Source organism: Gymnodraco acuticeps, unplaced genomic scaffold (genome assembly GCF_902827175.1).
Source record: "Gymnodraco acuticeps unplaced genomic scaffold, fGymAcu1.1, whole genome shotgun sequence".
In the NCBI taxonomy this organism is placed as follows: Eukaryota; Metazoa; Chordata; class Actinopteri; order Perciformes; family Bathydraconidae; genus Gymnodraco; species Gymnodraco acuticeps.
The window spans coordinates 6,538,032-6,601,134 of NW_022992351.1; the positions used below are offsets into that span (position 1 = coordinate 6,538,032).

At 40.0% G+C, this 63,103-nt stretch overlaps 3 protein-coding genes across 5 annotated transcripts in view; 2 read left to right on the forward strand and 1 right to left on the reverse strand.

Moving 5' to 3' along the window:
* Positions 1–3,392, forward strand: part of tprg1l (tumor protein p63 regulated 1-like) — a 12,378-nt gene extending 8,986 nt beyond the window's left edge. Inside the window, exon 6 of the mRNA XM_034209047.1 lies at positions 1,923–3,392. Within this exon, the coding sequence (XP_034064938.1) occupies positions 1,923–2,117 (195 nt within the window). The 3' untranslated portion in view covers positions 2,118–3,392. The remainder of the gene's footprint in view (positions 1–1,922) is intronic.
* Positions 3,393–3,691: 299 nt separating this feature from the next.
* On the reverse strand, positions 3,692–17,754 carry wrap73 (WD repeat containing, antisense to TP73). Its single transcript, XM_034209046.1, has 13 exons — positions 17,584–17,754; positions 16,893–16,974; positions 16,474–16,626; positions 15,335–15,451; positions 8,204–8,276; positions 7,290–7,393; positions 6,859–6,945; positions 6,073–6,207; positions 5,698–5,775; positions 5,518–5,620; positions 5,274–5,399; positions 4,636–4,827; positions 3,692–4,232 (listed from the first exon to the last, which is right to left on the reverse strand). Exons 2-13 carry the CDS (start codon positions 16,959–16,961, stop codon positions 4,120–4,122), a joined length of 1,350 nt encoding a protein of 449 aa, XP_034064937.1. The 5' UTR covers positions 16,962–16,974; positions 17,584–17,754; the 3' UTR covers positions 3,692–4,119.
* A 15,732-nt stretch (positions 17,755–33,486) lies between these two features.
* tp73 (tumor protein p73) lies at positions 33,487–55,215 on the forward strand. Of its 3 annotated transcripts, XM_034209554.1 has the most exons (13): positions 33,487–33,656; positions 34,405–34,555; positions 41,429–41,677; positions 49,496–49,682; positions 49,909–50,024; positions 50,516–50,625; positions 51,068–51,210; positions 51,356–51,444; positions 51,560–51,687; positions 51,982–52,136; positions 52,246–52,378; positions 53,785–53,878; positions 54,547–55,215. In XM_034209554.1, the coding sequence occupies exons 1-13, from the start codon at positions 33,598–33,600 to the stop codon at positions 54,946–54,948; spliced, it is 2,016 nt and encodes a 671-aa protein (XP_034065445.1). In that variant the 5' UTR covers positions 33,487–33,597; the 3' UTR covers positions 54,949–55,215. The 3 variants fall into 3 exon arrangements, with proteins under 3 accessions (XP_034065445.1, XP_034065448.1, XP_034065447.1); XM_034209557.1 differs by lacking the exons at positions 33,487–33,656; positions 34,405–34,555 and adding an exon at positions 35,362–35,537 and having other exon boundaries at positions 54,547–54,948; XM_034209556.1 differs by lacking the exons at positions 33,487–33,656; positions 34,405–34,555 and adding an exon at positions 40,416–40,519 and having other exon boundaries at positions 54,547–54,948.
* Positions 55,216–63,103: the final 7,888 nt, after the last annotated feature.

Here is a 63,103-nt window from a genome sequence, read left to right on the forward strand (position 1 = left end):
AGGGAGACGCCCAACACGCCGAGATTGTTTGCTGCAGCCGCCATCTGCGTACCGAGCTTGCACATCTTGTCCAGATATTCCAGTATGTCTCGGTCCCGGGGCAGGGGTCGCTTACCCTCCGCCCAACCAGCCGCCCCCGGAAGCAGATGGGCCGCCAGGCTCTCATCAAGGGGGGGGCACACCCGAACACGCTGTGTCCGCGCGGCCCTCCACCTTGATGATGCCTGCCATAGCGGCTACTGGGGCCTTCGTTTTAAATGGCTGCTGCCATGTCGCCTCCACACACCACCATATATCAGGCAGCTGGGGCGAAACGAAGGTCGGCTGCGCTGGATGCACCGGGCCGTAATACCCCTGTCTCAGGCGGCTTATAGGCCTCGGTGGCAGCGGTGGGGGGAGCTGTCGGCCTACACGCTCCGCCGCCAGGGTCATCACCGCTGGGAAATCCCTCCGCGCAGACCTGAGAGTCGGACCTCCAGACACCGAGGCGTCCTCGTCCTCCTCCTCCGGAATCGGGGTTGACTGGCCCCACGGAAGGGAGAACCGGAACGGCACTTCCTCCTCTCCTGACTCGCCCATCTCGACGACGTCGAGCTCCGAATCCTCCACCTCCTCCTGCGGGGCCTCCGCCGACAGGAAATGCTGCCCACGATGCTCACGTGTGAGCCGAGGAAGCATCTGGCAGGCTGAGCATGCCGGTGTCGGGCCCATACAGCTCACGGCGTGGTCAGGCCCCATACATAGGAAGCAGAAGGGGTGTGGATCCGCTCCCGCGATCAGGTTAGGACATTTCGGACAGGTCCTGTGGTCAAGAACTGACTCCATAACTCTCTATTCTCTCGTCTTTTTAAGCTCCGTGAAAACACTTCCGCCGCTGAAGAGAAAAGGATGATAGTCAGGAGGTGAGGCCTCCTTTTATACGGTGTGATGCGCGCGCATTCAGGTAGGCCCGCCCAAGGCCGGCTACGTCTATAGAAGTCTCAGTGGGAGAATGCTCGCAGGGTAAGGTAGTACCCATAGAGTCCAGTAGAGGGCGGAGCCTGTGAGAGATATAACCAAAATAGAACTTTTTGGTAAAATCTCAACTAGACGTGTTTGGAGGAGAAAGAATGCTGAGTTGCATCCAAAGAACACCATACCTACTGTGAAACATGGGGGTGGAAACATCATACTTTGGGGCTGTTTTTCTGCAAAGGGACCAGGACGACTGATCCGTGTAAAGGAAAGAATGAATGGGGCCATGTATCGTGAGATTTTGAGTGACAACCTCCTTCCATCAGCAAGGGCATTGAAGATGAAACGTGGCTGGGTCTTTCAGCATGACAATGATCCCAAACACACCGCCCGGGCAACGAAGGAGTGGCTTCGTAAGAAGCATTTCAAGGTCCTGGAGTGGCCTAGCCAGTCTCCAGATCTCAACCCCATAGAAAATCTTTGGATGGAGTTGAAAGTCTGTGTTGCCCAGCGACAGCCCCAAAACATCACTGCTCTAGAAGAGATCTGCATGGAGGAATGGACCAAAATACCAGCAACAGTGTGTGAAAACCTTGTGAAGACTTACAGAAAACGTTTGACCTCTGTCATTGCCAACAAAGGGTATGTAACAAAGTATTGAGATTAACTTTTGTTATTGACCAAATACTTATTTTCCACCATAATTTGCAAATAAATTCTTTAAAAATCAGACAATGTGATTGTCTGGATTTTTTTTTTTCTCATTTTGTCTCTCATAGTTGAGGTATACCTAGGATGAAAATTACAGGCCTCTCATCTTTTTAAGTGGGAGAACTTGCACAATTGGTGGCTGACTAAATACTTTTTTGCCCCACTGTAGATGTAAATTTCATACTATGTCCATTAAAAACGAATTACGCACTGGGAGTTTGTTGAGGTTTCATGATCTTTTGCTCTTTCTTGCCAAGTTGGACAACTTCCGGACCCAGCTGGTGCAGGCAGTGAAGAAAGCCCACAAGGAGCACCCCATCCCAGGTCGGGCTAACGGTGTCCTGATCCTGGAGAAACCCTTACTCATCGAGACCTATTTGGGAATTATGTCCTTCATCAATAACGAGGCAAAGTTGGGCTACTCCATAACCAGGGGCAAGATCGGCTTCTAAAAGTCACCGTTTCTCCAAATTACAACCGAGTTCAGCCCCTGTGTCTGGTTACACTTCCCTGTGTGATGGAAGCTTTACTACAGTGTAATACGCAATCTCTGTGTGTACTGTGTAAGTCCACACCTCCCTCAAGTTGGTGTTGCAGACAAGAGGTCAGCCTACTGTAGGTAAATTATGTGCAACACTGCATGGACTGTCTTTGTTTGTTTGTGTTTTTAGCCCCCCACAGTCCGTGTGGCAAACATTTGTGAGAAGGACATAGCTCTTGCATTAATTCTTCAGCTTACTTTAGTATTTTACTCCTCGTCTAACCACTAATTGAGAGACTGTCAAAAATTGAGATTGTGGTAGAGAAATGCAAACAAAAGAGAATTATTTCTTGATTAAGGATGTTGTTTGTTTGGGCTCGCTTCTAAACAACAAGGATTGCATTATTCAGATCACAGGGACATTGGGTAGCTTTACAGAATAGGAAAGCAAACGATGGCTAAAGTTTAATTATTTAATAAATGGTACTAAAGGGAAACTGTTTCAGAATCTACACTGCTATAAATAAAAGCTCTGGGTTGAGTATGGAAGATAACAGTTGTAATACACTCCTCAGAGTCCATGAGACTTGAGATAATACTTATATTGCATTGACCTTTCTCTCTTATTTGCCAATGTTGTGCTCTCTATGCTTACATCCGCCTAATTATGACTTTGCTCAGAGCAGGTACTCATCTACTACTTGTAGAGCTGCATTAGCTAACACAGCTAAAATGTTCTTGTATGTTATAGATATTTTATGCAACTTGAATTTGAAACCAGTGTCTTTATGTTGGTTTGTTTGTAATTTAACTTAAAGATCTTGCAATGGTTTAAGGCACATTTGCACTAAGTGGCACTGAACTGTGCGGTGGAATAATGGTTGGGTTACAAAGTAAAATGCATGCACACAAAACATTGGTTCATTAACAACATGCTGTTTGTATCTTATGAATAGGATAACAGGATTGTTTCCTGTACTCACCTAAAATACATTGTTGTGCTACCAAAGGTTACAGGCCATATTTTCATGTTCAACAATGTTAGTGAATAATTGTGTCCCAAAATGCCTTTTCCGGTCTTTACCCGTGCATGTTCCCTGCACGTTGGGTGTGCATGAAAGATGTTTTTTTAAAGGAATATTCTACATGGCTTTGTAAATACTAATTTAGTTTTATTTATCTGTTGTTATTTTGATGTAGTCAACTCATGGATGCCTCTAGAAAAATAAATATTTCATTGCCAATTCTGAAGTATTTCATTAAGAGATTATGACAAAAATGTGAAGGCTTACTTTTTGTTTTAAATATTTGTAGCACAAGAATGAAAAGTCAGCTTTGAAAATAGAGACAGATAAATACCTGCACGTTAACCAAGTAAAAAATGGCTCAACATTCAAGCTTCATAATAAAACATCAGACAGGTGATTCTTAAAGTCAGGTAAAATGGTCGCCATCTGTATGTTTAGTAGTGCCTGGGCAGAGAACACTGATTTAATAAACGGTCGAAAGATTTTGATCCACACATTTTAGTAACTGACCGTAAGCTGCATTATTTATGACAACATTTATTCAAAATAATTAAACAATTTCAAAGTAGAACTAATACAAAATACTTACAACTAAATGTACAGTGAAATCTATAAAACTATGTAAACCACTATCTTCTCACAGTGTTTGGAACTAGTGCTTCTGTATGCATTTGGTCATTCAAAAAGTGATATTTGTTGATTCTATGTCTCTCAGGAGGAATGTCAGAGCAGGTTTTCCATACATGTTTAACTTGACAAGAAAAGGAGTATTCCAGTAACCTGCAGTGAGGGCCCTTAAAACTTGGCAAGAATCTATAGCACGATATGTGCAAGAAGGAGGGGGAGTGTTACCCTCAAGTCTTTTTGTCATCACCGTAGCACATTCCCAGCAAAGGCTACGGAACTGAAATCCAGTTATTCTTGAAACCTGTGTATTTGTGAGTTTTACTTGTCCTCCTGGTCATTGTCCATGTAGCACAAACACAGCTGCTCCTTCCCTAGCAGGATCAGAGAGTCTCCGCTGCAGTGCCAGTTCAATGACTGGACCTGGAAACCACCTGGCAGGATAGAGAGGGGCAATTGTGATGACTACAAATCCACAAAATAAAGGTGAAAATTGTACTGCATCGTTAGAAAACACATGGAACTTGTTACTGTCATTGCACAAGACGGAATCAATAAACTTTTAGGGTTTAAAACGGATAATTTAGTTTGTTTCTATACTTTCTAAGTCAAACACACCCACCTTTCAGAGTTCAAGTGAAATACCAAATATTTGTTTAGCTTTGCCTTTTGAATTCAGACATCACATATTTCACTTGGATCAAACCAATGTCACATAACATGAGTTCCAGGACATTAGGAGGAGACTTTTTATGTAACCGGCTTATTCTATATTTGAGAACATCATAAGCTTTGTATTGAAGCTGCTGGACATTTTGATCTCTTTGAGGACTTCACCTTCAGTGGGGACTTGGACAGAAACGCAGCCTGCTGGGGACCAGAGGTAGAGTTTGGTGTTGCCCGTACAGAGGGCCAGCCGGGGGCGTCGGGGGTCCCACTGAAAGCAGCGCACGGCCGTTGTCTGCTCGAGCACCGCCACCAGGCTCATCTTCTGCACATCCCACACCCAGACAACACTGGCCATGTTGTCTACGGTCAGAGAAACACAGATACAAACTCAAAGCCACTCTCAGTTTATAGAGCAAAGAATCACTAATATTGCATCACAAATAAATGAACACTAAAGTCGATGTTTACAATCAAAAAAATTAAAACTGTAACAACCTACGGCAAGGAGCTTGTTTTAGCTAACAACAGGGTTAAAGAAAGGTGTTAGCATGGGCCAATGAATAACCCAATACATTACAAAGCAGATACACAAATTATGTTTCACTTCACTATTCAGATTTCGACATATCATAAAGAAATAAAAAAAGAAATGTAACTCAAAAGTAAAACTGCCAGGGTGTTTGTGAAGAACGACTTCCCAACTCAGAAAGGATGAGAATGCACTATAGGCGAGTGTAGCTCTCAGAGTGCCATTCTACTTTACATATAATAAAAAGATGGTAAAAAATAAGAGTGAAAAGTCTTACCGTTTTTGGTGGCTAGATAGCGACTGTCGGAGCTGAATGCCAAAGTGGAGATGCCAATCTTAGGGTTGGCTCGGTCTGGGTCTGGTTTAACTACAGGAAGCTGGACTGGCGTTGGGCAGATCTCATCTGGAGTGGAGACCAAAACAAATGAGAGTTTGTGATTAAACAAAGTCGGCTAACTGAACTCAGTAGTTTTATTCAAATACTGCCGATAGAATGTTTTTGTATCCAAAAACTGACATACATTTGCTCTGTGTGTTGAAGAGGGTGTTGCCAATTGTGATGTTGTGTAGCGATAGGTCATCACTACAAACAGCGGGCCTTTTCACCACTTCCTTATATACAACCTTAAAACACAACAAACAGTTAATAACTAAACTGCAAGGCCTGCAAGGCTCATCAGGACGGATGGAAAAATACTCACTGCCTTTGTGTTGTTGATGGTTGCTGGATGCTCAAACTGTGTGATTTTCTTCCACGTGATATGATTGAGGATGCGCACCTGACATGAGGGTAATAAAGTATCGTTTTTATAATGATCTTGAAGAATTCAATGTACAACAAATGTCTGTTTAGTCACTATCGCAGCCTTAAGGAAATATCACAAGCAGCGATCTCCAATAAGGGAGATCCAAAATCCCGCTTATCAGTAGAGATGCTGCAGAAGAGAAGGAAACCAAGACCTTTTTGATTGTTACTTAAAGCTTGTATCATTATTTTTACGAAATAAATCGTAGTTATATTGTGTCAAGCAATAGTTTGATTTCTCAATGTTATCATCCATCAAGAGTGTCCATACCTTCTCATCATAGCTGCCGATGGCCAGGAACTGGCTGCTGGGGCTCCAGGTCACTGACTTGACCCCCAGAGACCACTCATAGGCACTGTAGGTTGACAGCAACCGGCCGTCCAGAGAATACAGCAACACCTTGTACTGTGGAGAGGAAAATACACAATATTACTTTCAATGTATCTCCCCACCTGCCCCAATAGACTTTGACAATAAAGAGCCCTATAATATGATTCCTTACAAAATAAAAAACATACACTTATATTACAGTTCTTGTAACCTTTTGATAGGATTTTAAAATATGTCAAAAGTAATTTTCTGTTGCTACAAGTACTCAATTGCAGAACATCTTCAACCAAGGTCAGCTTAATCAATAGGTTCCCTCTGTATGCTGTATGCAGGAGATGTAGGGAGTCTTGTATCATGACGTATTTCATCAAACCATTCTCTTTATACAGATTATGTTTTACTTACTTTATAGTTTCTCATGTCTCCTGCTCTAGTGGGAATTTTCTCATCAGCAACTTCTCACCCTATTTTAGTATCTATGATTATAGACACTTATAATGTGAAACGTAATAAGAAGGCCTGGAAAGTCTACTTTTAATGGAGGGCCTTGAGTGTGTACATGTTTGTATGTTTTTTCCGCGGTTTCGACTCTCAATGGACTGTTTTCAGCCAGCTGCTTCAGATTCTTTATGTGAAACATTAAGTACATGCTCAAAATATAGAGCAGGGAAGTTAATCTGATATATTCTCTTGTGAAATCTTAGGTGTTTAAAGCAAACAGCTCACCTCCAGACAGCTATCCCACACTGCCAGCACACAGCCATTGGGAGACCACTCCAACCCTGCCAGGTCCTGAGTCTCAGTCTCAAAATGCTGTGACAGAGTCAAGGTATATCAAATTCATTTACACACACATTTACAGACAAAACTGCATGTACCACATCAAATTTGAAATAATTAATATGCAGAGTTTACTTTAATATCTATGATGTTTAAGATCAGCCTCTTGTGTACGTTGGGCAAACAAAGCCATTCAAATACAGCTCCAAAAATCATTTTTGAGATGCTTTACAAAGTAATATACAGTCACAGGAGGATACTGCATGTCTTTCAAGTCACCTACATTTAGATTTATTTTACTGATGCTCACTTAGATTACTCAAATTTCAAATGTATAATCCTGGTCATAAAATATACAATTTGAATGTGCTGCTTACCCTGAGTAAATGCCAGTCGTCACACACGAATACGCTGACGAAGTCTTTGCAGTCACGGCGTTCAGCCAAGGCCATGTAGCAGCCATCTCTGCTGAAATCAATACCTTAGGGTCAAAGATGATGGGAGAACGCTGCATTAAACCAGTTGTAAAAACACAAGTATAATAAGATCTTCCAATGTCACCACAACTGACAAGTTTAACTGAAAAACACAGAATGTTGAAAACACACACCAATTAGAAATCAACCTAGAAAGAAACGTAGTTAAGTTTCACTCTGTACAAGCTAGTCAAGTACAGTTCTATAACGGACGTAGAAAACAATCATTCCGGTTTTAACATTTTATCTGTGCTGACTTTATTCAACACTCAGAGGTTAAGAAACAGCAGCAGCAAGGAACAATGACACAATACAAATATGAATAAAGCAATAATAAAACTGTCTATTGACTTGAAAGCCAGTTATCTACTCTGATAACTGAAAAGGTAACCTCATAGCTCCATGTTTATTTTTAGTCAATGTTATAAATGAGACACTCTGACATCATCAGGTCGATAGAACATTACCATGGTGCTCGTATCATTTAGATGAGGGTTAGGGGATACATGGGTTGCAGAGGGACTTGCATGCAGAAAAACGGGGAGAGTCACGGACAATCATTATTCCTCAAGCTGCTGACAGGCCTGTTATGAAGAGCATGCCCCATTTACTGAGGAGGAGCACAGCTGTCAGCAGAGAGGACCAGAATGTGGCCTCCTATCCAGGGTCGCGCCACGAGGTAAAGGACGGCACGTGATTCATGGGGCATGCTGAGACACTCTGAGCACTGGCCTTGCCCTCAGGTACTCCTGGTAATGAATATACACTCATAAGCCATGAGAAAATAAATTTAACAATATCATTCTCATACTGACCCTTCTGGCATGCTTTGGGATACTTGATGTAAGACACAGCTTTGGTGCAGAGGGACCAGACGGTGACTCTCAGCTGTCAAGGCACCAGAGGAAAAAGCACTGTGGATTACTTCGCAAGTGAAAGTATGACAAACACAACATGCTGACCAGCGGCACAAAGAGTGTAAATACATTGACAAGTGAAATGATATATACATTGATGATTGAGAGTTTAGAAAAGTCCCAATAACAATATATAAGCTTATATTAGCATTGTAATATACACACATAAACATCAAACAACATGGATCCTTTAAACTGTGGTTATTCAAAAATTGTGAAAAATTAGTGCACAATAAGTGGGACAATTGTCAAGTTTAAAAATCACATTCCACTGCTCTCTAGTGGATAATCTGAGGATATTTAGAAACAAACTGGCATTATACAAACATGTGTTTGGGATGTTTACCTTTCATTTCTTGTTACTTTCCAGTCAACTTAAACAGTGATAAATTAAAATAACAATTCTGATAAAACGGGTTTTACGCTTAACATGCAAGTAAACATCTTGGTTTAGGGATGGGATTTTGAAGCAAATAGAGGCTTTACAAGCCACATTGAGAAAAAAACCCTAGAGACCTCCACCATTAGTGTTTGGTAAGACGATCTTAATAAAAACAGATCTAAAAAGTGTTCTGGAAGGGGACTGGGCATCAACAGCGACCTCAATCAACCAGGCCACTAGCATAATGAGGCCTCTGAGTTCCCCTCTACACTCAAAGACATGTCTATCACCTGGGAACAGACTACAGCTCAGGCCAGCACGGCCCATCAACAGCTGTGAACAGAACAGAGGGCCTTGTGTCTTTGAAGAGGTCTACGGTACCTCTCTGTGAGGGCAATGAGACACTGACATGGAACCCAACCAGATGGATGGATGGCCCTGTAGAGAACCCATATGATAAAGGTTTACAGTCACTGAGGAATTGAAGGATACTATCCGGGCCCCCTTTTAAATTAGGACTATAGCACTCATCAAACTAACAGATCCAAAACAACATCTTGACATTAGCGGGAAATAACGACCAGTCCATTGATGTAATGTTAGACAAGTGTGACAAATTAACAACTAGTTGCATATCCAGCAGGTTGTGTACATTCCCTCCAATGAAAGCAGTGCCAAAGAATAACTATTTGGCTACAAGTCGGCATAACAAAGAGGCAACATGTGTTAATGCTCCGTTTTGAAAGCAGTCACTCAAATACCCACCAGTCTCCCTTCAATCGGATTGATGCCAACACAAGCTGTTGGCACTCAGCCAAAAGTACAGCATATTTTAACTCAAGGACCGGTATGATGCCTGGTATCTTGCCCTTCAGAAACAAGGAGCACATGACAGCCTTTGAGACACTGCTAGAGAAACTGTGGTCAGTGTACAGCTGCCTTGGTGTTAAGGTGTTCACAGAGAAAGCTGCAGTCCCACAGTGTCAACAGAAACAGAAGAGTGCCAGTCCATAATTGTTTCACATTTACATACACAGGAAGAGTAGACAGCCGCATTCATTTTCTTCATTTACACTTCGGTGTGACAATTTTGTAGTTTGACATACCTGTAGAGTTTAATAGTGAAGTGTTTCCTCCTGATGCTACAAAACAAAGATTTGTTTTGTCCAATTGTTAAACACAACCTAGTCATAACAAATAATCCAAATATGAAGGCCATGTAAGCACAACACTGCAACATTAAGGGTGCTAGATGCATGGCACTCACGCTTTCCCTTAGAGCAGGGGTGTCAAACTCAAGTTCATCCACATTAGTATTATGGTTGCACTCAAAGGGCCGGTTGTAACTTTCAATCTCAATCTTTATTTATTTATATTACACATTTAAAAACAACCTCAGTTGACCAAAGTGCTGTACAGGGAACACAATAGGAGTCAAATAATAAAGCAATCATTAAAAACAAGATAAAAAGCACAATAACTAGAAACATATAAAACACATACAAATATAAAAATATTATGTTCAACTAGTATTAAAAGCCAGTGCAAAACTTTAAGACTATATATAAATATATCATATATATAAAATAATGTATTATATTACATAATTTCCTCTGCATTGGATTATTATCAGATCGGGTAATAACTTCAAAATTAACTACGTCTGAAAAGCAGATGTCTAGGGCTAATAATTGCAAGTCTCTTCAGTGTGCACGTCACAAAATGAGATGCATTGTGGGACATGTAGTTTCTAGTTTATGGACAACGTGCTTCTGTAAAGCGGCATTCAACCGTATAATAAACATATTATATACTTTCAGAGCTCTTGCGGGACACATCAAATGAAGTCGAGGGCCGGATTTGGCCCCCGGGCCTTGAGTTTGACACCCCTGCCTTAGAGCCTACAGTAAGTAAATATAACGTGGGTACATTAAGCGCTGTCTGATCATGCTTTGGATGTTTGAGATATTAAAATGTTGATCCAAACTACGCGCATGTGCACTAGCAAAGAAAACTAAACGCATGGCTTTACAGGGACAGAAATGACAAACTAGGGGTTAAACGAAAAGTGAAGATGAAAATGTGATTCAATATTTTTAAAACAAATGTTGGCACTCGATCACACACACACTATACGATGCCATTAGGTACTGTGTATTCTTTCGCAATTCAAGCTTGTAACAGAACAATATACCATTTTTGAAATTCTCAGCACAATCACAGTTAGATATTCTGGAGATAACCATGCACACACATATAAAGAATAACTATAATAAATTATTGGGAATACCCTTAATGCTTTATTTTGCATTTGGGAATGTTCAGAGCTAAAACCACTGAAGTGGCGAGGCTTTCATCATAGTGTCCAGACAGACATTTGAACTGGGTCCAGTCTGTCACCCAACTGGGCTGAAGTGTCGACCCTCCTGTTTGGTCAGGACGTCCAGCTGTGTGGTATCTGTAATAACACCTCACTGCACGATTCCTGGACATCCCCTCAGACATGGTGCCATGGCAACCAATGTCAACATCACTCAAACACAAACAGACTTGCACTTCTAAGATGCCATGAACCCAGCACAGTGGGGGTGCCGGGAGACCGAAAAGGCAGTGTTACTTTAAACTGGGTGGAGGGAGGTAGCATGAAGAAAATAGGTGGGAAATGCTTTTCCATGTGGGGTGGTATGCAACAAGATCCTTAGCTGGTAAAGTTACACTTAAGATGGAGTATCTTCACCAAGGTGAGCTGCAGCTTAGGGATGGGGGTAAGGAAGAGCGTGGCATGGAAAGGCAAAACTCCAATACAACAGCTGCTGGAAAAATGTACGTCTGTGCCGGGGTTAGCATAACTGAAACTGCTGATCAGTCGTTTCAGACAAGTACATTTTAGTATGGCTTCGATCACTGCATGTCCGAGGTCTTCTCACATTCGACCAAATTATGTGGTTGTGAAGGTTTTTGAACATAAAAGATAAAGAAAGGGAAATGAGGAGCATATACTGTTTATAAATATATATGACTATAAAACTATCCACATTATGCTCAAAGCCGCAAATCAACAATTGAGAGGAAACTGCATTTTCAAAAAACCACCCATACCAACAAATTCCAAACTTCATTGCATCACAAGAAAAGGTGTTAATCGGTGGAATAACTGTAATGATGAACGGAAATACCGTGCAACTTTATCTAAACTAAAACAATTATTTAGAAACCAAATCCTGATCCTCATGCTTGTTATTTCTTGTCGTTGACGGTTTTGGTTTACCTGTAAAGATTATTTGGTTTTTTTGTACAAAGGAATTATTTGTTTAAAACAATGAATCAAATACCACGGATGCTGATGACCTGAACTTTTATTTTCATGAACAATGTATGCTAGAGGGGGTTGGACCAGAAAAGTTGTAAGCTTCTTTTTGCCCCTTTTGAACATGATGGAACCTATTGGATCATTTATTTTTAATTTGTATACCTTGTTTTTTTATTTAGCTTCTCTTTAATATTATTATTATTTTTTTTTTTTAACATGTTCAATAAATTGACTAAATATATATAAGACCTTATTATTTATATATATATATATATATATATACATATATATAAGGTCGTAGCAAAGTTGTTTGTGGCTGTAACTCTTATTACGAGCTGCACAAATAATCTTCCCTTGATGTGTTATGAGACAATCTTCTTAAGGCACTGCCAAATAGAAAAATTGCAGCTAATATCTACCATCACATCCACTTTGAATCTATTAGCAGGTATACGTCACAAGATAAGCACATCATTAGGGAACCTTTTCCAACAGGACAGGCTGTGGGCAATGATACATTGTAGACCAGAGTAAGTGACAGCAAACTGGAAAAAACCTTTCTGTCAGCCATTCTTGTTGTGCTCTTCTTCGAGTGCTAGAGAATGAGCGAATGCATTTGATGCCATAGGCCTATCTGTCAACAGAGGATTAGACTTCAGGCATTCCACATAGGAAGCCATCTCAACCAATATAGCCTATTTCTCCTGTTATAGCCTCATGATTCTGCCAAGGAACTGGAGCCCCTGGCAGCCCACACATAGGTATGGCAGAGCTATTGTCCCGCGTTGCAGATGCACACGTTTGCAGTTTAGTCCAGTAGCGCAGTTGCCAACAATGCAACACGTTAGCAAGGCTCAAGCTGTACTTGCCAAGAATGCTAACGCTAATCTGATCCCTACAATGTAAAAACCATTAGAGAAGTTTAATGATGTCCTTGGCTGGTGTTTTTCCACTCGCAGTTTATCACCCCTCAGCTGGTAAAGGTGGATTAACATGGATGTGTGAGTGGCATTTTGTGAGCCCCTAAGATAAACGATGGGAATTCAACTAGGAGACACATTGCGTGAAGTCTCACAATACCTAGGCTAGATTTCAGCAATGAGACTATTGATCTATTAAATCTGTGACATGGCGCCATCCCATATTTAAAAACAACTGGTGCTTTTTAACACGTCTGCCTCCAAAAACATAGTTCTACTTGAAGCTTGAAAGATCAAGAGTATTTCTAACTCACTGGAAAATAAGTGCTTAGCTGTAGTATGTCTAAGGCTGCCATTGTGATCCATGTTAGTGCTAGACTCTAGTGTCTCTCTAGCAGCTAGAGAGACACTATGCTTTGTCATTCCTGTACTGATAAAATGTGTTCCTGCAAATCAGAAAGATCTAAACATAGTACATATGGATTTAAAAAGAAAACAGATATTGTAACAGCTACAACACAGCTAGCCAAGCAGATTTACTGACACATAGACAGACAAACACACACACAGTGGCACGATCCACACCACAAGCAGCTGTCCCTAAACAAGTTAATATAGCAGGCTGTTTATGAGTGAGGCTGAAATTCAAACCTGACACGAACACCCGTCTGGCACAGCCTTAATGAAATGTTGGGCTGAGGTGAAGGTAAGTTCAGTGGGCCCCTTCAAAATGTGGCATCCTGAGCCAACTCTATTGAATTAGTCTTTTAACCTCAATTACCAAAGGATGCTTAGTAACTACAGTACTTAACTTCTTGCTAACATTTGGTCGAGTAATAAGGGCAGAGGGCAATGCACATTGCAGCTCAGGAGAGAGGAAGTGTTGTCATGCGTTACCATGACAAGCTAGTCAACATTAAACAATACCAATTAAGGATTTATAAAACATGTTGCCATGACAAGAATGAAGAATGGGTAACATGTTCACAATATTGCATGTCAGGGATTGACAAACCATACAATTAACATACGAATATAATGTTTTATGTGCTCAAAGATCTCTGCAAAATACATAAGACACAGTGCTATGCTTATCCCATACCCTCTTTTGTTGTTGTTAAAGATGCAGACAGACACAAAGCAGACATGCCACAGACACTTGCACCCCCTGCACCCTTCTCCAGACCAGACACAGTTGTGTGTTTAGCCACTACACCTGTCAAATGATTCCTGGAGTCAGGTTCAGCATGACTGACACAGCCCTCCATGGTGCCCCAATCATATTACAAATTACCCGAGGGTAGCTGCTATAGCTTGTCACCCCTAACAACACATGCTTACTATGAAGTGAATTGAAATGTTATTTACATAAAATAAAAAACAAACAAAGTAATTCCATTAAATGTTTCCATGTGTACGCTTGTTGTACTTTATTCACCATTAGATGTGGTATGAAATTATTTATCCCAGTAATGCCCTGTATTATTATGGAAATCAAAACTGGAGAATGAAACTTGAAATGCATCATGCATTACTGCCAAACTCATCTTTTTCTTGAAGCTGGTGTTCCTCAAGGTTACAGTCTGGCTCTTTGACTACAATCATTTTTACTTTGCAAAACTCAAATATATTCATGTCATATGTATCTGTATCTGTTTTTATTGAAGCGGTTTTCGAAATTCTCAAATGATACAGTTAAGAAGCACCTAACCCCAAATATTTCTATCCATGCCGATGCCTCTGTACTGGCTGATATTTGCATATGACAGAGTTATTGGTTGACATAGATTGCAGTATGGAATACCTGATTGTTATAAACTCTATAACATAGGCATCAGCCTTAAACATTGTGAACCAGGCCTGCTGTAATTAAGTAATTGACACTGACATGAGGACAGTTCAGGTCAAGTTCATCTTCAGATGTGCCACTGCATAACCCAATGTTACCCTTATATTAATTCAACAGCGAAGGCTTGTATTAATTGAAGTACACATTTTTCAAAACTGTAACTAACTTGTTTTATGACTGCATGCTTTCATCCGTTTACATCACTGCCGTTTTGTGTTGTTTGTGTTATTTCCTATTGTTCCTGAACTTAGTACATCATCAAATGGATTTGCTGCCAACGGAAATACCAGACATACATTGGAAGGGCTCATACACATTGCACCCATGTTCCAGAGGTACTTGAGACCTGTGTATGACAGGACGCTAACAGGAGGGGAACTATGAAATCAGGCTGAATACATGCGGCAGGTGGGGGGTGTAGGGGCGGTCAAGACAAGCTCTGGTGTCTGGCTATTTTCAGGTCCCCCTTCCTTGCGAGCCAGCAACAGTTGAAACCAGACAAGCATATAAAACACACTTCCGTGGGCATGAATGCCCGCACCCATGCACGCACCAACTTCACACTTACATGGAACTCAGTGGTGTTGAGAATGTGACGTCCATCTGGACTCCAGCGCGAGGAGACTAGTCCTATTGAGCCTTCATCAATCTTACAGTGCCAGTCTGGCTGTTCCAGCGACCACACCTGAAGAGAAAGACAGAGAGTGACAGAAGGACAGCCATCAGCCATCACTGATGACATCCTTCACACATCCTGCAGTTCACTCAACTTGATTTCAAACAATAAGAAATACTTGAGATTCAGTCACCATGAAAGACTGGCGATGGACACCCCTTCAAAGGTGAGTTACTCTCCCTGTGATGCACATTAAACTGGCATTACTGTAGCATGCAAAGCTTCTTCTTATCTACTGCAACTTTTCAAAAGAAACAAACCTTAATTATGTTAAGTTCTTTCTGCCAATAAGGGTGCAACTTAAAATAAATATGAACATATTTTTGAGTCTTCAAAAAGATAAAGGGGCCTGGTATACGTGAGAGTAAAGATACAAAAGACATAAACAGTATGGTTTATCAATCTACATATTTGTTTGTATCAAGGAAAAGAAAAAACAATTATAAGAATCACTGTTAAACCAACTTCATAAGTCAAATTGTACATCTTTTCATACCTTATTTTTAAACAGTACTCAGTTTGACTATATAAACTCAGGATGTAATACATGATTGGCATTATCCCTAGTAGTTCAATGCAGTACATAATATATCAAACTTAACTTTTCCATAATTCATCTTCTTTGTCTATAAAATGTTGCTTTATATGTATATGACAAGACATTTGAATATGCCTGCCTAAAGTCTTTTAAAACATTTTGAAGGATCCAAAAATGGTTAGAAAGATTTGCTTGGGCATTACTACACATAATTGTTTAAGGTCCAAACAAACCATTTTAGTTGCCAATTCATATGTCAAGCACTCATTAGAATTCTTAGTTTATAGTTTGATCCAAAGTGTCACAGCAAATGATTAGCACAAGCTATTGGAGACCAAAGAGATCCTTTCATAATGCCAGACCAATTTGTATAAAGATATTGTATAAAGGAGGGCAAGATTACACAAAATCAACCCAGCTGAGTAAGGTCTTCTACCTTGAGTACATAACTAAAAGCATTCCCACACCATGTTGAATCACATATTCACATCACCTGTACCAGTCCCCTCTTGTACATAGCACAGAGGATAAAGAGAGAGTCAGAAGACCAGTCCATGTGTGAAATCTGGTCCAGGCAGGTGTAGAGCTGCAGGATCTGCAGGGTCTCCACATCTCGCACCACCAGCCTGTACTGCACACAGGTAGCCTAGCAGGTACAGCCAAAGAGACACATGGGAGAGAAGACTTGAAACACACTTCAGTTGTATCCCTGTAGCTAGCAATATAGATAGATCTATCTAGTGATAGATCGATCGACAGACAGATAAATAGAGATACATAGATACTTTATTCATCCCAAATTGGGAAATTAATCAGGGGAATTACAGTTTAAAGTTGTATAACCTACTTCAACGCAGCAAACATACTTAAAAACTAGAATTGTGCAAATATAACTTTAACTAAACCACTTACCAAATATTTCCCATCTGGGGAAACTTTACACAGTTGGTTGGACTGCTTGAAAACCTCAGAGAAATTCATCTTACAATCACGGCTGTTGAAAATGAAAAAAGAGAACACATTATCATGAGATAAACGCCTAAATGAGTTTCCTAACATTTAACTTCACAAAAACGGTCATCACTGGTTTGACTTACTGCTCGAGTCACCTGGTGTAATTCCTTACAGTTAACACGTGATGGCGCCACAAGACTAATTAATAAACACGCTTCAAACACACAGAGAGCTTACAAACACATTACGTTTTGTTTTGTTCTCTTATGCAAGAACATGCATTATAAAAAGGGAAAGCACTGCATAAAAGACAGAAAACTGAAGTAAGTAAGTTTCAACATACAAACACTGCAGGGAGAAATCAGCCACAGGTAGTTATCGAAGAAGCTAGCTGGCTCACAATAAAAGTAGTAGCTAAGGCAAACTAAGGGCAACACATAAACCAAGTCTATTTCGCGTCTTCATTGCCATTTGATAGTTTAGCTATCGATATCTTTTAAATAATGTCTACGGCACAAAATAGAGAGACTAACACTAGCTTACTAGTTAGCTCTTAGTTGTCACTCCACCATTCACTGACGTTAGCATCGCTACTAGCAACTTTGCAGGTAACTAACCTTCATTATTTCACCCTCAATGGCACACTTACCGCTAATGGCAATTTCCCTCCTTTTGTATATCATATGAGAGCCGCGAAAAGTCCCAAAAGCAGATTAAAAACGTTTTTTTCTTCGCATGATTTACTTCGGGGCACAGGCTATTGATTCAACTGTTGCTGTTGCTACTAGTTTGTTTGTGTGGGACGATGACGACATGCAGTTGCTGTCCAATCAGCATGCGTCTGCAGTGTATTGCCTTCTGGGAACTGTAGTTCACGAGTGTTCTTTTTTCTTTTCTTTTTCTGCGTGCTGTGCATGTAGTACACTTGTGGCAAATTGTTTGCAACAATTTATATATCTTCCATTTTGTATCGGTGAAAATATTTGGTACATTTGAATAGACTACATTTTCTAATATCATTATATTTTATGATGTCATCATTAATAATATTATAGTAAGATGGTAATGTTGTATCTCACGCATCTGTATTTTAGTAGGCTATGTGTACTGGGCAATGTAGTACCTTTTCACATTATCCAGCTGAAAAGGTTTCCCGCTTATGTGCGCGCTACCGCCTCTCTTCTTCTCCCAGCTCAAAAAACGCTTCACCTCCTCCTTGTTCTCCCTCAGCAAACCTCACACTTCCCTGAACAGCATGCAAATCAGTTTTCCTCTAGTGTCATCGCAGTTAATTCTGTTTCTCCTAAAAGTCAATCATCTCCAATTGCTGTTATCATACTGTAAAGTCGGTCGATATTTCAGTGTTTTGTTGTTGCTGTTTGTTTATGGAGGGTCACTCTCTTGGCATGTTTGAAGATAAACAGACAGGTGCTCGGCGCAACATACATCTTGGGTTTTTGGATTGGAGTAATTTTAACCATCAGGTATGTTTAATTATTTTTTAATCGCCTACTGTATGTGGTTTAGATATAACTGTTGCTCTGGGTTGTTGTTTTTGTTTATTATCCTTTTGTCCGTATTTTTTTCGCAAAATCTGACAAATAAAAAATATATAGGCTTTAACCTATATTATTATTTTTAAAACAAGTTTGTTGACAAGAAAGTGCTAGATGCTTTTAGAAGGTTCTAGCGCTCATATTTAAGAATGTTTGAGTTTAACACCATTCTGGTTGTTTTGTTGGTGTGATTTTTAAGCTGATCGAGGTTTGGTTAATAGTCTGTTAGGCGTGCCTGTTCTCGTGACAGTATAGGTCTAACGATAAAGATCTGCTCTTTAAATGATGACAAAAAAATGTAGGCCACAAAAAATATATAGAGAAGACATTATGCTCGATACACTAAGTGTAAAATACTGTCCCCATTTCAATGTTTTCTTTTCAAACATAGGGCCTATTTGGAAACAAAATAAGCAAATGTTCATTCCTTTAAAAATCTTTAAATTGTATAATCCGTTTGTATTGTCTATTAAACAAGATACATAGTTATATATAAACCTATAGGCCTAATGTTACCCTTTCATGTGTCGTTTTCGTCTTAATAAACACATGTTTTAGATAAGGAGCAACACTTGTAAAAGACAACCTCGTCCTTTGAATCCTCGTATACGAAATATTTCACTGATGCTGCGGAGGTTTGAATCTAAAACGATTTTTAAATTAATTTATTCTCAGTTGGGACACTGTATTACCTTGCATAAATCGGCCCTTGGGAAGGCAGTGTGTGTGTGTGTGTGTGTGTGTGTGTGTGTGTGTGTGTGTGTGTGTGTGTGTGTGTGTGTGTGTGTGTGTGTGTGTGTGTGTGTGTGTGTGTGTGTGTGTGTGTGTGTGTGTGTGTGTGTGTGTGTGTGTGTGTGTGTGTGTGTTGTCATGGGTGCCGTAACCCTGGAGGGGAGACACAAAGTATAGAAACAGGTGAATATCAGTGAAGCAATAGGACGATGTTACACTTAGGTAAATAACAGGCAGTGGGTTTCATTTTATATCTATTAAAAGAGCCAAAAACAAGACTTTCTAAAGTAATATTAATCGAGAAATACTAGTTATTGTCAATGCATTAAGCCCCTACATGTATTCAAATGCATCTTAACGCTTTGAAAGACGTTTGTATAACGTATCTCAAAAGTAGGCTAATATAATAAGTCAGATAAGGACAGATTAGTAGCTCTTGTTATTTCTGGTCATGGTGGTGCAGACTAAGTGAAAAAGTGGCTGTGTCCAGTGGAATCCCAATTAAGCTTCTCAAAGTGCGGAGCAGAGCTAAGGCCTTATCTTCCTCGTGCTCATCCTGCAGTGACGCTTTGTCAGATCCCCTGCGCGAGACGTACTGCTCTGGGATCTTACGAGGCGGCACTGAGGGTCGAGCTGGGAATCAATACGTGATAACTGGTTTCTGCGGCGGCAGACACCGCGGGAGCAGCGGGAACCTGCAGCATCTGCTGCGGAGCCCAGCAGGCCAAAACCATATGAGCGCATAAAAAACGAAACAACCGATTTAGAGAAAAGGTCACACATAGGCTATAAGTGACCTGCAGCCTAAACACATTCATTGATTGCAGCGTGTATCTTTAAAGTCAGGCGCCTTTGCCACAGTTGTTTTGTTGTTGCAGTCTTTCAGAGGGGTTACTAAGGAGATATGACGCTGCTGTGGTGCGCAACAGTGAATATAGTCAACTTTGGTAAGAACAAAAATGTCCGACAGGATTTTGTGTTGGATGTGAACATTGACAAATCTAACCGGAGACTACTTCTATTTCTCAGTTGTATGCGTTAGGCCTGTACTCCATTTGATTTTCTGTTATGGATTGACAAACAATGCATTGACAACTCGAAGTTTTGTAGTCAAACCATCGCAAAGAGGCAAGGATGTCCCCCATTGCAGGTAGGATTTGTAAACCTCCTGTCACGATCCTAATGTTATGTCACATTTTTAGTTTTGTCTGTCTTGTTATGGGTGTTATTTTGTAATTATGTTCTCCCTGTCTCTTGTCTTCCTTCCTGTGTGTTTCCTCCTGTGTGTTCACCTGTTGCCCTTGTGCTTCTACCTCCCGGCCCAGCTGTTTCTCGTCCCGTGATTACCCCAGGGTTGCCAACTCCCACGCATCTGGCGTGTGACACACGGGGTGTTTCTCAATCTCGAGGATGCTGGCTTGGTAGTCGCGTACTTCCAAGTCACTTCCTTCCGAAACGAACAGTGGCGACTGGTCATTAGTGTCAGCAGAAAGTATTAAAATAATGATTACAACAAAATGCAAAAAATTAATTAAAATATATATAAAATATATTTTAAGATCATGTTTAATCATCTGATTCGTCTGTACATTGCTGTTTTAGTATGTGTTCTTCTAATTAGTGTCTACAGTGTGTGCCTATTGAGCTGTTTAGAGCCATGTGGGACAAAACCCGATCCTGCCCCTCCTTCTCACTGTCTAATGGCGCGTTTCCACTGCAGCGGGTAGCCCCGTTTAAGCGTCCTTAACCGTCCTCAAGCGGCCAGGCCGGTTTTTGGTGGCGTTTCCATATAGCCTAGTACCGGCCAGCGGGTACTTTTTCCCTCTTTTTCCGGCCTCATAAAATCGTGGTTGTCCCAGACCAGGGCCAGGGCTGAACTAGTGACGTCAACACTCTCGACTGCTGATTGGTCAGAGAGAATCGTCACAAGATCGCGCGCGAGTTCATCCCTAGCGTCGCATATATATTTAGAAGCAAGCTTGCAGCATTTTTATAAACAGCATTTTGTAAACGGATGAGCTACAAAAATGGCTACGTCTAATAAGAAAAGCACACCGTGGTCGACCGAGGAGGTGACGACGTTCCTTCATCTCATTGGGGATGATCAAATCCAGCGGGAGCTAGATATATATGCGACGCTAGGGATGAACTCGCACGCAATCTTGTGACGATTCTCTCTGACCAATCAGCAGTCGAGAGTGTTGACGTCACTAGTTCAGCCCTGGCCCTGGTCTGAGGGAACCACGATTTTATGAGGCCGGAAAAAGAGGGAAAAAGTACCCGCTGGCCGGTACTAGGCTATATGGAAACGCCACCAAAAACCGGCCTGGCCGCTTGAGGACGGTTAAGGACGCTTAAACGGGGCTACCCGCTGCAGTGGAAACGCGCCATTAGTGAAGCTATCAAAAATGTTACCTGTGGTATCTCCATGCAGCACATTCTCCGTTCAGAAGGCATCGTGGCGCAATTTGCACATGTCCACCTGTAGAAAGAAGTCAATGGCGCGTTTCCACTGCAGCGGGGTAGCGGTGACTGTAAAAACTACACTGCGCATGCTCAGAGTATTTTCCTATTTAATGTGTGTGGCAAAAAATAATGACATAGATGGCATAGTCGATGGCAATGGCATAGAGCTGCCATCCCCACCATACGTCATCTCACATAATTCAGAGCTGATTGGCTGTAGGTACGTGTGCCGCGAAAAGTGTGGTGTGTGAAGAGCAGGTGAAGAGGAGGAGAGAGACGTGTCCTAAAAGCAGGAAGTAAGCTGCGCATGGCTTCCCTCCACAAAAAAGCAATGAGATTTCTCCATGGGATTTTAGAAAATAGCTCAAAATAAGATCTGTGGGAAACGTACCTGTTAGATAAATGCACGTTTTGTTCAGCCGGATAATATCCACATGTCTACCCTACTTTTATAATTTTCGAATCATAAATCCACCATTTAGATTTATGATAGACTTTTGAAACTACAAGAAGATAAGGAGGACTTTTACAAAAAAGTAATAGAGATTTTTGTCCAGAAGGATAGGCAAATGGACTTCATCTTCAAGTCAAGGTAAGACCACAATTTTATTGAAAATGGGATCTTACTAAGAGAGAACAATTCAATATTTAAATGATAAAATTACATTTTTTTGGTATCCTTCTGTTGAACTGTTTGTTTAAAATTAATTGAAGCATCAGACTAAAGAGGCTTTTGAAAATAATATTATATTTTGATTTAGGTCAAAATATAATATTTGTAAACCTGAAGAGTCAGTGCCAGTGCCTCACCAGCCATGAACCTCACTGCAGAAGCATAGACATCTAAGTTTTTTGTGCCCCACCACTTTTGTACATATAGAAACGCCACTGGAAACGAAGCAAGTATGCTTCCAAGCCACGGCTTCGGAAAACGAAGAAGAATGGAACAGGCTATAAGTGTGCCACTCTCTCAAACGGTTTCAACATAAACTGTACCGAAAATAAATACCTCACGATGTCTATCTAATTATGAACTTGCTTTACTTTCACATTTTTGGTGATAACAAACAAATGTAACAAAGTAACAAAATTGGTCCGTACGCAAAGCATTGTGGGGATTTTAAGGACGCGAAGTCTACCCATGTGCAGCCTCGAAATTTCCCGCAAACCAAGGACGCGGCCTCGGTGGAATTCCAAGTATGCTGGAGATTGGAACAGTCCTTCGGCGGCACTCGATGACGTAGCATCCTTGAAATATTGGCTTGGAAGCCAGAATCCTCGAGATTGAAAAACGGCCACGCTTTCACTCTCAATGTCACGCTCTCACGCTGCCCAAACTATTCTCACGCCAAAAACAAGATGAACCAGAGATCGTTTTTGGTTGGTTCTATTTCGTATATGGCTTCGCCCTCTAAGGCTATCGCTATTGGGTTATCCCCCTGCGCCCCCGCGCAGCACTGAAACACTTGTAGTCCACGCCCACCTGCTAGGTGGGCCCCACCCTCGGGCCTTCTTCCGGTATAAATAGGAAGGGGGCCCGGCACTCTGCTCCCTCTTTTCTTCAGCAACCAGCACAGTACTGAAGCACAGGAAAAATCAAGTCATGAGCAACAACTGTGTCCGTGATTGTCCCTCATGTAAGACGGGGTACATCATGAGCAGGGCTGGACTGGCCATCTGGCATACCGGGCATTTTCCCGGTGGGCCGACGTGCCTTTTGGGCCGACACGTCATTTTTTTTTTTTTATGAAATCCCGGCCCATAAGACGGGTAGATTGGCCCTCTGTTTAAATGTTTTTAGTAATTGACACTGGGCCGGCCCAATCAAATATTTAATCACCTCCCCCTTTGGGCCGCTCGGTGTGCATCATTAAATCACGCCCCCAGGAGGTGAGCCGGCCGTTGAAGCCCAACTGCCTTTTTTTTCGAAAAAAAAAAAAGTTCGAGTTAGAAATGGAGAAGGCCAAGGCCAAGCGAAAAGGGGGAGCAGAACAATTGCGGGCAAGAACAAAGCAGGCCCTTCGTGCTGATGCTGCCGCTTGTGTCAAAATAACCGACATGTTTAGTACAGGTCCAGGTCCATCTTCAGCACCCGTGGCCGATATTGGTGGTGGGGAAGATGATGAGGGAGAGAGATCAGCGCGAGTGGGGAGAGGGAGGAGAACTCGTGGTAAGCAGAAGCTAAGACAATTAGGAAAAGATTATTATTACGGTTATGATACTCTGTAGTTCTGAAACCCATTAATATCCCCTTGATGAAGCACTAATAAGACAAATATTATAAGAGAAACATTCGTTAGCCTACAAGCTACTGCTAGTAAGCTGGCTTTTTTAGGTTTTCCCTGGCAAGTTAAAATATAGCTTAATGGGACTCTGATACGTTGTCTCATTGAAAGAATGTCATTATTTTGTTAACCACCATTCATGAACAATTACTGTCAGCTGGCAGCTTGTTTTGTTTAGTTTATTTACTTATTTGGTTATAAGGGCAACAGTGGTCTTTTGGGACCTGAAAAAAATGTTTATAGTCAGCTTTTTGTTTTGTTTATAGTCAATGTTTATAGTCAGTTATGATTGACAATATATAGAATGAATAATATAGAAGTAAATAAAAAATGGAGGCACACATGTAGTTTTGACCATTAACTGTGTGGTATTGTTATGTCAATGCCTATTTGTATGGACCTCTATCAGGGAATCCATTAATTATATATCATTGTGTTGAGCCAGGTAGCATCCCCAGAGGAGGAGAGTGTCAGCGAGAGTGAGGAGAGCAAAAAGCAGGAGGACATAGATTACTTTGCCCACCCCGAGCCATCTATGTTACAGATGTTTTTAGAACAGAACCCACAACAACATACCAGAAATCCAGTTGTGCAGAAGGTATTCACCTGTAAAGATGGCCTGTTTCCACTGCAGGCCTCGCTCGGCCTCGCTCGGTTTGGTTAGGCCTTATTAGGCCCGGCTGCGTCTATCGTTATTCCAACCCAGTTTAGATTTTGCTTCCGCATTATGCAAGAACGTAGCTCTACGCGATAGCGTCATAGCCTTCTTCTTCGGCTGTTATTCTTCGGCTGTTATAGCGGTCGCAGCAGGATGAATAGTTGTTTTTTGTCTTTCCAAAGGATTTGTTGACTGAAAGTAAACGATCCTGTAATCAAAGCCATATCGAAGATTCCTGAGATTGTATTACTGGTGTTTTATCATCTATAAATAGCCTGTGTGTATTCTCAATTGTCATCGAAGATTCCTGAGATTGTATTACTGGTGTTTTATCATCTATAAATAGCCTGTGTGTATTCTCAAATGTCGTTTTCAGGACAAACAAAAGACGTTTTAAATATCTTATCTTATCAGCAGAATATTGAATATAACCTTGACTATTACTGTGCACTTCATTTATTTGACAGCATTATTTAATGATACTATTTTATATATATATATATATTTAATGATACTATTTTATATATACATTTATTCATATACACACACACTTATATGTACTCACACATGTATTTATTCATAAATATACACAGATGTATTCATTCATTTATACACACACAGCATTATTTAATGATACTGTTTTATATATATATATACACACATTTATTCATTTATAAACATATAAACACACACTTATATGTACTCACACATGTATACACACAGATGTATTTCTACACTCTGGTACTTGTACCTTTACTCAAGTACAGTACAAGATCTTATCACTTCTTACACCTCTGCAAAGCACTTTTATGTAAAGGAATACATTTTTATAAATGTCCCAACATTTCATTTTTATATTTTACAAACGTTTATATGTTATTAATGTCAAATGTTATATGTTGTATTATATAACAAAATAGACATTAAATAAAATATTAAATAGATACCTTTACATCCTAAACAGAAGGTCAAAACGTTAATATGTTACATGACAAACAAAAAAACGAAACATTATATAGGCTATATATACAGATGTTTGCTAATGTATCCCTCTTATATCCATCAGGAATTAATATTAAATGATGAATTAACATTACCTCAGCACTGCATAAGTGTGGTCGTCAGTCATATTGACAAAGAAGCACTATTATATTATTATAATTATAATTATGGGCGTTTAAAAGGACGGTATTTCGATTGTCAGATTCATATTTGCCGCCCATAGAGATGTAACGCCAGGTTGCTATAACAGCCGAAGAAGAAGGCTATGACGCTATCGCGTAGAGCTACGTTCTTGCGTAATGCGGAAGCAAAATCTAAACTGGGTTGGAATAACGATAGACGCGGCCCGGCTCACTTTAATGCTGCGTTTCCATTACAGTTTAGGAACTGGGGCAGTTACTATAGTAACGCAGTGTAGGCGGAGCCGTGACGTCATCTTCAATGAGAGCCCCAGAAAAACAACACAGCCGTTAGCTCTTAGCACTCAGAGCTCACAGCTCCTCATATCTGTTCAGAAACTTGACAAAAGTTAAACAAGTACAAACCACAGACTGCCTGTGTCATGGCGAATACAGTCGCTGGTTTATTTATGTCTGTATAGGCCGTTGTTGTGAGTGTGGACGGTCGGAGCATATATAACGTTAGCTTAGCCAAGCTACATTTAGAAAACACGCATTTTAAAAGGGTGCTAACTGTGCTTACCCCCCAAACAAAATTAAACAAGTGAAGTACATAAAGCCGTGGAGGGCGGTAGTTTTAACCATAAGTAACGCGAACACACCATAAGTAAAGCGAACGCACCCGCAAGGAAACCAGGCCTCCTATTGGTTGAGGGATTTTGACAGGGTTGTTGCACAAAAGATCCAAGCGCGCACAGCAGAAATCTGAGAGCAGACATTTCACGAATGCACAGAAACAGCCTGAGTGCGAGGAGAAGGTTTTAAACTGGAACACAGGAAATCTGTAAGCAGCAATATATCTGAGTGCAAGCATACAGTTTGAGCAGAAGCAGAGCAAATCTAAGTGCAAGCAGGCACTATTTGAGTGTGAGGACAGGGTTTGAGGGAAACAAATATATAATCTGAACGTGAAATCAATAAAGTATGCTCTCAAATTTAAAGACCACGCTCTTGAATAAAGATAGGGAATAACCCCCATCAGTGGCGGCTGGTGGAAAATATTTTAGGTGGGGCTGTGGAAATGGTGACCAAACAATACTAGGGGGGTCCGGGGGGATGCTGCCCCAGTAAAACAAAATTGACAAATTACCCCTTAAATTATGACTTCTGGTGATGTTAGAGGCGGGGGGGGGGGGGGTGGAAAGGACAAATTGAGGCTTAAAAATATGAGAAGACTGATCAATACCTCCATCTACTTCAGTGTGGTTAATCTTCCAAAACTTCCAAACACCTTGTCCTGGACATAGTTTCTACAGTATAAACTGTGCAACAGTAGGCCCACACAAACAGCAGAACACCGGGGCTTTGGGAACACTCAAATTATTTAATTCCCATTTAACCTGTTAAGGGCCTTTTTGCCACCGTTTTCTTTCTCACGAAACTGTGTCAGGGCTTCTTAAAATGTAATGAACTATTCATGTGTCCTACTCATTTAACGGGAAGAAACTCAGCTAACTGATGATATGAACCATGTTTACCGAAATAAAACACAAGTCTCACAAGAAGCTAACCTTTTGCTAAATGAGCCCTGAGCGAAAAAATGCTAACGCACTCTAGGTATAAATCAATCGATATACTTCTCGGATATGCACAAATAAGCTTATGCTAACAAGTTGAGATTCCACAGATTCTAGAAATATAAGTATCATCACTGAGCGATCAGAACTCGCGACAGCGGAAGCAAATACAGACATCACACGACGTAGCTTTAGGTAGCAAAATACGGAGATATGCTCACCTTTTGCTGTTATTCTGATCAAAAACGAGAAAAACGCGGCTGAAGGTTAATCCATAGGTTAATCCAATGTGTCTGTCACTTTGAAAAAATTATTGATGATCCATAATTCAATTTTTATGTCAAAAACTGAGTTTTCATATTAGCTGCTAATGATAGCTTCCAGAGTGTATGACAGCTCCCTGTTTTGTCTCCTTGGATACGAGTCAAAACAACTCACAGACTGCCTTGGGCCGGGTGCTGAAATTGTAGCCCTTGGACCATCAGATCTGACGACGCTGATTGGCGGAAATTATGTTTCGGCGGCATAGTACTTTTCAGGTAGCAACAGTCAGCACTTGGTTGGCTGCTGCTGCACTTAGGGCTCTTTTCTTAGCGCCCAGACGAGAGAGGGTAATGAAACACGGGCAAAGATTTCTGCGGCCAGGCAGAAAACCCATGACTTATCAGTAACTTTAGACATCGTAACACCATTTTAAAAGAGATTTGATTGTAGATTATACATTTTTCTGATACCAACTATATAATATGTACCTTGTTTATTAAAAAAAAAAATGTTTTTTTAAATATATTCTTTTATTTTATTTTTAATGACAATCTAAAATGTGGGAAGAGGGGGGACGACGCCCCTAGCACCCGGTTCGGCCGCCACTGACCCCCATACCCCGCCCCCACCACTCTTAACAACATTAACAGACACCGTATTGTGCATGCGCAGATCTAAGATCCAGTAGAAATTATAAAAAGTAAAAGTCTGCTGCTTATTGTTCTACTAGGCCAAAATAGAGTCAGAGTATGAGAGTGAGAGTATGAGAGTGAGAGTGTGTTAATTAATATATTTGGCAGTTTGGAGTAAGTCTGTAGATTTGTTTGTGTCTGTGTGTTTCATGTAGCCTATAGGCCTCTCACGATAATTAATTGTGTTGGTTACATTTTCCCGGAAATGATTGCGATAAACGATAAAATTGTCGGCACCATTGTATGACCATTTTAGACCACTGACATAATAATAATTCAAGTAGGCCTACATCCTTTCAAACTGCTAGTCACATCCTCATGTAAATGGCAATGTATATCGAGGTCAGAAAAGTTATGGAGTGCATTTTTATTTATCGTACGATAAGTCAATTAATTGTTTATCGCGACAGGCCTATGCACACAATAAAACAGTGGAAACAAACATGTGTTTGACTTTCATTAGTGAATGAAACTGTGTGCCCTTTATAGTCTGTGTCCAATATTGTGTATTTGTATATATATATATTAGGGCCGGGACTTTAACGCGTTCATTAAGATTAATTAATTACACAAAAATTAACGCGTTAAAAAAATTAACGCATTTTAATCGCACTTATTTTTGCACCGCGGAACGTTTCTCACTGGATGAGTTTCAGGCGTACCGATTATACTGGAGCACCAACTAACGTTCATGACTTCAGACAACAACAAACCACAGTGAACAACAGTGGGAAATGTTGTTTTAAAAAACGGACGGATGGAAGCGTCGATAAGAGCACGGTTGTGTGCAAATTATGCAAAAAAGAATTCGCATATCACCGCAGCACATCAAGCCTCAAGTATCACCTCAATGCAAAACATATAGCAGCTAGCGTGGACGTTAGCCTCTTTTATCGCGTTCACACCAAAAAGAGCCGGTACTAAAATTAGTTCATGAGAACAGAGGTGTGGACTCGAGTCACATGACTTGGACTCGAGTCAGACTCGAGTCACACATTTTATGACTTGAGACTCGACTTGACAACATCACAAAAGACTTGCGACTCGACTTGGACTTGAACACCAATGACTCGGGACTTGACTTGGACTTGAGCCTTCTGACTTGAGGTGACTTGATACTTTAATTCAGAGGTCTCCAACACGCCGATCGCGAGCTGCCGCTAGAAGAGAAGACTCCCGTCGGGGAAAGCAGAATCTTCAGCCGCTCCTACTCTTGCTGAGAATCCTTGCAGGCAGGGGCGGGTCTTTATTTAGCTGGGCCACCATGCGGCCAATCATATGCAAGGACACACTAGGTCATACCATTATGTGAAAGAAGGGTGGGGGGCACAGCATGTGTAGTGGTACAGGCCAGCTGCACAGAGCGACGGGGAGACGGGAAGCCGGATTTAAATGCAAGCGCGTCGGAAAAAGTCAAGAAATGAGTGAAAACCGAAAAAAGAAGTAGCATCTGGCTGCTTGTCAATGATATTGGAGAAAGCAAAGCTGAGTGCAGGATTTGGAAAATGAAAATAACCTTCAGAGCAGGGTTTTGTTTTGGTAACCACTCAGGATTTATTGTCAGAGGTGGGAGAAGTTCAGACAATTTAAAAAAAGTTACAATCAGGGTTCCCGCGGGGGCTTAACAAGTCTTAAAAAGTCTTAAATTTGATAATCAGAATTTAAGGCCTTAAAAAGGTCTTAAATATGATTCAGAAGGTCTTAAAAATTATCGGATTTGAAAGGTACTTCTGCGTTGCGATAGCGTCTAAATGTGTTTTGGGGGAAATGTCCGGGCTGCAATTAACCAGTGCGGTAATAGCCTTTCAGTTCCCCCCAACAATTTGTATTGAATTAAATCAACATGGAACCAGTAATAACTAACTTTGTTTCCCCCGGCCCCTTATTGGAGAACACCCAGCTAGTAACCTATCAACCAAGCTTCAGCTCATGTAGCCTATCTTCGAATCTACTTACAAATAAATATGCTGAAGTGTAAGTTCAACCGTATTTGGTTGGAAAACATCTAATTTAGTGCTTGGTTGAAACCAGTGGAGGGAACGTGTTTGAAGCACGCTGCACCTTTTGCAAAATAAATTAGTGTTTGTTTTGCTAATGTAGCGTTAGCTAGTGCAGCAGCAGCTAATGTAGCGTTAGCTAGTGCAGCGTTAGCTAATGTAGCGTTAGCTAGTGCAGCAGCAGCTCCCGCAACAACACCGGGGGACCTCCGGGCGAAGTTTGGGTCTACGTCAACCCTAAAAGCGGAGGTGCTGTAGACGCTAAATACCGTAGCTAAACACCAATCATACAACAGCAACGATGAAATAGTGTAGCCAAGGCAGCAGAGCTCTGAATATAGCTCTTGTCACTCTCTCTCTCACACACACACACACACACACACACACACACACACACACACACACACACACACACACACACACACACTAGGGCTGCTCGATTATGGCAATAATCAAGATTATGTTGGTCAATAATTAATATCACGATTATTAAATATGATTATTCATTGACTTTGAAAACATCCATTTATTGAACTTTAAAACAAATAATAATTTGAACAGTATCTTTTTAACTATTGATTACCCTGAACGTATAATTCCACTGAAAAACCAATACAAAAATTAATTAAATAAATGATACATTAGTAAAAAATTAATTAGATCAAATATGTTGTAGTGCACTGTCACAACCTAGCAAAGCAAAATAATAGTTTTTTCCGATTATGTTGTTTTCGTAATTGTGGCAGGCCAAAATCGTAATTGCGATTAAAATATGATTAATTGCACAGCCCTAACACACACACACACACATACACACTTTTTGTCTAACACGCTAACACAGTTCTGTACTGTTATGCTGTTGTGTTCAGTCATTGTTCTTATGTTGAACATGAATACATTTACTTTGTAAGTGATTATGGGACGTATTTCTTCTTTATATACATTTTCCTTCATACTTTATTGCCGTGAAATAGGTCTTAAATTCTATTCAAAGTGGTCTTAAAAAGGTGTTAAAAAGTTTTAAATTTGAGTTGGCGAACCCTGTACAATAAAAAGTCCTGCATTCAAAATGTTACAAGTAAAAGTACAAAAGTATTAGCATAAAAATATACTTAAAGTACCACCTGCAGAGGGATCTAGATTCAGGTGTTCTTTTCCCCGCCTCGCTGCACATTATCCCTTGCATAAAGATAGATCGTGGGTCCCTTATAACATGTTGTACACAGTGGAAATAAACATTCTGGTTACCTCAACATCAGGGATCTTATTCATTAAACTCCTTCTGAATCAAACCGTCACGGTAGCCTTACCTTACTGATCCCTCTTAAATTAGAAAAACACACGTTACTTTACCAGCAGAGAGAAAATGGATTATTAAATTATTAATGTGACTAATAAAGAGCAATTTGATTATTAAGTATTATTCTGTTGATCGATGTCATTACATTTGGTGAAAAACACATAATGACTTGTTTATGACTCGTTTTGTCAAAGTTTAGGACTTGGACTTGACTTGAACTTGACCATCCTGACTTGAGACTTGACTTGGAGTTGCAAAACAATGACTTGAGACTTGACTCGGACTTGAGCGCAAAGACTTGAGACTTGACTCGGACTTGCAAAACAATGACTTGGTCCCACCTCTGCATGAGAACCTTTTTACCCCCACGAAAGTCCCTGCTAGAGAGCAGAGAGCTGCTAGAGAGCAGGGACTTTCGTACGGCTCTCTTGTGAGAAAAGAGCTATATTTCTGATTGGCTGGGCGGATTGCAAACCACGCCCCGTAAAACTCCCAAAAAGTTTTGTGAAGCCGCCATTTTATTATCCTCGCATTAGCATGATTAGCATTAGCCCAGCGCAGAAACGCAGAGAGACTAACTTATGGCAACACAAAATAAAACATGGGAGCGGTGGAGATGAGGAGGTGTCGGCGTTCTGGCGATTTACTCGGAAGGCTTCAGTAGAAGCTGCTGGGACTCCCAGCAGCTTCTACTGAAGCCAGTCCCCAACTCCGGGGACTTTGGGCGGCAGTATACGCCGTGAAGTGGTTTGCGGCCTGCCAGTAAACCCAAAGCAGAAGAAGAAGAAGTGACGTCAGCGGCTCCATTTGCCTAATCCACCCCCAGGTTCAAAGAGTTCTCATGAACTAAATTCTCATGAACCTTTGTGGGAAAAGTACTGCGGTGTGAATGCGCCTAATGGTATACTAAAATCCATGTGAAAAAAATTGCTTCTCACTGTTCTTAGGTCAAATATTTATATGTGATTAAAAATGCGATTAATTTCGATTAATTAATTACAAAGCCTCTAATTAATTAGATTAATTTTTTTAATCGGGTCCCGGCCCTAATATATATATATATATATATATATATATACATATAGGCCTATCCTATATATATGCTAAGATCCCGCTACTGACACGATAGCAGTCATTTAGTGCGCATATGTGTAATTAAACCCATGATATCAAAATCTCACTCCAGCCAGGTACTCAATCTCACTCTCTGTATTTAGTCTTTCCCTGTGTTCCCCTGTCGGTTCATTGTTTGTTTTTCCTGTCTTCCTCCATGTCAGTCACGGTCAGTTTTTCGGGTATGTTTCTTCCTTGTGCTACCGTTATGTTCATGTCATGTTTTTTGTCATCGGCTTTTGAATAAAGCTCGCTTTTTGTTTATAGACCTTTTTTACCTTTTTTGTAGTCTGCTTTTGGGTCCTACCTTTTTCCGCGATTCGTAACAGTGATGATCATAACACCTCCAGGATTATGTCTAGTGTGTCACCTCAAGGCAACGTGTGTTGTAAAGTTAGAGTGTCGATTACCTGTGTAATTGTAAGTGTGTATTGTAGTTCAGAAAACCACATGATATGTTCCTCAATAGCCTATTGCTCCACACAGTCGGAACACACTTTTAGGTTTCAGTGCCGTCTGTGTTATTTTGAGACAGAGGCGGAGGAGGTGATGCTCAGACTTTTCCGAAGTGAGGCGGTGATGAGGCAGGCAGGTCTGGGCACGCCCAAGCCCCCTGACACCCTGCCACCTCACTGGGACCACATTGGTGTGATCACACCTGGATGTGTGTGTGTGTGTGTGTGTGTGTGTGTGTGTGTGTGTGTGTGTGTGTGTGTGTGTGTGTGTCGGTCCTTTTTGAACAATCTTAAAGTGAATAATGTCCAGTATTTTGTTTTCCACCATTATAACCGGAACTCGATTTTACTGTTTTATTATATTTCATTTAAATTTGATGTGTGTGCTTTCCTGTGTGTGTGCTCTGCAGAGTGATCTGTCCCTCACCAGACTACCCATTCTATAAGATGTCCCAGTCCACTGTTGCTGAAGAAGGAGGCACCTTCGAGCACCTGTGGGGCTCCCTGTGAGTGTCAACAACACCTCATGAAGATTGTTTTATTTTCTCTTCATAAACATATTTTCCACCTTTATTGTTTTTATTTAAAAAGGGATATTGATCAGGCCATGATGAGAAAACACATGTCATTTTCTCATCAGCTGCTACAAACCAAAATTGTGCTTTGTTTTAATAGCAGCAGTGTGGGGAAAGTGACATCTTGGGCTTAAAATGCCTTAGAGGTTTTGATGTGAAGACGTAACAAAATCACAGTCAAGGGCAAATGCTGGACTTCCATCTTTTGTTTTGTGTGCTTTTCTCTTCACTTGAGGAAAAGCAAAGAACTTCGAAAGCATTTCGGAATTTTTACGATTTACTGAACCTTCTGGGAGTTTTCCAAGTGCTTTATACGAAAACAACAATTTTAAAACACCAGTCTCTAAATGGTTCAAATCCCACAATAGCATTTTTTATATTGGATTAAAGTCTGCTTTTATTTTAAGGCTTTTTTTTTTCTTTTTCTCCCGTTGAAAGCACTTGGAAAATACCAGATTGCATAAAAAAAAGTCCCTATATATATATATATATATATATATATTAATATCAAGAATTAACTTTATCTAACCTTGTTGGTAAGTTTTTATTCTACAACAATGTTTTACAAAGGTCTGTTACTTTGCTGATCAGGTTTGTCATGTTACGCGTTTGTGCTTTGTTCATTTTATGAAAAGTCGTCCTCTTGACCAACTTTCATCCATGGGTTGTGTGTTCACAGGGAGCCAGACAGCACCTACTTTGAGCTCCCCCCAGGCAGCCAGTCAGGAGAGCGTCCACTGCCTTCTACCAGCACTCCGGGGAGCCACTGCAGCGCTGCTGAGGTCTCCATGGACATCTACCAAATGAGGGACATGAATGACAACGTGATGGTAAGAACGAGTTTCCGTTGATGTTTTGTTTGTGGTCATTTCTATGGTCAATCCCTTGCTTTTAAAAAGCAGCAGCTCTTTTCTATTCCATGCATTATGTTAACATCTTCTGTGTCAGATAATGATTATTTTGTAAGCACACGCATGCACACACTTCCAAAGAGATGTTCCTTCCCATTCTGTCTGTTGCTTTCTCTTTTTCCCTCCAGTGTTGAGGAAATTCCCTCCCTAATAGTTTCCCTCTTCTCTGCAGCCTTTTCCCTCTCTTTATCCCCCTGCAGAGCAGCCTGTAGGGACTGTGGGGGTGTGGGTGGGAGGAAGGCTAATTAACTCCAGGCCCCTTGCTGCTTTACCTTAGAGCCATCTGTAGGCTGTGTAGGGTGTGTCTTTGCAAATTAACAACCATGCACAAATGTTTTAGATGGTTGTAAACCTCATAATTAATTAAGAGGTTTTCACAAAAGGAATTTAAAAGCATGCTGTTTAGTTTGTTAGTATTTCACAAATGGTCAAGATTTTTGCAGAATTGCACTGTTTATTTTTGGACATATTTTGTCCACTCTACAGTCTCTGTCTTTCAAACATGGAATCATAAAAAAAAAATCCAACATGAGCCTACTATGTGTTTCCTCCCCTATTGATCTGCTATATTGGTTGAATCTAATCTTTGGAGGGACAAGCCTGGGCCTGCCTGGCCGGTTAATGAATAATCATGACAGAAATAAGGGGGTGGAGTAAGGATTTGTTGTTGGGCACCTATGCAAGGCAAGTTAAGAAGGCCCAGTCAGGCAAGGGAGAAGAGTGGAGGAGGAGGAGAGAGGCAGGATGTCCCCTGCTTCCTCCATCATGTCCCGCTGGCAGCAGAGAGCTCTAATCTTACAGTCACACTTGATCACAGCAGACTTTAAGTCCTATGATAGTCGGGTCGCAGAGAAATAGGAACTACTAATCTTTCAGGAGCCCTCAGATGCTGTGTGCCATGGTAAGTGAACCAGAATACATTGTTTTTGGTTCTCGCATATTGAGGCCTTTTTTAAAATGTTCATAATTTAGATTTACTGTGTTAGTGACGATGGTTTGTGCAGTGTATAAGTTTGGTACAGGCTACAGGGACACTGTTTCCAAATGTGTGGAAAACCTTTGAAAGAGTGAATCAAATGTTCATGACTTTGTTAGATATTTGAACAACAAGCCGCTGTCACCTTGTATTTTTGATCATGCATAAGAATGGCCATGGCTACTTCATTTTAATATAGCAAGATTAGATATATATTCTGGTATAATCAGGCTGCTTTGATTATTATTACATTACAAGTGGATTCATTTGGAAAGACAGCTGGTGACTCATGTCATTTTTTATCTAACCACTAGATCAGGGGTGTCCAAACTACGGCCCGCGGGCCATTTTGAATCGGCCCAAATTCAAAAAGTTGAAAGTGAAAAAGATGAAACTTGTGCTTGTCTTATATTGTACTTCTTAAATATAGATGAAAACAGATATTACACAGTATTCATGCATAAGAAGCCCACTTTTCAAACAAATTCAGTCAGTTAAAGTTGCATTTTCTTTCTATCAAATCTAAGTTGATAAGAAAAAAGCCCAATAACTTATTTCCATAACATGCTTGAAATAAACCCTTCCTATTTCCTCTTATGATAATCAATCTGAGGCTTCTGTTTTAAGGGATGAGCTGCTAACAAAATAAACGAAACCCTATGGAGAGCTGGGATGTCGGCTGTTGTTTTTCTTAAACCATATTCAAGTATTAAACATAATTTACCTACATTTGATTTATTTTGCTGACTTATGACTTAACTTATGAGGCAGTATCTCACCTCAGTGGCCCAGCCCTTCGTATATTTTTCTGTATGTGGCACCCGATGAAAAAAGTTTAGACACCTCTGCACTAGATGCAATGAATGTCTGTAATCCAGTGGTTCTCAAACTTTTTCTGTCAGGTCCCCCCTTTGGAGAAAATAAAAAGTTGGGCCCCCCCCAACACAAATAGTTACGTAATGGGCCAAGTTAACATTTATTAAAATACATCAATATGAACGTGAGCATTCCTTTCAAAAAATAAAAAAATCACTTTGCTAGAACAGTGATAATTAAACAATGCTCCATAAGTCTGTGTGCTCAGAAAAATAAATACATAATACAATTGTGCAATCCCTTTGCTAGAACAATAAATTATAATACTTTGCCACTTTGCAATCTGTGCAAAAAAATGAAAAGAAAAAAAATGCAGATATTTGGCAAAAAAGTGTGTCTTGTTATCACAGCATTAGTGGCTGCAATGAGCCTGTTTTGCACTGCACATTTCTTCAAAACGGGGTTGCAGGCTCAGTGGCGGCGCCAGAGATTTATTTTGGGGGTGCTGTGGGGTAGCTTGACGTTTCATAGAGGGTGCTCAATGTAACCGGTCGCTACAGTGGAGTTTTCTACTGCAACATTCCCCACGCAAATACACAGTGTGCCGGCGACTGTTACAATGAAGGCTCGATAATCAGCTCACAGCATATAGGTGTAAGCAGGGGTAAAGTTGTATTTTTATAGGTGGTGTGTGGACCTCACATAGGGGGGTCCGGTGGCATGCTCCCCCGGGAAGATTTATTTTTTAAATATTGAAGTTAAAAGCATCAATCTGGTGCACTTTGAGAGCAAAATGAAGAGATCTATGGATACATCTCTCAACACCCATTTCAAACAGAACTGTAAACAGATTTACTTTTTCTCTATGGATATTTGACAAATTACCCTTTTAAACTTTATTCTTTTTTTACTGTCATATAGTATTTCATACCTGTTTTTCATTTATTCTCTTACTTTTTTATAACTATAATGATCATATAAACGTGTGCCTTGGAAATAATTGTTTACATTAATCGTGACCAAACCGTTTGAGACCCACTGAGATAACTTGGACTAAAGTGAACTATCTAAACACAGAGAGAGTCCTTTAGTTCACTGAGTCCCTCAGTCTGACAGGAGAGGACTCTCCTCCACCTTGTTATTGAAAAAGCTCCTTATATCCGTTAGAGTAGTTCGCTAGCACCAGAAGCTAACAACAACGATCTCCGGTACCAGTGCTCTCTCTCTCGCTCGCACACAAAATGGCTCGTTCCACACACACACAGAGCCGAGTTTGAATGAAACACAAAGACCCAGACGTACTTGTACTGTATCATATTATTTTCGAATCAATAATTTCTTTCTAACCATTTTTCCTCCTGGTCTCTCGCGCCCCCCCCCCCCCCCCCCCCCCCCCCCCTGTCATGCCTCTGCGGCCCCCACTTTGGGAAACACTGCTGTAATCTTGTAAAATTGTGTGATGTTTTTTTAAAATTTGTATTTATTTACAAACAGTATGCAGGTTGGCATGAATGTGCAACTGGTTAAGTTTCTCCCGTTTTTGCACTTTGCCAAAAATACCCAACAGGGGGCAACCTTCTATCACATCGATTCACATTTTTCCACCTCTCATCCTCACCTCTACTTAACATATCTTGCGTTGTTAAGGCATGCTTCAGATTTAATATGATGCCATATCATCAATTCAGACTAAAGTTTGATTTTGGTCATGTTTCCTTTTGGCCAAACGGGGCCCTATGTGTCCCAGTGTTGTTAACTGTTTAATAAGTAGCTGGAATCAGAGGTCATTATGTAGTGATACTGTCTTTATAGTCAGCTCATTGTTTCACTCATCTTGACAAGTGGCAAGTGAGGGTTGTTGTGGCTGGATTATCTACGTTTCTTAATGTTTGTAGCCTTTAAAGCTCAGCTTTGAATGGCAGCTACCAGGATGGCTGCCCATAGGGGACACTAGATGATGTTGGGATGGGAAGCTTTAACACTTACACACACTGTGAACACACACAGTGAACACACACACACACAGCTCACAAAGTGGCGGCAGAGGTTTTAGCTCTGTTTCAACTTGTTGCAGATTGAGTTTAGGTATTAAGACCAAGCACACCTGTGAGAGAGTGGTGTGTGTGTGGTTAAGTGTTTTTCTTTCTTTTGTTGACGCATACACCTGGGCTAACCTTGTGCCTTTAAGCCCCTTTGACAATACCTGTCAGAAGAAGATTTCAAAGGGAATAAACAGTCAGATATTAACGGGCGAACACATAATGACTCTTTTGTACAGTATTTTCACGAGAAAACAAACGCCATAGCACATCAGCCTAAATACTATTTTCCAAATTTGTCATGATGGTGAACACATTTTTATCCCAGCAAATTATGAAGTGGCCCTATTTTCCTAGCTAACTGGAAATTACACATTTAAAATGATTTGATTTAGACTTTCAACAACACGTTTATTTTCAGAATTCATCAGCCTATTAATTGTTTTGTTTTCCAAAATATCAATAATTTGTAAACATGCTATGCATCTTCAAAGTACGTCTCCTATAAGACTAAGAAAATCTAATATTTATCACATTTGAAAACCTGAGAAAGTGGTATAGGTATTTTTTACTAAAAATAATGAATAATAATCCATTCAAAACAGGCATCAGTTGTTTTAAACCCGGCTGTCTTTTACTGTTTGTGTATTATGTTAAAGTCAATATGTGCACACCCACACATAAGTGCATCCTCATTTAACCTACACAGTTTGCATTAAGTCTAGGTCATTGACCTGTGCTTTCATATTCAGGAAACCATGGCAATGAGCTTACTACCCTTGTGCAACTTTGTCTCAGTTTGTCTGTGTTAGTCATCAGTGTCTGATGCTTTGTTGAAAATAGAAAACAGAGGTGAAGTGATGGTGTATATTGCTTCAGGTTGGATTTATAACTTAGAATATGGTATAGGCAAATATAACAAGTTCAGGTGCCCTCAGTCTAAAAACGAACATAAGGTGTGCAATAGGGTAACCAGGTGAAAGATCGTAATGTTTTTCAAACATCAAGCTGGCATTCCCACGATATCTGTCGTGCTCCCTTTACTCAGGGTGCAAAGAAAATACGAACAAAATAAATTAAATTCCTTGATTAAGATCCTGTTTGTTTGTTTTTCTCGACAAAAAACGATTGACTGGTCAAGGAGTTTTTTAGTTTAATGTGCAGGCAGAATCTCAAAACTATATTATTGTAGTCACTTTTTTTCCTATAATTATAGCATTTTGCTTGGTTTGAATTTAGACAGATTGTGACAAATTCTGGAGTACAAAAATATAACGTATACAGTTTAAAGAAACCAATTGTCCATCCAATTATTAATGATGAGTTGAAAGCTTTCCAAAGTGTTTAAGAGTCTCTGTTTTTAACAACATTCAGCCTTGACTGTTGATTTAATGCTTTATTGATAAACAATACTGGGTGGGGGGGGTCTGACCCTTGAACTGTTATTTCATGTTTTTGTTCTCTCTCTCCCTCTCTCTCTCTCTCTCTGTCAGACCAGACAGTGTTTACTTAGTGCAGGCCTTCACAAGGTGTTTGGAGCGTGTGTGTACATGTGCCCTAGCATTGCCGTCTATGTCCGGGCTTGTCATAATTAGAATGTTGTTCAATTTTTTGGGTTCCCATCCGTCTTTCCCTCTCTCTTTCTCCCCCCTCGTCTCAGTCTATCATTTCTCTCTCTCCTCACCATTCCTCACCTTTCTCCCTGTCCTGGCTGTAGGAGTCTCTCTCTCTCTGTGTGTGTGTGTGTGTGTGTGTGTGTGTGTGTGTGTGAGTGTGTGTGTGTGTGTGTGTGTGTGTGTGTGTGTGTGTGTGTGTGTGTGTGTGTGTGTGTGTGTGTGTGTGTGTGTGTGTGTGTGTGTGTGTGTGTGTGTGTGGTGTGTGTGTGTGTGTGTGTGTGTATGTGTGTGTGTTCCACTGATGCATGCCTCACTTGGACAGTCTGGCTTGGCTATGAGCCCGCACTCTTGTTGCTTTGCTGTGTTTGGAAGTTTTTGACTGCAGAGTTGACTATTGAGAGTAAAGCACTAGAAGATGTACTACGTGAAAAAGAAGGTAAAGCCTTTTTTCTTCTGATCATAGGGTTATTTTGTGTGTTAACATGTGTCTATTTCAGTGTGGATGGATACATGTCAACAGTGTCTGTTATTGGATGCATTAGTACAGTTCAGGCTGCAGTGATAACTATTGGGATTTCTTTGTATAATTCAATGATTTTAAACATTAAGTGTAGGTCAGTTTGTCTTTTTAATGGTGAATCAGCTGATGTTAATTGGTGGATAATGAACTCATGTTTGAAGAAAGTAATTGTTTGATGTGTATTATTAGAAGGGGGGGCATAAGGACTTAAAGTAATTTAGTAGTTTTTTTTTTGCCTTCTGACTTTTCTTTTCTTTTCGAGAGAGGGCATCAAATCAATAACAATTGCAGCAGCCACAAAGCAGTTTTCTTCTAAGCTACAATAAAAGGGCCTCACGGTGTGCGTTAAGTGTGTCACCTCACACACGTTAGGGCAACCAATCGTTCCTCTTTTCAAACACAGTGGAGAGTATAAGAGGGGAATGGCTGGCAATTAGGCAGATTACGCCTGTGTTTTACAACTTGTCTCGTATAGCCCCAAGGAGGCTTCTGTGGAGACCTCACTGCAACCGCCGCTCACTTACACTCTCTCACATAAAAACACACAAGTTTGTGTCTCTGCATATTTCATGATTTTATCTACAAATCACGGTTGTTTTGCATGCATCACAGACAAAGTGCTCGGGGTTTATCATGGACACTAGGCAGTTACACATGCACCCGTCCCACACACATGCAGCATAAAACTACTTGTAATCTGACCTCCCCTTAAGTCTCCAAACCCTTGTCTCTCCGGCACCTCTACCTGTGCCCTCCCTCTGCCTCTCTGCTCCCTCCCTCCTTCTTTGCCTCCCTCATTCTCTTCCCTCTTCTTTTTCTCCCCAGTCCCAATACAACATGCTGAGCAGCAGCATGGAGAGCATGGGGAGCCGTGCAACGTCCGCCAGCCCCTACAGCTCCGAGAACGCCTCCTCGTCCACCGTGCCCACTCCCTCACCCTACTCACAGCCCAACTCCACCTTTGAGGGCCTGTCCCCTGCCCCGACCATCCCCTCCAACACCGACTACCCCGGACTGCACAACTTCCAGGTGTCCTTCCAGCAGTCTAGCACCGCCAAGTCTGCCACATGGACCGTGAGTACACACACTTTATTGGCTTTGGCATGCAGTGTGTGTGTATGTGTGTACATATTTTTTATTTCGCTCTGTCTTACTGAGTAATGACTGGACGCACACACATGAAAATGCACATTATTTCTCACACACTCACTCAAGCCTCCACATGTGCAGGCATGTTGTGTGCAAGAGAAAGTAGAGCATCATTCAATGATTCATCGTTACCTCCACTCACCTCTCGTAGTAACATCTGATGTGATGAATGCAGCAGGGAAAGTTCGGTACGAGGGCTAGAAAGATTTATCCTTGGTCATCAATCTATTAAAAGCAAACAAAGTTTGACTTAGAAGTTTAAAAATAAACATTTTATTCTCTAGAACCATTTTATCCCATAAAGAATAAAGTTAATTATAGTTTTAGCTACAGTCCTCAATGAAGAGTTTATGTATAATGAGTTTATGTCTAGAAATTGTCACCACAATATATCGTAATTGCAATGTATAACAAGAGGCTGGTACAGAATGTCAGTTATTCCCTGCTTGTAAGTGTGTATCGACATATGGTGTTACTTTTGTTTATGAGCTACAGAAATTGTAAGAAAAATCTAAATTTCTACTACTCTTGCCACTAATACACAGTTGCAGTAGTCGAGTAGCTTTAACAGTAGGAGTACAATACTGAAAGGATACATTTGGCCATGTTATGGGGTACATAATAAACAATAAACAAAATTACCTGGGCAAGACGTCATCGAACAACTACCTAAATGGTGGTGAGGGACAGGTGAAATGGGAGCAGTGTAATTTGTCATGACCCGATGAGAAGTCTCAAGCTGGAAAGGTGTCACCTCCGTCTGTCACACAGTTGACCTCCCTGACACAAGAGAACCAAGAGACAAACTGCACTTCCTTCATGTGTGTGTGTGTGTGTGTGTGTGTGTGTGTGTGTGTGTGTGTGTGTGTGTGTGTGTGTGTGTGTGTGTGTGTGTGTGTGTGTGTGTGTGTGTGTGTGTGTGTGTGTGTGTGTGTGTGTGTGTGTGTGTGTGTGTGTGTGTGTGTGTGTGTGTGTGTGTGTGTGTGTGTGTGTGTGTGTGTGTGTTCAAATGAGGGGCTCCTCCACAGCTCTGTTTGCTGGAAGTAACCATGCGTGCTTGGCTCTTTTACTCAGCGATGTAAGAAGATCCCCCTCTGGACATTAGTGCGGTGGTCTTTGACCTGCTGCTTTTCTTTGTCTGTCTCTTTCTTCCTCTGGTCTTAACACACACTCATGGCTGTCACCTCTGGTGCCTTAAGTTTCGTCCATACCCTCTCCTAAAATATGTCTATCATCCCCTTTCCCTCGCTTTCATTCTCTGATTCAGGTGTTTCTCACGGCCTCACTACAACGGCAGAAACTGAGGAAAAAACAAGTATTAGCATGTTTTACCTGAGAAATAACTGCAATGAAATCCTGAAATAAAGTTTCAACCTTGGTTAAACTTAATGAATTACTGTTCTGCCCCCTCAAATTATGTGTATCTGCCATCCCACTGGATTTCAGTTTAGAATAGCCCTACTAACTTAAGTGAGGAAAGCATGACAATTCCCAAGGGTGCCTGCCAACAGATTATTTTACGCCACTCAGCAATCCAATCTAAACCTTTTTGCAACAAAATAAGCTCCTCTTAAGGACATTTGTTTGCAAGGGTATTTTTACACACCAAGAAGACCCTTTGCAACCACCTGCACTAACATATCTAGACAGTTTTTTTGCACCAAGCAACCATAGACATAGGACAATGTTTTCATCAGATGATGACGCAGGAGGAAAAGGATTGTGAGGAAACCAGTGATTATTCAGATTCCTCTGCTGCCATTAAAACGGAAGGATTAGAACAAGAAAGAGACCGGGGGATTGCTCATAGCTTTTATGGAGTTTACTGTAAAGCTTAGTTTATAGCCTGCATGTATTTATTATGAGATTCATGAGGAATCAGAAGATGTATTTAAGTGTTATTATGCAAAAGCTTCAGAACAAAAACCTTTTTAATGTGTAAAACTGATGCAGTATGATCATGTGTGATATGACACTATTAATCGCCTAACAAGAAGCCTTCCAGATCTCAATACACTAATACAGGCATTCAGTAGTTTGGTAATATTTCATTTCATTTAATTTCAAACCTTTATTTAGACAGATAAATCCCATTGAGATCATTGATCTCTTTTTCAAGGGAGACCCGCTCAAGTAGTTCCACATGAAACATAAAAACATAAATAGAACAACAAAAGGACATCATACAGCATCAATATTAAACAGAACAAACCAAGAAAGCCAAGACTAGGCCAGGTTTGACATTATGTTGGCGGGTAATATTAAAAGTGTGAGTTGAAAAGAAAGGAGATTACGCACTAGCCTCTCGGAATGAATACTTGTGCACTTATGGGAGGGGATTTTCCAAAAAAGAAACAGGGGTGCATGATTATTTGTGTCTTATGTGCATTTAAATCTGGGTGTGTCTATTTATGCAAAATGCATTGCAAGACCCAGGTTTGAACATGCTTGAAACAAAAGGATGGCTATGTGGACCAAACTGAGTAACCTTGTTTGAATGAAGGAGTTAACAGTCTCTTCTTGCTGATTTCTTGTTGTGGCCTCCGGCAATGGGGAATGCCGAATGCCATAGGGGCATATTGACTATAATCAGTCACCTAGCCGCCCCTTGTTCCCACCCCTCTGCCTCCCACTAAGAGCGGGTGGCATACAGTGCTTTGGGAGATTACGAGAAATGTCTATTGCCTCAAGCATTTCTCATTTAATCCCATTTTCTCAAGTTGTCAACTGATTGATTGACGTTGGGGTTTGTGGCTGCATACAACTGGCCAGTCCTCCATGGAGAGTAAAAGGAAGGGAAGAGAAGTAAAGAGAAGAGATCGGAATAGAAGATACAATTCCTTTTTTCTATTATTATGATGTTTCCACATGCATTAAGCCATCCAAGCCCATGTTAAGCTAGTCTGGTAATCCTCCAGTCCCCCTCCTGTCTCAGCAAGACACTGTGCCTTACTGACAATAGCTCTGAGATTCTGCTGCTGTCTTGCCTCTTGAAGATGATTCCTTGGCTTGGACGCCAGCCTCATCGTTGCTGGAAATGAGATCTAACACCTCGGCCTTGTCAAATAATAAGACCTCTTTCCGTGCACTCAGACATCAGTTTATGTGTGCGTGTGTGTACAGTATGTGTCAGGAGTGGGAGGGAGTGTGATGCGCTGGGTGCGGGCTCGAGCATGCACTGCAAGGCGGCTTGTCAGAAGCTGCTCTTCCCAGCTATTAGCCTCTCTCCGTTAGGATGCAAGTCTCAACACGTCTTGCATAATGCATCCTTCCCTTCCTTTCCCAATCATCTGTGGCCACAACTGAATTGGCCAACCTGCAGTGCATCAGATCTGAGAAAACTCACTTGGAACATTTCCACGCACATTTCTTTGCTCAAATGTATTTTATCAACACACAAGTAAATACATTAAGTTTGTGAGTCGGATCCATGTGTACAGCAAATGCAAGTTATTTGTAATAGTTATAAAAGTAGATAAAGGGCATGAAGAAAACAGCGTTATTGATATCTTTGATGAATGGTCAGGAAATGTTCTGGACTACTGTGTAACACTATTTGTATGCCATCATGTCAAGAAGACTGTGTGCCAGTGCTTTAAATTCATCCTTTAGTGTGTCTAATAGCCGGCATCATGAAGACTTTACTGTGGACATTTTAATTACTAAATATTGTTTGCCCAAAGGTTTTAAATGACTCATCAATCACATAATGGTTAGAACTACAGGGTACCAGATGAGATAAGAGCTGCCTGTTTTCAAAGAATCAGCCTCTGTATGTATAATTACAGACTGTATAGAAATCGAGCTTAGGCTGTGTGGATGTTCACGTCTTGCTCAAAGTCAGCTCTCTGTGGCTGTATGTGCCAACGCATTTCATATTTGGACAGTTAAGCGAATTTGCGGCGGGCAAGCCGTTGCTTGTAAATATGGATGACGGTCTGGCAATTATCACTCTGTTTGTAGGAGCCTGTCAGGACCTGCCTCCACTGGTCCACCGCGAAAATGCGGGCCAGGGCTGGATGGCTAAATTAATGAATAGATCAATAGGATTTCATGGAAATTGAAACTTTATAGTAAGTTACAAGATAATTCTCTTAAAAGTCATCATCATATAACATTTTCAAGTGAATTGCAGGATGTGTTCCGGTCATTTGATGAAATCGGATTTATAGATGGGCTGCTGATGTATTTTATAGCTCAACAGATTTCAATTAAAATGGGTGGAACGTTAGACAATGAGCCAAGGTTTATGGTGTAGATTCAGGAAATGTTAAGGATTTTCTAAGCAGTTTTTTAACTTTCACATTTCATATTATTCAATCTTTTCCCTCTTCCTTTTGTAAATGTCCTCTTGTCACTAACCGTGAAGATATTTTCCAGATCATTGACAAAGCAAATAATCTCTTAAGCCTTTAAGCTTGTTTGTTTTCCTTTGATCTTTTTCTCATTTCTCTCCATTCATTCACTTTCTATATGACCTGAAAGGAAGCCCAGGTTATTAATCACTCAGCATTTCTTGTCTCAACCACAGCATACACATCAGATACTGTAATTACATTTTTGCTGAAGTTCACTTCTGACAATGACCCATGGAGCTGAACTCGAAGATGTGTGTGTGCATGCCTATGCCTTGTCGGTGCATGTGCACACTTGTCTGTGTTGTGGACGAGTTGAGACATCTGAACCCCCAGAACAAAAAGGTAGTTTAGAGTATTTCTTTCATGCTCTTTGTGATGTTCAAAAACAATACTAATACTGGCCTCCATTGATCCCACAGCTTAGAAAAAAAACTAAAAGGTTTTAATTTTTTTTAAGCTGTTTTTCAATCCAACAGGATTTTAGGGTGTAGGTGGAATTTCAAATCCCTATTGACCACATTTCAGAACAGTATGTAAGGTGGAAACCTTTTTAGTCATAGCAACGGTTAGAGTATTTTTAAGTGACAGAGAATACCGTCTTTTCCTTCACATTTGAAGTTTTTGTCTTTGTAAATTACTAGTAAGAGAATCTCTGAGAAATTATTTATTCATGGTATGGACGTTCTGTCGAGACTTGTCGGGAAAAGCTAGGTGGGAAAAGGCAATGTTGTTCACAGGTATTTCCATTGCCCCCTCAGGGTTGGGCTAAAGGTGTGTGTGTGTGTGTGTGTGTGTGTGTGTGTGTGTGTGTGTGTGTGTGTGTGTGTGTGTGTGTGTGTGTGTGTGTGTGTGTGTGTGTGTGTGTGTGTGTGTGTGTGTGTGTGTGTGTGTGTGTGTGTGTGTGTGTGTGTGTGTGTGTGTGTGTGTGTGTGTGGGTGGGTGGGTGGGTGGGTGGGTGGGTGGGTGTGTGTGTGTGTGTGTGTGTGTGTGTGTGTGTGTGTGTGTGTGTGTGTGTGTGTGTGTGTGTGTGTGTGTGTGTGTGTGTGTGTGTGTGTGCTTAGTAATGGTATCACAACAAGGAATCCAAACCAATCCATGCAGTTGTTGGTGTAGGAATGACTCTTTTCCCAGCCGTCTGGGAGAATCAAATCAGAGTCTGGATGATGAAGTGGGAACTTCAAGAAGTTATTAAATTTTCATTTTTGTATTGAATAGTTTTTCATGCAATATAAAGAACCTTAAATCCTGGAAACTCTTAATAGCAGTAGGGTACAGAAGTAACAAAGTCCAAAGAAAGTAAATTGTAACTTATATCCAAAATGATGGATGAGTGGGGAGAGATTCTGGAAATCAAAGGAAAGAAAAAAGAAATGTATTTTTTGAAAAGACAATTGAGGAGAGAATTGTAGTGGACCTCCGGAGTGGTAGAGCAGCTACTTGGACACTACCAACATGGATGGTTGATATATGCTTCCAAGACTTTCTAAAATCACTGAGAATTAATGGTTAATACTTGGCTAAGAGATTTGGTTAATGGAAACCAGGGTTTAAGTCAAAGGCTCAAAACATACTCATCTAAAAAACTCCATGGACTATTCAACAAATAAAGATGATTTGATTATATATTTCAGACAAAGTTTGGGGAACATATGCTATAAATGGGATTCAAGGAATGCTATGAATGGGTCTATGAAAAAGGTTGGGTTTGACCGTTCATTAGTGCGATTGTGTCACTCTCTGTACTCTACAATACTGCATTAGCCACATGCACTATTGTATAATGTATTCATGCTCATAACAGGATAACAGTCTTCTTATATTTTTCTGAAAGCTCTGTTTGATTTCCACAGGGAATATTTCTGAGATGTCCTGATTGTGTTGGGGCATGTTTAGGCTTCTCCATCACTTCTCCCGGTGTCTTTGGATGCATATGGCATTTACATACACACATGTGCGTATGCATGCGAAAATGCTTGTTAACTGAGGAATGGCTAAAGACTTGTCTTTATCCCCGCTCAACATATTTCCCTCCACCAGTTGTAGCATCTCACATTGCTGCCAAAAAACCCAGTCTGATAATAATCATTTATTAATTTTAAAGCCATATAATTACCTATACTACGCAGTAGGGCTGCACGATTTTGGGAACAAATCTAATTGCGATTTTTCTGACAAATATTGCGATTGCGATTCGAATTGCGATATTTGTTTTTAAGCGACCCAACGGAAGTTTATTGTAAAATGCGGCCATAACTCCGGCTAGGAAGGTCGTATCAACGTGCTCCCGTCTCTAGCACCCTCGCAGACCGAGCTACGAGTGAAATAACTAAACTTACATGAAACTTCCGTTGGGTTGCTTTAAAGTCAAGCTTCAGTTTAAGATTCACCCTGTCATAGAAACATGTGATGGAGCATTACTAACCTGACTCAGATGGTTGGTTTCACCAAAGCATCTAAAGCTCCATTGGAAGCCATTTGGAAAGGGCAGGCACTTTCAAAAGCACTTGGCAGGTGATTGGATCAATCTGTCTATCACCTTCTATCATGGGCTACTTCTGATTGATTAACAATGGCTGGTACATGTGGAGCACAGCACTTCTGATTGGTGTGGATGTCTGACACACAATAAAAAAAAAATTGAAATAAAATCGCAGGCTTTGCGATTTGATAATCGCATCATTACAAATCGCGATTTCAATTTAAAATCGATTAATCGTTCAGCCCTACTACGCAGACGATAATTTACCACACATTTACCGTCCTTATGTATTTTCCCAATCCTTTTCCTTTCCTGCTCTCTATTTCCTGAGATGACACAATTGGTTCTTCAGTTATAATTGTATGTGATGATTAACAGGATCCTGTGGTCGAAGGCAGCTGTTATTCTCACATTATTACCCAGCTCTTTATTTGTCCACCTAGTTATTTAAAATAACAAAACAATTATTTTATCCGTGTTGATTGAACTTAATCACATGTTATTTCAACATATTTCCCCTCCTGAGACAATATTCTTGCTATGATGTCACTGGTAGCAGAGATTAACCCTGCCACCTTTTTTTATCTCGTTTGCTTCTTGACTTTTTATGAAAATGTGAAAAGACAACTCTCTTCTCTGTCTTTAATTTGCAGCGGGTTGCTCAGGAATTATTTTGATAACTCAAGGAGAAAGAACAACTTCCTGCAGATAGGATAAACAACGTATTCGCATAACTGATATAATAATTTAGTTGGACAAAGTATTAGTACACATCCCATGCAACTGACTGACTGTATATTATCTCGGAATACCCAATGTCTCAGCTCTTTCATGTATCATTAAACACCATGTATCAAACCAGACCACTGACTCGAGCCTCTCTGGTCCTGTGTGTTCTCCCCCCAGTACTCTCCCCTGCTGAAGAAGCTCTACTGTCAGATCGCCAAGACCTGTCCGATCCAAATCAAGCTGGCCGCCTCTCCTCCTCATGGCAGCATCCTCAGAGCCATGCCCGTCTACAAGAAGGCAGAGCACGTCACAGAAGTTGTCAAACGCTGCCCCAACCACGAACTAGGACGAGACTTCAATGATGGTATGACCGACAAATCTAGTCTTTTGATCCTTAACAGACCCCAATAGTATGCCCAATTATTTAGTTGTTGGGTGAAAAATGATGTGTTAGGAAGTAAATAACTGTGAAATCATGTAGTATACATAATTCATCAACCATTGCATGTTGTGCAATCTGTCTTTTATGTGTGATGCTTGGACTAAGATTGACCAACTCCTCACCTCTTATTCCATCCTTGTCTCGCCAGGTCAAGCTGCCCCGGCCAGTCACCTTATCCGAGTGGAGGGGAATAACCTCTCTCAGTATGTGGATGATCCTGTCACTGGCAGGCAGAGTGTCTTCTTGCCGTATGAATCTCCACAGGTTGGTGCTCCATCATCTGCTGTGTATCAGAGACCCACAATGAATTGCATTAGGTACAGAACTGATGGTCTACTACAGTAAACATAAAACATATATATGAGAAGGGATTTTGAGATATAGATTCTGCTAAGGTTTACATCTTAATATCTTGAAGATGTCTCATAGTTTTTACAATGAGCCGGAATGATGTTATCCAAAAGTCACAATGGATCAGTCGACCTCATGTCAAAGATCCCGTCAATTTCTGTGAGGAACTCAATAGGAAACACATCTATAAATAAAGATGCCTGACAAGTCCAAACAAGTGCAAGAGTAAGAATTCATCATGTGTGTTGTTGCACCTGAGGAGATGATTGAAAGCATCATTGTCTCCCTCAGATCAAAGCGCTCTACAACATTGCTCTCTGGTGGTGGATGGCCATATTTACTGTAACTAAACCAACACAATGTAGCATTCATTTATTGGTGGGATCCACTGTGTTGTGTTTCAGGTGGGGACTGAGTTCACAACCATCCTCTACAACTTCATGTGCAACAGCAGCTGTGTGGGCGGCATGAACAGGAGACCCATCCTCATCATCATCACTTTGGAGTCCAGGGAGTAAGTCCACAAGTCACAATTGCAAACAAGGTTCTTTTTTTTAATCAAACTGAAATGCCCTGCCCTTTGTAATGTGCTGTATTATGATTATTTCAGGCACTGGTACTTTGATTTTAAATGGACATTTTGAATTTGCCATTTTCTCTACAACAGTATACTGGCTACTGATAATGGACACATCCCAAAGTGCCTGACATACTACAGAAGTTGCAGAAGTGCATACAATCAGATGTGTAACATGTATACAACACATCTGACTGTATGCACTTCTAGTATGTCATATTCAGTTCCATTTACCATGATGATGAACCTTTTTGCATATACATACAATTGTGAGGCTTTGCAGTGTTTTGATCCACCAAAATAAAACTAAACTAAAGATATGGAATGTTAAATAACCTACATTTTCTAAGTATATTTTTAACCTCAATTCACTCTGCAGTGGTCAAGTGTTGGGCAGAAGGTCGTTTGAAGGACGGATATGTGCATGTCCCGGCCGAGACCGCAAAGCAGACGAGGATCACTTCAGGGAACAACAGGCCCTGAATGACAGTGTGGCCAAAAATGGCTGTCCCAACAAGCGCAGTAAGTTGAATTCTGTTTGGCTGTTGCCATACATCTAACAATAAACACTGACCAAAAACATCCAGGATGTATTTATCCTAAAAGAGATTGTGATTTTGAATTGTTATATGTAACCTGAGCATAATTCTGTTTCTGTCGTTTACAGACTTCAAACAGAGTCCACCAAATATTCCCAGTCCAAATATTAACATGAGGAAGAGGCGCCATGGAGAAGAAGAAATTTACTATATTCCTGTAAGAGTCTATCACACTGATGCAACGACTACAAGACAATCAAATGGTATCAAACACTGAGAGCAAATGTAAAAGGATGTGCTCGCAAGTCATTATCATTATGTGTTGTGTGTAGGTCCGTGGTCGGGAGAACTTTGAGTTGCTGATGAAGATTAAAGACAGTTTGGAGCTGGTGGAGCTTGTGCCACAACCGCTGGTGGACTCCTACAGACAACAAACACAGCAGCAGCTTCTGCAGAGACCGTGAGTCACTCCAACACTAACGTATGCACAGGCACACAGACAGCAGCTGGAACACAGACTGTATGTTAAAAGTGTGACCGTAAAAATTAGATTTTCCCAAACACACACAAAAAGGTACATAAAGAACACACACAGTTTACTTGATAACCACTGCTTTTGCTGACGTCTATGAGTAGAAAAAGGAAGAGGTAAAAGTTTTAAATACTTTTTGACTTCCTTATTTCTTTACGTTTTTTAGTAACAAACAATATACACATTTCTCTAACCTTAACCCCATTTTCATCCTTTCTCAAGGAGCCATATAGCATCCCCCTCCTCCTACTCTCCAGTGTCCAACATGAACAAGCTTCATACCCACGGAGGCCTCAACAAACAGTCCTCAGTTAACCAGCTGGTGGGGCAGCAGCACCAGCAACACCCCTCTGCCCCCATCTCCATAGCTCATATGGGTAGGTGTTTACTGCATGTCTGAATCAAATCACATTCATTTAAACTCATTGCATGTTTAAAACCAATTCTGCTGCCTATTATTTCATTGATCACCCCTCTTTTTCACAGGTTCTAACATGCTCAACAGCCACCACATGCAGGGGAATGGTGATATGAATGGTGGCCACAACAGTCAGACTATAGTGTCTGCCTCCCACTGCAGCCCACCCCCTCCATATAACCCTGACCCCAGCCTCGTCAGGTACCTCACCCTCCAATGACACTATTTATTTATCCTCCTGTAAAGGGCCTGCTGACAATTAGATGCACTTGTTGGGTTAAACATTAATGGGTGCCAAGTTGATGCCAAAACAGATCGTTTGTTTGGCATTGTTTACGCACATTTGGTCAAACTGTTTTTTGTAAAAGTTCCCAATGTGTTTAGATGGAGCTGTGTTATCTAGTAAACAAGTACAATTGGATTATGGCTGCTTTGTAAAAGCTTGCAAATACATCAGAAATCTCCTCACTCGCATCCATGGCTGGTGCCATAATGAAGGTCCACTTAAGAAATGGCTGCATGGAAATAATGTCTTTACATACATACAAAATGGGGGATGTTATTTAAATGTTATGGTCGAAGATTCATTCAGTAATGTGTTAAGTAAAAGTGAAGTGTGTAATGGTATGTTTGTTACCACAGTTTGACCACTAAACGGTTCTGGGTCTGCAGAAGAACAATTATGACCAAAAGTATCTTTGTTAGCTGCTGAAAAGTAATTTGCAAAACAGTTGATATTCTTGTCCAAGCTAGTTAGAAATGTGATGAGCTCCTATCTAAAAACAGCACATTATTCATGTCTGTTTATGCTGCTCATACAGCTAAGCAGCTCAAGAGTTGTAGACCTCCACTATGGCTGCCAGAGGGTTTGATATGTCACCCAAAAACCCCAAATGGGTATCATACACTTATATAGATGTTATACACAATCTTAAGTCGTTCTCACTGTCATTATGTATAGTGTCCTATGCAATGCACTACAGCACATTTTCTTTAAAAGAGATGTTCATTGTTGTTCTGTTGAATTGAAAACAGTTTTTTTCCATATATTTCTAAGATAACTTGTCAATGCAGTTGTTTCAATACTTAGACTTTGCTTTTGCAATTTTTACATTTTTTCTTTTTCCACTTTTTGGGTTTCTAGATTGTTGTGTATTTTGTACAGTTAAATTGTACAGTTAGCTTCTTTTTCAATTACACTGTATGTTGCCAAAACGTTAACATTTCATGTATTTATAATAAAGGTTCTTCATCAAAGCAAGAATGGCCTTATGAATCATTAATATAAATGCATGTGTTTTTGTTTTACTTCCACTGCATCTGTCAAGATGTAAACTTTCTGTACACTTGAGGCTCAATCTATGACCTTTATCTTACACTCAGTTAAAAACTTAATTAGATAATAAAGAAATATAATAAGTTACTTTTCTCTACAATTGTGTCTAAAATAAATACTGACCCTAACATTTTAGTAAGGATATTATGTATTCTTAAGTATAAATACACCTTTCATCAGTGTTAAGCAAGTTGATTTTGATTTTAAAGTCATACTTTTGTAGCTGTGGTCCAATGGCAGTCTAAGCAGCCCTGCTTTTCTCCTCTTACAGTTTTCTAACCAGTCTGGGCTGTCAGAACTTCATTGAGTACTTCACCTCCCAAGGCCTCCAGTCTATCTACCACCTCCAGACTCTCACCATGGAGGTAACCTCTTCGTTCCTGCACAATCTCACAGTGAATTATAACAATGACAAATTGCTCTTCAGAATAAGGGTGAAACTAGATACCTGTAGCAATGATGATTGTGATATTCAAATATTAAATATTAAATCATGTTTATAATAAACACATGATAGTAAAGTGAATAATCCAGTGCTTCTTAAATAATTTGTTGCGTTTCCTGTTGTCTCCTCCCCCAATTCATTTGCCAGAAAAGAGTAAAAATGCCAATAAAAACCTAGTTAATTTAAGTGAAGTTACGTTTTTGATTGATAGCATTTCTATTTTTTAAATGTTCAAAATGTTGGTAGATATTGCGATCTATCTTTATTGTTAATGATTTGGCCTACAGTATCAACAATCTGATAATGTGACAGCCCTACTTAGAAAGAAAAAGTGCAAAACACCGTTGTATGAAGAGAGCAAGGCTCTCATAGAAAGCTTTTGCAAAGCATTGAAGTATTTTTGCCCAGTCTTACCAAAGGTACCCGGCGGAGTATTTAGGACCCCTAGTGGTGATGTAGAGTATTGTTATAAGCAGCCTCCCATTTTCAAGGAAACAGACGATGCACATGAACTCCTATTTTCCTTCTTTGTTCAGAGTTTTCTCCTACATTCTCACACTCCAATGTCTAATTTGTTGCCATCAACAGGATTTAGCTGCACTGAAAATACCGGAGCAATTCCGCCTTGCAATCTGGCGAGGTCTGCAGGACATGAAACAAGTTGCTCCCCTCCAACTGCCTGCCTCCACTCATCACCATGACTATCATGGCCAGCAGCTCCTTCGCTCCAGCAGCAACATGACTGCCTCTGCCATGGCCGCCATTGGGTCTGCCAGTGGGGAACTCCAACGTCAGCGCGTCATGGAGGCTGTGCACTTTCGTGTCCGCCACACCATCACCATCCCCAACCGGGCAGGTGTTGTTGGGTCGTCAGGGATGGCAACGGGTGCTGATGAGTGGGCTGACTTTGGTTTTGATATGCCCGACTGCAAGCTGTCACGTAGCAAGCACTCCATCAAGGAGGAGTTCATGGATAGTGATGTTCATTGAGCCTGAACAAAGTCTTTGGACCGTTTCTCCAATACTTTTGTCAGCATCATCCTATTTACAAATTAAACACATGTGGATTGGGTCTCTGAATGTTGTTTTAGGTGTTGATGTCATGTTTCAGTAGGGATGGCCGGGTATCGTTTGAAATGTATCGATGCCGGTTCTGCTTAACGATTCCGGTTCTTATCAATTCCCCGTTTCGATTCAAAAATTGTAAAAGAAAGAGGTCAAACGTTTAGATAACAAACATATCTTTATTCTTTTAAGCTTTAACTGACATTTTTACAAATAAAAAATATACATGCAATACAAATGTATTGCACAATAGCTGTCTTTATTTTAACTGAGCTATGCCTGTGGCAAGCTATTAACAGGCATTACACTGTGCCTTGTCTTTTTCTTTTTTAGTGTAGTGGAGCATCACTTTAGAGCGTTTACCGCGATCCATCTTTGTTATGAAGTGACTGAGCTCGTGAACTGTCTACGGGGCAACTGTGGACCTCTGTCGCCTGTCAGCGCAACATACATGATGCCGTTAAAAAAAATTAATGTCGGTGCCGGCCGTAAGCGTACCGAGCCTGCGGTCAACGGCTTGCTGACGACCGGCCGTTCTGTGATTCTCCAGAACACACAGATGGCCAGTCCGCCCTTACCCTGTATTCCACCGGGTCACCTCGGCGCAGTGGAATACAGGGTCTACCGTGTTTAGGAACCGTTAAGCAGAACCGAAATTGTGTATTTTGTATGGATACCCGGCATTTTCTTATCGGTTCTCACCTGGAACCGAGTTTCGGTTCCCAACCCTGTTTCAGTCAGTGATATTGCAGAGAAACAAGTTTGACTTTGATTGTTGGACATTTGAGTGTGCTAATGCACTTGTCTTTTTTAGTGCTTGAACAATTGTTCAACCCAGAAGAGTGAACACAAAAGGATGTCACAAGTGAGGAATATACTTTTTGGGACTCTTATAAGTGCATGCAGACATGTGTTGTATTTTTTTTCTGCAAACCAAAATGTGTATTGGCTGAAGTGTGAAATAATACATGACACATTTAGTTATTTTACAGCATCCACTTACATCAACAGCGAACATAAAATGTAACAAAATGACAATCGCACAAATGTCACAATAGACTTATAACCATTTCACAACTTGTGTTTGAATAGGCAACATTTGTTCTAAGCTGACTTATTTATTGCTTTGTCAGTTTCCTCTCATCTGTACAAATGTATATATTGTATCTTGTAAATGTTTGCGTCATAGATGTGGTTGAAAAGGGGTATTTTAATTCAGAATGGTGTATTTCTTGTTTGGTAAATCTGGTTTTAAAAGAAATCTCACGGCTATGGGAACACATAGTCATGTATATTTGTAATGGCTATTGAAATGTGATATTCAGCATACCCTTCTCATTTCATTGTTTGAAATTGTTGAATGAGCTTTAGTATTAATAGTGTGTAATCAGTCGACATATACTATGAGAAGTTACACATGTAATCCATTACCTTTTTTATTAAGTCATAGGAAGACTCTAATCCTTGTAAAGAAAGACATTTCAAAACAGTTGAGAAAAAAAACAGTATTATATATTAACAGGGATTTAATCAGAATTGTGAATAATAAATTGGGAATAGCATCCCTGTTTACCACAACACTAGACAAGACTAGCATTTTTGTCTTTCTGTGTATTTGAAAAACCTTGCAGGGCAAGGTCCTCGTATAATGATTATAGCTAGTTGTGTACGTACTTATGTGTATCTTCATGACACTTGTTTGTGGATATGTAATAGCAACATTCCAGGAGATAGAAATCAATATATGGTTTTATTTTTTAGATTGCTATCAAGCACGATTAGTCATGGTGCAATTATATTTGTGTCAAATGTGTTTGTTTAAATACTTGACATTGTACCATGATAATAATTTCTATCTGATTTGTATACTTTGTTATACTTTCACCCGCTAATTACCAACTGGTCGAAAAGAGCACTTTAATGCTTTAAAAGTAAAACAATTTAGGATTATGTGTGCTTATGATCAGTATTATGAATTCCCACATTGTACATAAAAGTAGTTGTTTTTATATACCTAGTAGTTTCGTTATCAGTTTTGTAACAATTATTGAGATATGTACCTGTATATCTATTGCTGTTCATCAATGGCCATTCGTTTTTGAAGTTGTTCAATGTTTCTTTTTTTTAATAATGGATATTAAAATATTTGCCTTCCTTTATAATGTGTCTTTTTCAAAGTCAAAATGTTTTTGATCAATTACCCTGAGTTTATTTGAAAGTGCACATAAATGTTAAGGGTATTTTCTAAATCTAGGCAGTGTTTTACGCGACATGTATCAAAACAAAAACATTTATATTACAGTATACACTTTGGCTTCTGTTCGTTTATGGGTTAGGGCTAGCCTCATCCCCCTCTATTTCAGCCTGTTACTAAAGTGCTGATTCTGGGTCAGTAGCTTCAAACATTCACACTTCAACATAAGGCATGTTATGAGTAAAGATTAAGCAATAACGTTGAGGGAATATGATACAACCTTGAGAACAAAATATTGTGGTCACTACCGAAACACTGGATGTTTTGTAAAAAATTAAGTATATGGACTTATCAAATAAAATGATATGATACTGATTGGTTTAATATGTATGTTCAATTTCAACAATCATCAACTCTGGAATCAATATGATCAGTATTATGCATTTTACAAAGAAAGTTTGCATTATAATTTTTATGAATTGTATAAATTGAACTTTTCAATTTGATTAAAAATGTAATTGCATTGATTTAATTGTGAAAACCCTCAATACATATTTGTTAAAATACTATTTAGATAAGGAAAAGTAAAACAATCTTAACAGGTTAATATAATACTTTTTGACTACAGTGTATGTACTATGTTTCGGTAGTGACCATTTTTGGTAGAGGAAGAACATTCCAATACAGTCTGAAAATACGATATAAAAATATCCGGTTATTTTACTAGATATGTGTAATTTAGATATGTTACAAAATATATGGACAAAGTTTTGGGGAAAAAACATACAACATTTCCAAACTGTTCCAACCTGACTTCGCACCAAGAGTGCCACAGTGACGCATCCTAAAACCCGGAAGTAAACTCCTTCCGGTTCCTTCGACAAAAACCAAAGCAATTTCTCCATAGGATTTTGGAAAATAGCTCGAAATAAGGTCTGTGGTTGACACACATTTAAGAGATGGATCATGTTTTGTTCAGCCGATTAATATCCACATGTCTACCCTACTTTTATAATTTGTTATAAAGCTTTTCCTTTTAGCCACACTGAATTGAACTAGAAGTCATGTCTGTATCAATTACCAGTCTGATATCGTTTTACAAAGATGACAAGAAGAGTGTAGATAGAGGAGAGAACCAGTCAGGAGTCAGGACACAGCAGTGCAGCCTAGATGAAGGTGTACTTACCGGTGTTGTCAGGTCTAGCATGAGGGACAAGGTCTATACATTGTCGGTGAGTAGTGATAGCAAGAGTAGCTACCGTTAACCTAGAGTTAATTTATTCACATTAGTGACATTAATTCCCATCAACAAATCAATGTTATGTGTCACATGAAATCTTTAATACAAATATTACACACCAGAAAACACAGAAATATCTATGAAATAAGCATACAATAGGTTATAAACAATTAAAAAGGGTTAATTGGGAAGGCATTACAAATGTAAATATATTTTAAATAATAAAACAATCCCACCACCACAGGTATCTACAGGAGAAGAGGGAATTTAGGGAACAGAACCTAAATAAAAGAAATAAAATGCACCCAGTTTAAAGACATAGTTTGAGTTTAATGATGAACTCAAAATGTAAAACAAAGTATGAAACATGTTTCTGGACATATGTGTTTACATTGGTTTACATGTGAAAAGACACTATTTTTCTGCCACCTCTTTTATGAGAGGACGTTGGAAGTTCACTAGTGTGCAACATACCTGCACCAGTTTATCTGAGAAGTGCCTCAAGTGAGTGAGATGGAATGAACTTTAGGATCCTAAATTCCTCCAAACGAGCATTTGCTCTCTCGACGTGAATCCTATTTTGTGCGATAAGCTTTGGCCAACTGACAGAGGAATGGTGGAATGTTGACAGTGACTCGTTCAGGAAGAATATTCTGGATTAAGAATCCCTTGTCAGCCAATATCAGATCTCCAGGTTTGAAATGCTGAAGAACACCAGAATCCCGTAGTATTTCTTTGCCACTTGTTGATCCTGTGTATAGTTTGCTGGAGGGCCGGCCCTGACCAATTTGCTGCCCTAGGCAAGATTCAATCTGGTGCACTTTGAGAGCAACATTAGGAGATCTATGGATACATCTCTCAACACCCATATGAAACAGAACTGTAAGCAGATTTTCTTTTTCTTTATGGATATTTTACAAATCACTCCCCTTTCAAACTGTATTGTTGTTTAATAATAACAACTTTTTTGTACTGTCATATAGTATTTTATACCTGTTTTTCCCCTATTCTCTTATTTTTTTATAACTATAATGATCATATAAAGGTGTGCCTTTACCTCACTGAGCTGAGGTTATCAGAGCCTCTCAGTCTTTCAGGAGAGAGCTCTCTAAAGCTCTCCCCCCCACGGCCGCTTACAATGTAAATTCCAATGTTAATAAAAGCACACAGAAGCTACGTTTTTTGGGAGTTTGATTTATTTTAAATGAATACAAATACAAAATTAAAACCTATAATTGCACACTAAAACCATTATTTCAAAAAAAGAACAATTTCACATAAACCTCTGGTTTTTACTGGGGCTGGGGCAGTTCAACTTGATTTTTTGGGGGGGGTGTGTGCCATAGTGTATGGGCGCTGTACACAATATAGGCGTAGTTCTGTTAGTATAAGGTAATAAGATGTACTTTGTTGATCCAAAATCGGGAAATTGTGTTGTTATTTAATTTCTAACTTTATTTCTTTCTATTTTTCTCCCCAATTTTCGCCCCCCCCCCCTATGGGTTGATGCGCCCTTAGCATTCGCCTATACTGCCTGATTGATTGATTGATTGATTGATTGATTGATTGATTGATTGATTGAAAAGTTTATTAACAGCTTGTATATTGGGTACAGTACAGTACAGCTCAAAACATACAATTGTTAAGGGGATGCAGACCAGAGAAAGACTTTCGTCTTGTTTACATCAGGGTCCCCCATTTCCAATTCATCATGTCATTTAAGACATATAAGACATGTTTGACATACAGATGGCTTATTTACAATTTACATACAGGTGGTTTTTTACATACAGATTGCTTGTTTACAATTTTCATTTTAGATTTCGTTCTAATACATCCTAACCGGACATTTAAGACATACCAAGTCTACAGATATACAGTTAGTAACAGAGTCTAAAATGCGAGTATATACATAGATGGGGGGGGGGGGGGGAAGCTGTCCATTGAACGACAGGTTGAGATTTGTACCATTACCGGGGCCAGTTTTGCAATGCTCTCCCCCGAAGGTGCTCTTTAAGAGAGGTTTTGAAGGTAAGTATAGTTTTACTTTACTTTACTATGCCGAGGGCCAGCCCTGGTTTGCTGCAGTATGTGATAACAGCATTTGGTGCTACCCCGAGGAGTAGTTTGAAGGAGTGCATGCCGGTAAGCAGAGTAGGTCTCTTTCTGGATATCCATTTGCTTGGGAATAGCAATTTTGATGTCCGTACAATCCACTATCATTCTGCAGTTTTGGATGTGCCGAAATGAAGAAGGCAAGCTGGTTTTATTTTTCTCCCGGCTGGGAACAGTACTCATCGAAAATGTGTGTACATTGACCATAGGTGTCAGAAGGTAAAAACGTCAAAAACAAGCATACTAAAATAAAAGGTCATAAAACAGAACAAATGCAAATGAGGTCTGACAAAACAGTAATGAAGTCACAAAGACAGGAATTGCCAAAAATATGTACCAATAAACAGAATACCATCAATACAATATATACATATATATCATTTTCATAAACGTCAGCTGTGATTGCCCACAATCCCATCTCTTTCTCTGTGAAGTAAAAACTTCTTTGCAGCAATGTTGAGTGCATCATCAAATGAGGGAAACTGGATTCACCCGTCAATACACTGATATTTATTGAGAGACAGACAATTACATACGGCCGGGGATCATCCTAGTTTCACACTGTCCTTGTGCTCCACCAAGGTAATCTCTGCCCCAAAAGACACAAAACATCTAACCAACACGAGGAGAGGCGGGCTCCCAGAAAGCCCGCGTATACCTAATTAGTAGCAGATGTGAGACAATAGTCTACTTGTCTCAAAGAGATCCAGACAAGCCTCAACCTACACAGGAGTCTTTGACTGACTACAAGCAGATGTTTGCAGTATCACAGATTCTATAAAACAATAAGAAACTCTATAAACAGATCAGAAGGAAAATATTCTCTTACAGATTCACTCTTTTTATCAATCTATTGATAACCAATTAACATTAGTCTAAGAATATTTCAGTCAATACTTAAAATCAATAGGCGTCCTCAGAGTTGGGTGGGCTCAGATACATTCATTACATTAAAAATAGAACAAGATTGAAAAACACTTCAATCACCATGATTGAACACAGTCAATCATAATAAAAATCATCTCTCTTCAGTGCTTGGCATTTTTTGTCAAAAGGTACAATAATAAACACATGAAATACAACAATATTAGAGCAAAATATATGTTTCAAAAATAAGATATTTTATCATTTATCACTCAGTTAATCTCATTCATCAAACACAAATTCTAAATCATCTTACATCTCAAAGATTTACTTCAAGGCAATTACTTATTAAAACACAATTAGAATTTAGGATTAATAATAAATCCAATTGAGGTATTAAATCAGAATCATGAGAGTTCCAGCTAAGGTTCCTAGTTAAGGTATAAATTCACAGTGATGAATCGATCAATCTGTAATCTGTAAAGTTACAGTGTCCTCAATCTTTAACATTACTTTACGTTTACTTCATTACGCTTTATTCAAGAGTAAGGCATGATATTTAATTAATTACATTACTTCAACTATCAATCATTATGTCATTTCAAAATCTGAAGGGAAAGCTAAACAATTCTCAAAATGTTTAACAATCTGAAGAATCAAACATTTTATTGTATAACAACCTGAAAAGGAAAAAATCAAAACATCTGTTCTTTATTCAGAGCATCAACTGTAATCAATATCAAAACATCTGTTCTTTATTCAGAGCATCAACTGTAATCAATATCAAAACATCTGTTTTACCTGGTAATGATTAAGGATAGTAACATTGTCTGTTATAATATTAGAAATATCTTATTGTTCAATACCTTATAAATCTGAAAATATCAATTAATTAATTAGTTTAGTGTGAAAGTGTAATCTGATAAAATATATTTATCACCACTATTTAACACATATCTGTTCATTGGGAATACAAAAACAATCATTAATTGTACATCTGTAATCATCTGGTCATTCAATTCAAATGTTATCTTTGTACGAGAGCCAGAAGACATGTTTTCCTCCTCTCTTTATGACACAGAATGTCTGGTGTGTAAAGGCATCCTGATACTGTAGATTAGCACTGAGGTGCTGATTGGCTCAAAACTCTTCTTCATCAGAGCGCCATATCTCAATTATCTGTAGATTAGCCCTGAGGTGCTGATTGGCTCAAAACTCTTCTTCATCAGAGCGCCATATCTCAATCCCCCCCAATTGCTCTGCTTTTGTGGCTCAATTCAGTGAGCACTGTATGATCTCCCAGTGAAACAGAGGCTCATCTGCCTGTATTCCTTCTGCTATCTGCTTGAGAGCAGTGCACCTGCCTATTCCAAGTGGCACATCCAGATGCCCCCCCCCTGTGATGGGAGAGGTTATGAAAACATCTGCTCCTCCAATGAAACATGGAAACCTTGTATGACGACCTCTGAAACCATCGCTCGTCCTGCGAGCGAAAATGAAGAAGCATCCCATCTCATCAGAAAGTTGAAGATTAGAATCCTCTCATCTCGAACGACCTCCTTGCCCGTGGATAAGTTGCTCTCTGCAGCCGCAGAGTGTGATCCTCTCTCTCTGACCCTTGGCCTTCAGAGCTGTCCTAGTTATTGGGTTAACACTTGATAGGGATG

What these genes read in the sequence shown, in the direction of transcription:
- wrap73 (XM_034209046.1), bottom strand. Translation starts at nt 16,961, where the DNA reads ATGAATTTCTCTGAGGTTTTCAAGCAGTCCAACCAACTGTGTAAAGTT. An exon ending in CCCCAGATGGGAAATATTTG is followed by an intron (nt 16,627 to 16,892) that starts GTAAGTGGTTTA and finishes TGTACCTGCTAG; the next exon opens with GCTACCTGTGTGCAGTACAG. An exon ending in TCCCAAAGCATGCCAGAAGG is followed by an intron (nt 7,394 to 8,203) that starts GTCAGTATGAGA and finishes TTTGACCCTAAG; the next exon opens with GTATTGATTTCAGCAGAGAT.
- tp73 (XM_034209554.1), top strand. Translation starts at nt 33,598, where the DNA reads ATGTCCCAGTCCACTGTTGCTGAAGAAGGAGGCACCTTCGAGCACCTG. An exon ending in ATCACTTTGGAGTCCAGGGA is followed by an intron (nt 50,626 to 51,067) that starts GTAAGTCCACAA and finishes TTCACTCTGCAG; the next exon opens with TGGTCAAGTGTTGGGCAGAA. An exon ending in CATCTCCATAGCTCATATGG is followed by an intron (nt 52,137 to 52,245) that starts GTAGGTGTTTAC and finishes TCTTTTTCACAG; the next exon opens with GTTCTAACATGCTCAACAGC.